Source organism: Saccoglossus kowalevskii, chromosome 16, assembly GCF_978046115.1.
Source record: "Saccoglossus kowalevskii chromosome 16, keSacKowa6.1, whole genome shotgun sequence".
NCBI lineage: Eukaryota > Metazoa > Hemichordata > Enteropneusta > Harrimaniidae > Saccoglossus > Saccoglossus kowalevskii.
In genome coordinates, this window is record NC_140656.1 from 1,957,484 (window position 1) to 2,029,572 (window position 72,089).

Below are 72,089 nucleotides of genomic sequence, written 5' to 3' on the forward strand. Positions count from 1 at the left end.
TAGTTTATAGATAGTTTGTCTTGAAATGAATAACTAGTTTATAGATAGTTTGTCTTGAAATGAAGAACTAGTTCATAGTTAGTTTGTCTTGAAATGAATAACTAGTTTATAGACATTTTGTCATGAAATGAAGAACTAGATAATAGATAGTTTGTCTTGAAATGAAGAACTAGATAATAGATAGTTTGTCTTGAAATGAAGAACTAGTTTATAAATAGTATGTCTTGAAATGAAGAACTAGATTATAGATAGTTTGTCTTGAAATGAAGAACTAGATTATAGATAGTTTGTCTTGAAATGAAATGAAGAACTAGATAATAGATAGTTTGTCTTGAAATGAAGAACTAGTTTATAGATAGTTTGTCTTGAAATGAAGAACTAGTTTATAGATAGTTTGTCTTTAAATGAAGAACTAGATTATAGATAGTTTGTCTTGGAATGAAGATCTAGATAATAGATAGTTTGTCTTGAAATGAAGAACTAGTTTATAGATAGTTTGTCTTGAAAAGAAGAACTAGATTATAGATAGTTTGTCTTGAAAGGAAGAACTAGATTATAGATAGTTTGTCTTGAAAGGAAGAACTAGATTATAGATAGTTTGTCTTGAAATGAAGAACTAGATTATAGATAGTTTGTCTTGAAAAGAAGAACTAGATTATAGATAGTTTGTCTTGAAAGGAAGAACTAGATTATAGATAGTTTGTCTTGAAAGGAAGAACTAGATTATAGATAGTTTGTCTTGAAAGGAAGAACTAGATTATAGATAGTTTGTCTTGAAAGGAAGAACTAGATTATAGATAGTTTGTCTTAAAATGAAGAACTAGATTATAGATAGTTTGTCTTGAAATGAAGAACTAGATTATAGATAGTTTGTCTTGAAAGGAAGAACTAGTTTATAGATAGTTTGTCTTGAAATGAAGAACTAGATTATAGATAGTTTGTCTTGAAAGGAAGAACTAGATTATAGATAGTTTGTCTTGAAAGGATGAACTAGATTATAGATAGTTTGTCTTGAAAGGAAGAACTAGATTATACATAGTTTGTCTTGAAAGGAAGAACTAGAATATAGATAGTTTGTCTTGAAAGGAAGAACTAGATTATAGATAGTTTGTCTTGAAATGAAGAACTAGATAATACATAGTTTGTTATGAAATGAAAAACTAGTATATAGATAGTTTGTCTTGAAGCGCAGATTTACTTTGTAGTTTGACCTGTAATGCCGAAGTGGTTCATATGTAGTTTGCTATGAAAAAGTTTACCAATATTTTATGTATTTTATGTTAAATATAAAATTAATTGATAGGTAGTTAGTCATGAAATGTGTTTGATTCAGTCCAACTATGGTTTTTATGCATCAAGTAAGCATAGACTTGATGACGTTCGGGTACACATAGGTAGTTTTCATCATGGTCCGAAGAACAAAAGAAATAACTACAACTTATAATCTATATGACACAAATGCATAAAACAATCGTGTAGTGACAAATACTATGGACTTGCAATGTAGAAAGTAAATGGCAGACAGTACATAATATTCAATGGAAATAATCTCAAATTAAATGACGAATGGAACTATGACATAACTCACAGAATCGGCACTGGTGGAAGCTAGGTAGCGAGTTGGTTATAAATTACACTCAACAGTCATCACCATCACTCAAAGTCCCTGAAATTTAGAACCAGTTAATGGTTAATTTGTCCTGAAATACAAAAACTTTCCTACCTGGTTGATGGATAGTTTGTTCTAATACAATGTACACAGTATTAGTTAATTAACAGTTCTGACATGCAAAAACGTATGTGAATAGTTTGTCCTGAAATGAAGAAGTATTTGCCATGGCTGCTTGTTTTTCCTGAAATGTAACTAGATAATGCCTTGCCCTGAACCGGAAATATAGCTAAGTGATAGTTTGTCATGATATGATAACTAGTTAATGGATAGCTTCACTTCAAATACAAAACCAGTTTGGGGATACTTTTTTTCCGAAATGCAGACCAAGTTGAAGGGAAATCTTAAAATAAAGAACAAGTTTTGTTTAGAAATGAAGAACTAGTTTATAAATAGTTTGTCTTGAAAGGAAGAACTAGTTTATAATTTGTCTTGAAATGAAAAACAAATTTATAGTTTGTCTTGAAATGAAAAACAAGTATATAGTTTGTCTTGAAATGAAGAACTAGTTTATAGTTTGTTTTGAAATGAAGAACTAGTTTATAAATAGTTTGTCTTAACATAACGTTAAGGAGAACACATCATTAGAAACACAACGTTAAGGTAAACACATCTTTGTAAACACAGCGTTAAGGTAAACACATCTTTGTAAACACAGCGTTAAGGTAAACACATCTTTGTAAACACAGCGTTAAGGTAAACACATCTTTGTAAACACAGCGTTAAGGTAAACACATCTTTGTAAACACAGCGTTAAGGTAAACACATCTTTGTAAACACAGCGTTAAGGTAAACACATCTTTGTAAACACAACGTAAAGGTAAACACAAAATAATAAACACAACGTTAAGGTAAACACATCTTTGTAAACACATCGTTAAGGTAAACACATCTTTGTAAACACAGCGTTAAGGTAAACACATCTTTGTAAACACAGCGTTAAGGTAAACACATCTTTGTAAACACAGTGTTAAGGTAAACACATCTTTGTAAACACAACGTTAAGGTAAACACAAAATAATAAACACAACGTTAAGGTAAACACATCTTTGTAAACACAGCGTTAAGGTAAACACATCTTTGTAAACACAGCGTTAAGGTAAACACATCTTTGTAAACACAGCGTTAAGGTAAACACATCTCTGTAAACACAGCGTTATGGTAAACACAAAATAATAAACACAGCGTTAAGGTAAACACATCTTTGTAAACACAGCGTTAAGGTAAACACATCTTTGTAAACACAGCGTTAAGGTAAACACATCTTTGTAAACACAGCGTTAATGTAAACACATCTTTGTAAACACAACGTTAAGGTAAGCACAAAATTATAAACACAGCGTTAAGGTAAACATATCTTTGTAAACACAGCGTTAAGGTAAACACATCTTTGTAAACACAGCGTTAAGGTAAACACATCTTTGTAAACACAGCGTTAAGGTAAACACATCTTTGTAAACACAACGTTAAGGTAAACACAAAATTATAAACACAACAACGTTAAGGTAAACACATCTTTGTAAACACAGCGTTAAGGTAAACACAAAATTATAAACACAACGTTAAGGTAAACACATCTTTGTAAACGCAACGTTAAGGTAAACACGTGATTAGAAACACAGCGTTAGGGTAAACACATCATAAGAAACACGACGTTAAGGTAAACACATTTTTGTAAACATAACGTTTAGGTAAACACAAAATTATAAACACAACAACGTTAAGGTAAACACATCTTTGTAAACACAGCGTTAAGGTAAACACAAAATTATAAACACAACGTTAAGGTAAACACATCTTTGTAAACGCAACGTTAACGTAAACACGTGATTAGAAACACAGCGTTAGGGTAAACACATAATAAGAAACACGACGTTAAGGTAAACACATTTTTGTAAACATAACGTTTAGGTAAACACATAATTATAAACACAACGTTAAGGTAAACACATCATTAGAAACATAACATTAAGGTAAACACATAAATATATACACAACGTTAAAGTAAACACATCATTACAATCACAGCGTTAAGGTAAACACAATTTTATAAACTTAACGTTTAGCTAAACACATAATTATATACAGAACGTTAGGGTAAACACAACATTAGAAATACAGCGTTAAGGTAAACACATTTTTGTAAACATAACGTTAAGGTAAACACATAATTATAAACACAACGTTAGGGTAAACACATCATTAAAAAACAACGTTGAGGTAAACACATAATTATATACAGAACGTTAGGGTAAACACATCATTAGAAACACAGCGTTAAGGTAAACACATTTTTGTAAACATAACGTTAAGGTAAACACAAAATTATAAACACAGCGTTAAGGTAAACACATTTTTGTAAACATAACGTTAAACAAACACATAATTATAATCACAATGTTAAAGTAAACGGTGAACACATTGTAAGCACTATGTTACGGTGAACACATCATTGAAAGCACTATATTACGGTGAACACATCATTGAAAGCACTATATTACGGTGAACACATCATTGAAAGCACTATGTTACGGTGAACACATCATTGTAAGCACTATGTTACGGTGAACACATCATTGTTAGTACTATGTTACGGTGAACACAACTCTGTTAGCACTATGTTACGGTGAACACATCATTGTAAGCACTATGTTACAGTAAACACATCATTGTAAGCACTATGTTACGGTGAACACATCATTGTAAGCACTATGTTACGGTGAACACATCATTGTAAGCACTATGTAACGGTGAACAAATCGTTGTAAGCAATGTGTTGTAAACACATCATTGTTACTACTATGTTACAGTAAACACATCATTGTAAGTACTATGTTACGGTGATAACATCATTGTAAGCACTATGTTACGTTGAACACATCATTGTAAGCACTGTGTTACGGTGAACACAACACTGTTAGCACTATGTTACGGTGAACACATCATTGTAAGCACTATGTTACAGTAAACACATCATTGTTAGCACTATGTTACGGTGAACACATCATTGTAAGTACTATGTAACGGTGAACACATCATTGTAAGCACTATGTTACGGTGAACACATCATTGTAAGCACTATGTTACGGTGAACACATCATTGTAAGCACTATGTAACGGTGAACACATCATTGTAAGCACTGTGTTACGGTAAACACATCATTGTAAGTACTATGTTACGCTGAACACATCATTGTAAGCACTATGTTACGGCGAACACATCATTGCAAGCACTATGTTACGGTAAACACATCATTGTAAGCACTATGTTGCGGTGAACACATCATTGTTAGCACTATATTACGGTGAACATAATACTGTTAGCACTATGTTACGGTGAACACATCATTGTAAGCACTATGTTACAGTGAACACATCATTTTAAGCACTATGTTACGGTGAACACATCACTGTAAGCCCTATGTAACGATGAACACGTCATTGTAAGCACTATGTAACGGTGAACACGTCATTGTAAGCACTGTGTTACGGTAAACACATCATTGTAAGTACTATGTTACGGTGAACACATCATTGTAAGCACTATGTTACAGTAAACACATCATTGTTAGCACTATGTTACGGTGAACACGTCATTGTTAGTACTATGTTACGGTAAACACATCATTGTAAGCACTATGTAACGGTGAACACATTGTAATCACTATGTAACGGTGAACACATCATTGTAAGCACTATGTAACGGTGGACACATCATTGTAAGCACTGTGTTACGGTAAACACATCATTGTAAATACTATGTTACGGCGAACACATCATTGTTAGCACTATATTACAGTAAACACATCATTGTAAGTACTATGTTACGGTGATAACATAATTGTAAGCACTATGTTACGGTAAACACATCATTGTTAGTACTATGTTACGGTGAACACGTCATTGTTAGCACTATGTTACGGTGAACACGTCATTGTTAGTACTATGTTACGGTAAACACATCATTGTAAGCACTATGTAACGGTGAACACATTGTAATCACTATGTAACGGTGAACACATTGTAAACACTATGTAACGGTGGACACATCATTGTAAGCACTGTGTTACGGTAAACACATCATTGTAAATACTATGTTACGGCGAACACATCATTGTTAGCACTATATTACAGTAAACACATCATTGTAAGTACTATGTTACGGTGATAACATAATTGTAAGCACTATGTTACGGTAAACACATCATTGTTAGTACTATGTTACGGTGAACACGTCATTGTAAGCACTATGTTACGGTGAACACATCATTGTTAGCACTATGTTACGGTGAACACAACACTGTTAGCACTGTATTACGGTGAACACATCATTGTAAGCACTATGTTACAGTAAACACATCATTGTTAGCACTATGTTACGGTGAACACGTCATTATTAGTACTATGTTACGGTAAACACATCATTGTAAACATGTGATGTAAAAAATGATTGGTGAAGTGTTGTTTTCTGAATGATCTAATTACTGTAGCTGTGATATCACAAACACACACAATGACAAATCCGCGTTCTACCTGTACAGATAATAATGACTGTTCATATTCGATATAAATAAATCAAGTAATATATATGCAGATATGTAAATTTTAATAGCATATCAGGACAGAACCTGAATCGTCTAACGTTGAGAGTGATTTCGTTTAGTCATGGTTCCCACGTGTCTTCAACTCACTTCCTTGTGGACAGAGTATCTGTGAACAAATGAAAACAATGTATTACACTGCAATCAATGAATCACCTTTACTACATTGTACCTGAACGACGCTAAAGTAGACAATTTAATCAAAACAAAACTTGGGATAGTGTTGTGTGCATTATCAGGGGCGGAAGTAATACAGGTAAGGAGATATATTGAAGGGATATTATTATAACTCTCATTAGCATAGTTACTCAAACGGCTATAGCGCACGTAGAGGCGTAGTCACATTATTTGACGGCTGCATTTGCCTACACGCGTCAGTAAACTGTATATAATTTGTAATACTGGCCGGATGCTATAAACTTTAAAGTACACTGTCTTAGCTGGCAACTAGACCCAGGCTTTACTTTGGCAATAATTATAATTGTTCTTGCTTTTGTCGCATCCATTACAAACATGACATGACATGTAGTTCGGGTCGAGCCTTAGAGTATTTATAACTGAGCCTAGAAAATCCGATCGAGTGAAACAGGGAATCGGTGACATCAGAGATGATACTTTATGGAAATACTAAATTGATGTGTGCACCTACGGTGGAAAGATTCGTGGTGTATGAATTCTGTGAAAGCCAGTGTTAATCATTCAAATACACGCAACTCTCCCCTTGTTTCCGTGCTCTATGGAAACTAACTGGGCATTACACGGTACTCTCACTCTGTCTATGATATTCACAGCACTGTTCACTCAACGTCAATCAAATAAGTACGACTAAAACAATTGGTCCTGATATTGTTGTTGTTTTATTTCTAAATAAAAACATTGATGTGCAAACAACATTTTTAATTTAGAAAAATATGTTATTTTTGTTTATCAATATAGACCGCGTGTGCTAGGGTGAATTTGCCGGGCGGGTTACACTTTGGTGTATAAGGCCGGGAAGGCGAATTACATCAGATATGTTATGTAGTTTAATATATGACGTATGGTGTTTCATATTTGGCACAAAGTTAAAATAATAAGATTTGATACGGTTGAAAATGGAGCTAAAATAAGTTACTGATCATGCAAGAAACACCTTATAAAGATGAAAAGACTGTTTGAAGTGTGTTAACAATGCCATCGTCATCAGCCAAAATCTGACATGATGCTATGATAAGACACAAGCGGAAAGAAGATTAAAGCCTTATTCGATGACTGTAAGGTCGCTTTTTACGTAAAAAAAAAACACGAAATATAGTTCGTACCTCATTATATTCGTATAAAATAGTACGTATATTACGTGTGGGATCAAAGAATGTAATAGCCACACCAGTGTTCTGAGAACGTGCTACAGAAACAAGGCGGTGTTTCGATAACCTCTAAGTACAGCGGTCATCAAGCACGAAATCTCTACAAACCAAATATTTTTTCGAGTAATATAAATAGTATTAAGCTTCAATGATTGATCGTGTAGTTTTGCTTCCAATTCATGTTATCAAAAGTGCCCAACCCAGTAGAACGAATTGTTAATTACTGTAAAAACATTTATTTTCACTGACATTTACTTTCACTATTTTGATGTTTTGAGCAATAGCCATATTCATTGTGTTTTAATTTCACGAATTTGTTACGGAAACAATGAGTTTCATTGTTATTTTACATGTTCACATTGATTTAATTAAAATAGTGAAATTAAAACCCAGTGAATAATTAATGTGTTTACAGTAGTAGACATGAGGGGTAGGGGAAAATTGTTGTGTCACGCTGCTGTCCAAACAAATTCCGATCTGTTTATGAAAAAACACGAATTTTGATTCAAATTTATTATTTATATTTTAGAGCGAAAATTCTGTAAAACCTAAACTTCAATCAAAATATCAAAAAGATTTTAGATTTATTTAACCTGACACGGCCCTTAAAAATTACGGCATACAAAAATGTATCTCATCGTTGTCATAGTAACGAACGCGTATGCTTTAATTTCTGATTGACCCTTCGAACAAAGCGTATGTTTCCTTGCCATCCAATATAAACGCGTAAAATTGGCTCACGCGACAACAAAATATGATATGAAAAATAAGTACGTTGTCACTCCGCGCATCTGAAGTACTCGAGCACAGGCGCCAGACTAGGAAAGCGCCTTTCAGTCAACATTGTTACCATAACGAACTCGCAGCACGTCTGTTATCATCGCCCGGCTGGATCTCCGCGAAGTACTAGTCGTTCATTCATGATGTCTATATCACAATCGCTGGCTATTTCATTTTTCAATCGCAAATAATGAATTTCTATAAATAAAATGTCGGCAAAAACTCGTGCATGGAAACATTTACTGTGGTGTCGGGCAAACATACATTTGTATTCTGTTACCAATTAAAGTGATTTGCTGTGAAATTATATACACATTTCGTAAAGGGGAATTATTTCGTTATATCTGCAATTTTTTGAGCAGCAGTTAGAGATTTCTACGGATAGAACGGGGATATCATGACAAAATCACCTACAGATTTCGGACTATTTCCCGCTAACACCCACCACCAGCCCGTGCGAGACCAACCAAGTTTTATTTTTTTCTCTTGTCACTAGGTACCGTTTTGATTAACTTGCATAATTTATTTCATCTAATATCTTGAAAAAAATTCGAATCCCCAAAAAATTAATAATTTCTAAAAACGTCTTGGGGCGGGCAGTTATTGCAGTGCTTGTGATGTGGGCACATGGGTGGGCATGGTAAACTATGCACCAGACGTCACCTTGGTAAAATTCTATTATTAATAACAGTAAAAAAAATCTGCTCATATATTTATGCGCAACTGAGCAATAATTTTCTTAATGTTTTATTTGTTTTAATATTAAAATCTGTAAATTATCTATCAGTCGTGCTGGTTACGTACACAAAGAAAGAGACATTTTGGCCTGGATCATCGAATCTACGGCACTAGTTACAGTAGTTGTGGTATCTATGGCGACCCTGGTGGGGGGGGGGGGGCTAACAATCAAATTGCTTTCATATCAGCAATCAGAACAAAAATCAAATCGCTGGCACCTGTATATCTTACCACGAGGAATCGTTTCCCGGTGTTGTGTATCAATCCGCAAACGATTGTATGTAGCGCCAACTGGACAAATCGGCAATATTGAAAACGAGCCGTGGTGTCTGCCTGCCAAACATGCGGTGAAAGTCGCGTCGTCGATCTGTTCACTCACTGTCGTGTGGTTATTCGCTCTTTTGTGATAACGAATGATATTGTTCCGAAATTCATTCTCATTTTTAAGCTTTATTTTTGGCAGTGTTCATAATTTACACGTTATAGGGGGAATCAGGGCCACTACTTGCAGTGATTGGGTCGATAAACGTGTTTCTGGCAATGGCGGGGAAATTTGCAAACAAAGATAGACATTGCATTTCGATAACAGGCGTACCATCTCCTAACCGACTCAAGGACCATGCCCACGTGATTGCAAGTATTTCAGATACTATTAAATATATAAATATATATCTTGCTTTAATCTGATCAAAGTTTTGAATATGATCGTAACACCATTTACCCACATAATAAATGTAGTATTTTTCCCATGCGTTATCACATCTCCGAGAGCTACCGAAGTAGTAATATTGCTCAAAACGTTCGTCTATTTTGGATAGTTGCTTAGAACAACGATTACCATATAATATCTACTAAATACCCTAGGATAGATGATCGTTCCTCAAAATCAAACAATTCACTCTCTCCCTCTCCCTCTCTACCCAACCCATTCATATTTTTCCAATTCTCTCCGAAGCTTGATTGCAATGTATTCTCTCGTAACAACAAGCATAAGTGTTCAGGGCCATTGATCTTACTGTAGTATAATAATGAATAACACACACAGATCAACATGATTTTTGAATTTCCTTCAGTCGCATTGGCTTTAGATAGATCGTGTCATAATATGATTGGTGTGAGATAATGTTGGTTATGTTGTATTTATGTTATGTTGGAATCGCTCATGTTTTTTAATTAAACAAAGAGTGGCCAAAAGCAAGAACAAGCAGTAATAAATCCATCAGCCCAGAATTGAATTGTGCATACGTGGATATTTGCCACACCAGTTACGTCACGACTGAATAAATATACTAACAAGAGGTTGCGATGGGGGAGGGGGCTTGAACATATAATCCTGTATTAATATGTTATTGACACTCACGTGATACGAGACACCTCGTTTGTCACGCGCCAAGTCTGAATATTCATCATACAGCCTTTGCACGCAAGGCTGCTTTCGTCGGAGCGTGTTTTCGCCGTGGGTGGTATCTCTTATTTCCACACCCCTCCCCTAGGGTAACCCCTAAAAGTAGACAATTACTACGAGTATGTTAATTCAAATGGTTTGTACTTTATTCCATCTGTACAGAACAGTGGAAAACGAGAGTAGATTTGTAGTGTATATAGCAAACAGTGCCCTAGCCCCGAGCTTGGTACAGCTAGGTATTTAATTATACGTGAACACAGGCACAAAATCCATCGATCAATATCGTCACATTTTAGAAAAAATGATATCATGACAACTGATAATATGGATGTATTTTAAATTATTCAAGTTTATCACGAGAGAATGACATTCGAAGAAAGTGAATAAATAGCACTTTGCGTCAACTCTATTAGAGAACAACGTATGAATGTTAACTACAACGAAGGCAATATATCAAGACATCAGATGAGATACTCAAACTAATATAAAAGGCCAAGATCTCAACATTTCATTTCTTCTAGTCTATCTTTAAAGTAATGCTTTAAAATTACGCCACTGCTGAGAAGGTCGACTCGATGCTGGCAAAGGGTCGCCGCCATGCTGAGTCCAGGAAAGAATTTGCGTATATTGCTGAAGACCGCGCTAGGCATATCAACCATTTATACTACGCAATCAACAATCTAACTTTCCATCACTCGCCAGCAACTTGAGAAGCTTTGCCTGCCTAAGATCCCCCACCATCGCCACATTATAACTGCCGTACCCATGGTAACATGAAATAATTCATCACCGGCATCATACTGAATTGATTTTCGTTTGAAATCTGGCCATACCTCAAATATAACTTGTCTTTAATGACTCAAAATGAAGTTCTACAATAAAAAGAAGGCCATCGTTAACAGTCCCCTAAACGTTAATTATTCAGAATCCAGGGCCCACTGAGTTGAACAGTAGATGTTACCTAATTAGCGTAGTCATTTTACTAGTAAAAATAGGGTTTTTAAAATATATAAAAACTATTACTGCGGTTAGAATTAATATGTGCTTTAAAAACATGAATACCAGTCGTTTCAGTTTTAGTAGGAAGCTAGAGAATTATACTCAGAAGTCAGATTTCAGCTCATTTGCATAATCAGCGTAAAAGATGCAAAACCAAATGTTGGAAGTAGATGTTGTGGTGGTTTGTGTAGCACGTAATGTGTGGCAGGGCACATGTATAGCATGTTGTGGCACGTGGTTGTTAATGAGCTCCATGTCATTCTATACACTGAAGATGGGACGAACGTTGTCGAATGTCCTTCGGCAATTTTCGAAATTCCCACCGAGACAACTCACAGTTTTCAGGTAAACGTGACGTGACACAGTTCGGCCATGCATTCACGGTCACAGTCAACGACTTCTCTAACAAGACACCTAATAACGATAACACGATAACACGATAACACATCTAACACGGGTCTGAATGCAGAGATGTTACAACTCGCCAAAAGCAAATGACGTAATTATCAGTGAACCTGAGATTGAACCTGAGGATAAACTCCTATTCCCATAAGCCGTAGCGTAAGATTACCTGAAATAGTACTTATTACAATTAACTGGGTAGGACAATAACGTGTCGTTTTATTTAAAAAACTATTCTACATCACTGTGTCCAAGTGGAACGTGAACACCCCCCCCCCCTGCACACACACACACACACACACACACACACACACACACACACATACACACACACACACACACACACACACACACACACACACACACACACACACACACACACACACACACACACACACACACACACACACACACACACACACACACACACACCTACAGCACTCACTACCAGTACCACTACCATCACCATCACACTGATCCCCAATCGGTACACTTTTGAGTTACTGTATTCAAATACTAATAGTTACTTAGTTTGCTTTGGTAATACAAGACCTCTATTTCTCGTGGCGTAAGGCAGAGTGGCCTTTCAGTTAGACTGAGAATAAATTACTCGGGGCATCTTAGCCTTCAAAATGAAGAGGGGCATTACTAACTCAATCGTAGGTCACGTGGATATTGTCAACTTAAATGTACGATGGGGGACTTTGTACATCGACGTGGAAATCGTTAATTTACGAATGGATTGCAGGGTATAATCAGCTATAAGCGACGTGCAGAAATGGGTGGGGGCCGTCAGTACCCGAATGGAGCGGGGTGTTGTAAATCTAATCGTAAACGACGTGAAGACCATGAATCGGGCGTTCTAAGTCTAATCGTAAGCGACGTGAAGACCGTCAATACACGAACGAATCGGGTGTTGTAAGTCTAATCGTAAGCGACGTGAAGACCGTTAATACACGAACGAATTGGGTGTTGTTAGTCTAATCGTAAGCGACGTGAAGACCGTCAATAGACGAACGAATCGGGTGTTGTAAGTCTAATCGTAAGCGACGTGAAGACCGTCAATACACGAACGAATCGGGTGTTGTAAGTCTAATCGTAAGCGACGTGAAGACCGTCAATACACGAATGAATCGGGCGTTGTAAGTCTAATCGTAAGCGACGTGGAGACCGTCAGTACACGAACGAATTGGGGTTGTAAATCTAATCGTAAGCTACGTGGAGACCGTGGATACACGAACGAATCGGGGTTTGTAAATCTAATCGTAAGCAACGTGGCGACCGTCAATACACGAACGAATCGGGGTTGTAAATCTAATCGAAGCGACGTGAAGACCGTCAATACACGAATGCATCGGAAGTTGTAAATCTAATCGTAAGCTACGTGAAGACCGTCAATACACGAACGGAGCGGGATGTTGTAAATCTAATCGTAAATGACGTAGAGGTCGTCAGTACACGAATGGAGCGGGGGGTTGTAAATCTAGTCGTAAGCGACATGGAGACTGTCAATACACGAATGAATCGGGGGTTGTAAATCTAATCGTAAGCGACATGGAGATTGTCAATACACGAATGAATCGGGGGTTGTAAATATAATCGTAAGCGACATGGAAACCGTCAATACACGAATGAATCGGGGGTTGTAAATCTAATCGTAAGCGACATGGAGACCGTCAATACACGAATGAATCGGGGGTTGTAAATCTAATCATAAGCGACATAGAGACCGTCAATACACGAATGAATCACGGGTTGTAAATCTAATCGTAAGCGACGTAGAGACCGTCAATACACGAATGAATAGGGGGTTGTAAATCTAATCGTAAGCGACGCAAAAACCATCAATACGCAAATGGACTGGTGTGACGTGGAGAATGGGGGAGATTTTTTTTTGTAAATCCAATTGATAGTACGTACAGATCGTCAATACACGAATTGGGAGTCTCGACAGGCGCTTAAATCGTCAATATACGAATGAGGGATTTCGTAAATCCAATGGCAAGCGATGTGGTGTTCGTCAATATACGAATAGGGGTTACAAGTCAGGCAAAGTAAAAGGCATCCCGGTGAAGTGAATGCTTTTTAAAAAACAAATCTGAAATCCGTCGGTAGAAGAATGACTACCGAGATGGTATCTCATTTACTGGTGATTGGAACAGGGCGGTTTCTCTCTATAGAGACGCACAGAGGGCGACTGTTAATAGGGTGACGGCAACTTCTGTCTCCAAAACACGGTTGGCGATTTTACATTTTGATATCATTTTATGGGGTCTGCGGATGATCCACCGGCGTGGAAATTCGTTGGTAGTACGTAAAAGCTGTCAAAATTTATAGATTTACATTCACCCGAAATGTGCGGCATGGGATGCTATGGACTATAATTCAAAATAAAAAGTCCCCTTGTTCCTCTTTTTGTCGAGGGTCCTGTCTCCATACATAATTACTTATATCATCCGGTACTATCATTAACGATTAGGGATAAATGAGAAAGACAGCGAGTAATATGTCACAGAATAAACAAACTGTCTTCAAAGTTGATTTACTTCTTTGGTCGGCGTGCTTTCTAGCTCACTGTGATTTGGTTTTGGAGGTTATCGCCTGCATATTGAAACGTCGGCTGATTTCACTCGACTTTAACTTGATTTCAACCTTACGTCATAGACCAAGATGGCGGCCCTAAAACGCGAGTAGAATGCAAGGAGGTAAGAAATACATAGCCAAGTTCTCCAAGGTGTTAAGAATTCGTTGATGGTTGATTGTGGCCACATTCGGTGTATTCGTGGATTCAAATTCACCGATGTAAAAAAACGGGTCTTAATCATCGTCAAATTGCCTAGCAACAAGAATGAAATACTGTTTTCGCAACAGGCGGGGTTTTAAACAAAAACGGTCTTCACTAAAAATGTATCTTATATGACAATAGGCTTTTCGTGACATACTATTCTAATAAGTTGTTTTGCAGACACATTCTCATATAAATTCCAATTTTCCTTTTTAGAAAAATAAGATCGTGTACACTCACGCTCCTCGCTGTGGTAGCTCAAGTGGGTCAAGATACTGATGTGACAATGCACTTCATTACGGTGCGACATTGGACAATATAACGAATTTGAAATTGTTTTATATGCGGTTAGTATTTGTACCGGTAATATTATATTCCACGATATCCCCATCCAATGGCTTTGTTCTCCCTCAGCAATGGATAGAACATTGATTTCATTGCATGGAAACTATCGGCAAAAGTAAACACCAGTTAGTGTGTTTTCAAAGGTATCACTTGCCGGGAAAGTTTGCACATTGAACAAGCAATGTTTGTCGATATTCATCCACGGGCTCTCATTTTACACTTTCTTGTGGTTAGGAGTGTGCAGAGACAAATATCGCTCTCTGTCCGAATGAAGAAGAAAAAAATGTGTTTTATTGACATTCAGCATGTTTTCGAGCTTTTAATTTCCAACGCTGTAACGAATAAACGTGGGGGAAATTTGTTATATTTTTGTCTCTAGACATATGCAATCACAAGGGAGGTTTGAGAAAGGGGCGGAATATTGCCTTTATTTATAGACATCTGATCTGACTGTCAAACGAAATAGCGATGAAAATCAGCCAAAATGGCACTCTGAGACTATCGCTGTCCCCGTCATTATCCGCGCCTACATCTTAAAACATTACCCATGGTCGTACGTACCAATTAGCACTAGTCATGCCAAATGAGGGCATGCAGTCTGTCTCCTTCGGGTTTTGAATCGTGGACGCAAGGTGTTGTCGGATCGCGCATCAAGGGCTCACTGTGTGCGGCGTATCAAGGAAATCAACGAGTTGAAATCAACAAACCTACACCGGGCCATCGTGATTGGACTCCTGGGGATTGATCCAAAATAACAGTTGTAAGTTTCCACACACCGTCTTCACCAAATAACGACTGCTAGCAGTGAGTCAACTGGAGAAAAACTGTAGTTCACACTTTGGTACGATGCACAATGTAAAAAAACAATCGCACGTCGGAGGCGTTTCTCTCAGTGATGGGGCGGATTTGGGAGTGTTCAGAGAGATCTGCTGAAAAGAAGAGCTCCGTCTTTAAACAAAGAACTGGTTTTACTTGACTGCTTTACTTTCATACCATGGTCTGCCCAGGGCCTACAAGAGCTTTGCCATAATAAAAAGAACCCGAAAACAGGTACTTAGAACAAAAACATGTTAAACCCAGTAGTCCACGCAACACAAACTTATCTTCTACATTGTTTTGTTTTTTTTAATCTCTAATATCAATTTGGCTTTTTTTTACAGTAATGGCGTCGAAATGTTGATAACATAGATAGAAATAACCGCGATTGGGATGGTATAAATGACTGGGACCGTTATCATATACGTCGTTTGATTTATCCCACTCGACAACTTCATTTTATCAGATATGAAAAAAACTATGATTGTAAGAGGTGACGTTTCATATTTATTCACCACTTCATTCAATGTAATTCTCACAAACACATGCGCACAGAGCGCTAATACCACGTGGCACAACAGGACAAGTGTTTACCGATCAACATGCGTTCAATGATATATAAAAAACTGTCCTTCGATAAACAAAAAAAAAATTACACATCGAGCTACTATGTCTTCAAACGAAAAAAAGAAGTGAACATAGAAATATTTCAAATTTGCAAGTCTGGTATCATAGTTGTTATCGACTGAGAGTGTCAGTGCTTGCAGTGGCAGCTGCGATGCTTGCAGATAACTTGGCAAGCACCGTGTGCCTAGGTGACCAGCGGGCACTTCGACACGCATAGATGAGAACTGTATGTAAGCAAAAATATAAAGCAAAATAATTATAAAACGAATGAAGCACAACAGAAACTAAATTATAAGCGCGGTTTAACTCACGTGTGTTTCCAGACCATATCTACAGGGAGTGGGGATGGGTGCTGAGCTCCCCTTCCATCGTGTGTTTCTATAGCATCTCCTCAGGGAGTGGGGGAGGGCGCTGAGCTCCTCTGACTCCGTGTTCAGCAAAATGGGTCTTCTCAAAATTCAAAAGAAGGACTTTGCAATTTTTCGGGAGGTGGGGAATGAAAAGAAAGGGATAAAAATAACTAAGCGAAGCCCTACAGCTGTTTTGATCCAGTAGACCGGCCAACTGCACGGTAGTCGGACCGTTGAATGTAATGGTGTGTTTGTTTGGCTGGCCCACTGTGTGTTGAGAAATATCATTAGCGAACAGGCGTCAAATACAAATAGTATGCGTCGCCTTTCCATTTAGTCGTACTTGATCCAATTTACACCTCCCAGATATGTTGGCGCCTCTACTTTACACCTTAGTAGCTTTCAATGGGGTGCCTGTTTGTTGTCCCATCAGGGCACATTCTGAAAGCCCTTGTTGGCATACACCAGCATAATTGGCGGAGGAGAGTCGGCCACAGCAAAACAAAATTCTAGGCACTATATAAACTCGGGCATGTTTTAAAAACGCAACAACGACCGATTTGAACCTTTTGAAAACGTTCAGTGAGTCTAAGGCAATCGCGGCGTAAGGCTTGACTGGTTCCATTGTGTCACATCGTCTGGGAACCCTCCCCAATCACCGCCGATGCATTTTAAGTCATTCTGCCTTTTCTTTCAAAAAAATCTGTTTCCCTTGTCAGTCACCCCGGTTTTGCAACAGAGGTCGAAACCAACGTCTCCAGAGTGAGAAATACCTTTTTCTCTGCATGTTCTGCTTTACGAGTTGTCACTCAACCAGTTCATATTACAGATAGCTGACACTGGTAATAATAATGCAGGTTGGTATTAGTCTGGCGATTGTTTAGCACCCGACATAACGAGTACCACCAATCAAATTAAGGCAAATCGTGACTTCCCCCATAGTCTGTTATGCATAGGTGTTTTCAAGAGTTGATATGGGAATTCAATGGGCCGTCCCTGTGAGACTACTCAGTATGACAAGTGACCACTAGTACTGACACCATGTTTTTAATCAAAAGACACGTTATTTGATTGTGAGCAATATAGAGAGTCGGAAAGAACAAAACAATTCTCGATATTGGCTGGAAGTTTGAGTGTTATTATCACTAGGTATAACGTGTTCATTTCGTCCTTGCTTACTATTAAGTCGCTGGGGATGGTTTTACGATTTCGTAGGAATTTCGGATATGGTCGGCTATGCTTAGAATACACATGTCTTTTCCGAAACACAGACTGATATGAATATGGTGCACGCCTTGGACGCAGTTTCCGCCGCGAATACTAAGGTTCGGCGGGATTAGTTCTCTCAGTTGGCGGACTATCTGACGCCAGACCTGTCAGTTCTCAAATCAACACGTTTTCAGCGGGAATGATGAATACGGCAAATCCCCAACATGTAGTTCAATGAAGTTTATGTTAATTACGCGCGGCAGCTAGCGTTTTTGCAGCTTTGTTTCAGAGTATCCACATGTGGCCGCCGATTATAGTAGCCTTCTCACCGCCCCCGTGTACACAACAGTTAAATTATGATCACCGACAAGCGCCGAGAAAAATGCAAAACAAACAAACACGACAAGCCAAAACCAACAACCGGTGTGCAATGTAAACATAACGCTCGGTTAAAGAAGGCAACGTGCTGTTGGGGGCCGTGAATGCTACATGGCACAGGCATGTATATCTAAATTTTACATATCATTTTGTTATGGTTTCTCTATAGTTAGCTTGCGTAGATAGTTAGCTCAAAATCTGATCCCGAAATATGCAAAATAACAAAATGGGCGTTGAATGTAATGATCCCTTTGTTAGCCTGACAATGGCCTGTTAGTTACATATACAGAACTATTGCACTTGATTAGTCACTCTAGTGTAGACAAGAAAGAAACATAAAACAAGGAAGACAACGGTGATGATACTCAGACTTCTCAGTTAAATTGCTGAATAAACGGTAGTGTTTTGGTGTATTTGCTATGCGATTCAGCGACAAACATTTCTGCCCTATCAAGCAGATAAGTACCTCCGATGTGTAATTGCAGTGAACATTGTGAACAAATCGAAAGAGCGATCAATCGATCTCTGAAGGACGTCGAGAGGTTAGGAAGAGCAAGACGAGACAGCCGAGTAGAATGCTTAATACACAGAAGCAAATGATGGTACAGTTGTACGAACGTTGAACGTAAACTTGGAACATAAACACGAAATATCATCATTCCCACAAGAACTAAACATTTCTAAAAATGCTCGGTCGAAGAAAACAAAATATTGAACATAAAATGTTTTAATCAATTATTCAAGAATATACGCAAAACGTCAAAAATGTTCCCCATCCGAATTTCTCTCTTATTTGTAATATTTGTACAATACGTTAGTTACCAAATGCAAACCATGGAAGCCCGGTGTGACTTCTTATTTTGACCAACAACGCTTAATTTTGTTAAGTTCCGGAAATGCGTGGAAAATTGCCAGTAAAATAACGTTAACAGGATTTAACATTGTCATTCAGATAATACCACTACGCGCTAACGTTGCGATCACATTTGTATCGTGACGCTGCTGGACACGTGCTATAAACGATAGACTCCACAACATGCCATGGAGCCAACAGAGACACTGAAAGCGCAATCCCTTTAAAAAAATACTGTCGTTTTTTCACGTTTTGTTCCTGTAGCCTCGGGCTAGCGAAGCCATTTTAAAAATTAGCTTTAAAATATAAAATTAATTTTGTCCCAAAGCATTGTGATCAGACTCTCTGTCCCAAAGTGTAACCCGTAACGCCGAGGCGGCATACATACTTAGTATTTCAACGTTGTATTTATTGTAACGATAAAAATCAACAACAAAAACATGGCTTTAAATTCATGAATAGTTGCGGTGGATTAGTCTCATTTCTCAAATCGCGGCGTTAAATGTATCTGTATGGAGATATTTTTAAAAATGATTGATTGCAGAGCTTTGCTGGTGGGGGAGTCACGTGACGATTTCCTGAATATGTCCACGACAGGACTGCAGTGTGCAACCATGCACGATTCTGGCACATGTAGTTCTTTCCCTTTAATTAAATATTGAGAAAAAATTGAAACGAAATCAGTGTGTGTGAAGTTTCACCATCAAATTGCGATCGAGTTACCCTTAGCAACCACGCTTGCATGATATTTAGCTGAAAAAAAATCGGTAAGCAGGCAAGTCGGCAATAATAATGAGCTACGTCTAATTTTCTATAATTTCTCGCCAGTGATAGACGCCGTCTCGCGGTTCCTTCCACCATGCTGGCTCCTAAACGTAACCCCAACTCATTTGTACGCGCTCACCCCATAATTACTCGTGTTGACCTCTCGTCCGCTGAAACCCACACGACTACAACGTCTGTTGATGACAAATGGAAGGCCACTGTTGAAATAATTTTGAATAAATACTCGCGTTTATTTTTACATCATCTCAGACGTTTAAAATTATGTATAGTTGTTATTTTTTTAAAACTTTTAACAGTGATGAGATGACAAACATATCTATGAAACCCACAGTAAATAACTTTATATGTTTGCCATCTATGTGGTTGGCGTAGTGCGTTTCACCGATCATAGCATTTGATGCGTTTATCGAAAGCCATTGCTTCAATGGACAGGGAGCCCAGGGAGAATTAGACACTTTTCTTTGGCAAATGGCGGGTGAAATGATCAGAAAAATCCCGTCCCTCCCACATGTGAGTCAGTAAGACTCCAATTCCAGGAGAGTGGCAGAAAGGAATAGTATTGAGATGAAATCAACCATTCCAGAACCGGTCCATAGGGAAAGTGACGGGGGCTATTAAACACACACACACACACATACACACATCCAGTACACCCAGAAATATGAAAACAGTTTTATATCTTTTTTACATTTTATTTTCCCCTCAACATTAAATTGAAGCTGGAATATTGCAATGTGGGTGAATCCTAACAACGTAACACTCACTGACGTCACTCAGATGGGTTTATATTTTTACGAATGGCAAATTTAAAGGCCTGTTTCACAAAAACGACCAGAATGGTAACAGTGATGACAATTATGGAGACTCAAATACAAATAATAAAAAGTAACAAGGCAGACTCAACTATCTGTGGATAACACGGTGGGTATTTCAGTCTCGACGACTCAGAGTTGATGCAAAATAAAAACAAATACGCATAAAACTGAGATAATACATACATATGAGCTTGAAACCTGCCTCAAGTTTTTTAAATAAATTATTTTGAAAAAAAAATTCTTCAGAACGTTGGAAAATAATGGATTGAACATAAATAATTTCCTTTTTCACACACATATTTAAATATATACAATGAAGAACAATAATAAACGATGTTAAAACAGCCTATGGGGGAAGGGAAAATATATTATATAATATATATATGTATATCCATTATACGTGTCGAATCTCGTATAGTGCACAGTTTAAAAATCACCGTGATAATTAACAGAAAACACAACAAGACAAAGACACGTAGGGTATAAATAGTACAAGCTCTGAACCCTAAACATAAATTAGAACATTCAAGTCTCTCTGCAGCTCAACTGTCCGCCATTAACTATTTACAAAAAAAACTTGTTCTGTCTTGTTGTGGAGTGCCTTTTCAAGTTCCATAGACAGATTTTTAAAATATTTCATCTACTTGATTGGTGGCCCGATGATAACATGGCTTTGGTACTTCGAAATGTCACAGACCAAAAACACTGTTAATGTGTTTATTCAGTTTCTACTAATGTTATAGTTTTTTTTCTTTTAAAAACATCTCTTTGGTCACAATATAAATAAAAAAAAGTTGGGGTTTAGTTATAAGCTATAAAAATTATCCAGTTTTAACTGTACTCCATAAAGAACGTAGTAGTGTGGTGCTACATAATAATATAACAGGTAGGCAGATAAACCATCGATAGCTTGCAACGACATGAAGATAAGCCCAGATAACCTACGACAGTGTTACACTTGTCAACAAGCGTAAGCAGCGTTTTAAAATCTACGGAAGTGGCACCTAGACTGTGATCGAGTCCCGCGATGGATTCATAATCGGTCTTCACAATTTTGATCTCTTGAAAACAGTTCAAAAGTAACATTTTTTTATCATTATCTCTCTGACTACTTTCATGAGATATGCCTCTTCGATTACCGTGCATGTAAGCACAATAATATGTGTGTTATACGGTGGGTATAGTGGCTTGTCAAGTACCTGTTAATAACGTCCAGCATTTGCCAGTGTTTTGTTCGCTGGCCACTTGAATGCTAACTCGTATGTTGAATAAGGTTTTTTCTATGCACAGGTAAATGCTATTTCTGACTAGACTGGCGCTCACACAATGATCTATATGTTTATTTATCACTTAGCTTTGTCAGTGACCCGGCGGCCATTTTCTCTTGCTGTTGTTCTAGTCCGCTGACTAGTTTTTGAATGCTCTGAAGTTCATTGTGAGCGGATGTCGTCACAGGGGTGTTATCTCTGACTGGTGAGACCTGTGGCAGTGAGGCACCGGCACTGGTATTGGCTATGGTTACCAGGCCTGCTGCCGACGATTGTAGACTATCTATGGAGCTATGTCCCGACGCGCTTAACGGTGTACCAGTAGTGACCATTGTCGTTGATGTTAACGGGAGTGGGTATGGAGAAAATCGGAGACGAGCTCTATTTTGTTGTGAGCTTAGGATTGCACCGCGGTAATAATTCGACGCTGCAGCAGCAGCTGCAGCAGCATTGTTCAGAGCCGGATTGCTGATTACTGCATACCCCTGCGACCCTGCAAAGACCTGTCCATTCAAACTGTATGGGATTCCCTGAGCGTTCAATGAGAAATGGTGTGGGACAAAACAGGTGTGTCCGGAGGGTGACTGTAACAGCTGCGCATGAGCAGTGGTCGCCGACGCAACTGGGAGCATGGCAGCTGGCAAGCTCTGGACGGCGTTAGGCAAACCTGGCATCACTTGTCCTGGGTAGAATAAAAACGGTTGTTGCGCTAAATGGTGTAACTGACTATGGTGACTTGGCGAGATTGGTCCAGCTGGTTGAAACGCTAGTGGCGTTGGATGTTGCACAGTGATTCCCGACGAAGAAGACGGCGATGGCGATGACGACGAACTTGACTTTGAAAGGCTGGTCACCAATTTAGTGTTCCTTGACTCGTATTTCGTGGATTCCTCATCTTCCTCCGAATCGGAGTAATTTGTTTGTTCATTTTTAGAGTTCGTTTTACGAACTTTATTATCCTCTTGTTGGTGGTGTAATTGCATGTAATCATCCTCATTGCACTGGCGTTCGATTGTTGAAGAATTATTCAAAGACTTATCAAATATATCATTGTCCTCTTCGTCGGCGGAAGAGTTCTCATCACCATCTTTCTCGCCCATCGCATCCTTTGCTTCCTCTAACGCAGCAATTCTTAACTTAAGTTCATTGGCGGCGGTTTCCTCCTCGTCATCGCGATCGTTGCTTTCTACGTCCACATCGATTTCTTCCTCAATTCGAGTCGTGGAGTTGGCTTCGGCGGATACAGACTCTGTAGAAAACGAAATAATTAAAAGATTGTGTCAATAAAGTTGTAGACAGAATCGAATTAAAATCCAATAAATACCTGCAGTGTTTGGTTGTTGCTAGTTGATACTGAACGTATTAAGTCCGTGAGATATTCCAAGAGGTCTTTGGGAATTGCCAGGTTGCTTTGAGTGTTTTAAGCAGGGTGCATGGCGTCTGTCTGCACACCCAGCTTTGCCGAATTTACACAGTATTACATGATAATAACTGTGCGAACAATAGTCCTCATATCAGCATATTATTCAAGACCGTTGAAAAGACACCAACTATTCTGGTCACTCAAAAGCCATTACAGGTATATAATGTGAAAAGAATACTACATAAACGACAGAATTGTGTACAAACAGAGGATATTAAAAGAGGGGGGAAAAAAAAGGGATTAGAAATGTTGCCGTTCACTTACTTAGGGGCGAAAGGACCACAGGTGGCTCCCTAACATGTCCAACCCTGGGCTCACTGTACTGTTTTATTGACGAAGTTGAAACTTCAGCTTGATCGGTGTGTTTGCTAGCTTCGTTGCAGCTGTTCATGGTCGATTCTATTTGCGTTCGGTGCTCGGAGGCTTCTAGACTGGTTTGCTGCATTTTCCTACTGCAAGAAATAATCCGTGCACAAGAACGCACGCGAACAATACGATTAAATAAATTTGCCGAAATAATGTGCGGTGTCGCCTGTAGAACAAACTTTGGGAGACGGTAACAATGGTGGAGTAAACTAGTAAATTGGTGACAGATCTTTCCAAGCAAATCTCGGGGCCACTTCAAAGGGATCCGAATAACGAACGGGGCAAATTAGGTTAATTTGCGACAAAAAGAAGGGAAAACGTCCCTTTGTTGCTAACGAGCATGGACCTTTAATACTTTAGGATCGAATCAACGCTGACAATACCTATGAAACACAGAGGAGGGTGGGACGAAACCTCCTCCCGTAAGGGTACGCAAAGAATGACAATTGAGAAACAAATTATTTATTGTATACGTTTGTTATACATAACACAAAGGCGTTTTTACGGATGTCCCGTTTGAGCGGTACCGTGATTGAAATAATAGAGACATGATGTTCTCAAATCGTAACAATACAAATATATTTTTTCCGGAAATACATATTCCATTGTGTTGAGTAGTACATTGAATTTTATGGACTTGTATACAAAAACTCATTTTTAAACAAACACGTAACAGGAATATTGAACTGTCTTTAAAGCGGATGTATAAATACGTGACGATTCTGAATTAGTCGTTCGATTAACAGTTACATACGTATAAATAAATAAATAAATAAATAAATAAATAAATAAATAAATAAATAAATAAATAAATAAATAAATAAATAAATAAATAAATAAATAAATAAATAAATACGAGAATTAAACACTTTATTTAACCTACGTTTTTTCTCGTTTCCCTGCTCCATTTTCTCTGAAGCCCTTTGCGAATGGATTATGGTCAATCTTGAGCTGTGTTACCTGCAAGAAAGGGAGATAACAGGCAATTAGTCTGACGCATGATCCACGTGGTTGTAACACGCTTGTGTAATGCACACAACAATTTTCGAATTGTTGAAAAATTATTTTAAATTATCGATACGGCATTCTAGAGCCTATATTCGGATCGAAGGCAGACTACATGAACATCTGCAATTGTGAAAATATAAGATAAAATATAATAAACGTATTATAAAGAGAGAAATAATAACGCAGTTTTTATTACAGATTTTTTTCCTTTTTTGAAAGCTTTCTAAATTAAGGAATGAATTTGCTTTGATTTTGATCGACTCGATATATACACGTAATATTACTGCATCGTTTCTGCTTCTCGGAATATTCTATTCATATGTGATGTTAAAATACAACCACGTCAGAATTACCAACGTTCTGCGAGTCATTTTACAAATAAAACCAGGAACATTGAACAATAAATGCACGTGGAAAATCTTTACTGATGCAACACTAACAAAAATATTCATTTTCCCGTAGCAACAAGTTTAAGAGTAAACATATATTTTGTGATTTGATTTGAAAAGATTCTGTTATTTTCACACAATAGTTGGGCGGGAATATTGGTAGGCAACTTTGTACTATTGTTTAATATGCGCTCGAGGTGATATGTGGACACCACGACTTAGTGGCACCAGTGGTAAACATACATATTAATTCCCGCGTTTTTCAGACTGTTCAATTTTTCGGTGATTTTCATTACGGAAATATTTTTAGCAGGAAAAGAACCTGAAATATCAAATCGTCGGATGCGATTTTATTTGTGATTATCCAGTGAACACCAGCTAACCCGGTACATGTGGTGCGTTGTATGTGAACGATAATAACAAATCACAAGATCCGTCTTGGTTGAGAACAAAGTATGAATCACACACGCTTTGAAAACAAACCCCAGGTTGGAATGACAGACATGTGAGAGTGACACGTCACTGGAGGACGTGATTAAAAAAGACGAGAAAAGTGATCGAATTCTGCAACTGGAGAAATTAATCGAAGTGTGAAATAAATTTTCTCTTAAAAGATTTTTCCTCTCAAAAATAACATTCTTGTATTCAGACTATATCAATTTCTCACGGCTTTGTATTCAGCGGACGAAAGTGGATTGCCCGCCCGCTTAGGGTATTGTTCGTAACACTATGGATAGACTCGTTTGACGCCGAGCGCGCGACGGCATCATCGATAATTTGCCTTTAACACGACTCTACTCTCACGAGCTCACTGTATCTGTCCCGGGGATCAGAACGCCGATGAGAAAACCGTGTGAAATCAATGGACAGTTGACGGATTGGAGATTTGTACACATCATTCACCAAGCGTCAGCAGTTGTTTTTCCGATTGCCATGTTTCGGAGGGTGAGGGAGAGTAGACTGGAATCACCAAACACCCATATTCCAAGTATGTCTCTGGCAATTGATTTGAAAAAAACAAAACATCAGACTTAACTCGTGTTAGAAAAAAATTAAAAATTCAAAGCTTTGACCCTGTCATCTTGCACCTAGACCTCGCACCTCCCTTCCGTGTGTATTGGGATGATCGAGCATAATCAAAATCTAGTTCTTAATTTTTAATGTTATACTTTATTGCCTTTGATAACTGGATTGGATTGGCGTGATATGCTGGGTTCGACTTTAAAAGATACCCCCAAATAAATCACTGAAACGAATCTTGCAATGACAAGACATTAAATTCATCATCGAGACCTGTACGAGTCCCATTCACTTCAATCCCATAAGGCAACAAAGTCGAAGATATCCATAAAACTCACTTAAATCTGAAGAATTGGGCGAATTTTATACCTATGTGAGTGCAATAAATGTAAAAAACATAAACATTACTGCGAACATTAATAAACCTAGTAACCATCCTTGGCATTTTAAAACCAGAAAAAGCCGCTTACATATATTACATCACTTTTTGATAAAGTAGTATACGGGGGAGTTTTCTCGTTAGTTAACAAGAATGACCACTTTCTCGTCCAATTTACCCCCACCTAAATGTGCGCTGAGGTTGTTTTACGATATGCTTTAAAACAAATTAGAATAATATCGCCCATATTGCTAATATGTTTCAAGTGAACAAGTCGCACGTGGGTTTATTTTATTCTTGGCAATATACATGGAATCGGAATGTATCTTTACACTTTTTTTTACAAACCTAGTAAATACAGAATAAAGTACTGTTAAGCCCTAACAGACATAAAATAGAAAAATAGAGCTATAGGTTTCGTGTGCTGGGATTTTTCTCCCGGGTTTCCGTCTAAGTAAATATTTACAAGAACAGACATCGCGTTTAAATAGAAACGATTCTTTAAATTAAAAACTCATTTTTAAGAGACAATGGCAGAATAAGTGCTAGTCTGTAACAATCTCTCTTTTCGTTTTTGTAATGCTTAATTTTGAATTCATAACATTTGAGAATTCCACTACTATTCCACTACTAGAGTAAAAAGAATGTTATGGCATCTACAAAATGCATTTAAAAGTCATAATTTGTATTGTTGTCATGGTTTCTAATGATGTTTCTGTGACACATTCAAAACGGAAGTTTAGAATAATGGCCAATGTTAGGTGTTTTTGTGGCAGATATCGGCACGAAGATCAGGTCATATATACGTTGGACACTTACCTTTTCGTTTTGGTACGCTGTAACGGCGATGAATTCTGTTTCTTTGAACACATATGTTCGAAACTGGCTCCATGGTAGCTTCAAGATATCGTTCGCTTTAACGATGTGAAACCGGGGTTGATATTTATGCATCGAATTCAGTATTGTCTGTTGAGAAATAAAACAAAAACAAAACACTGAGTAAAAATATCGAAACGTTTCGTCCCACATTACTACTGTTGACACTAACGATTATTACGCAGAGGTCTCTATGAGAGAGAAACGAAGGGCGAAGTATCGCCATTATACGTGTGTGGAAAGGGGTCTTGCAGGTCACAGGCATGGCGCTTCGCCTTGCGTTTCATTAACAAATCCAGGATTCGTTAGTGAAATCTCAAATTTGCTGTTTTTTCCCTCGAAGAGTGGAAATACTTGGTTGATTTCACCTCGTATAAAGAAGCAGTAAAACGTATGCGACACGCGATGCGAGGCACCTAGTTGTCGACAGCATTGTACAGACATTGGCCATGCTGAAATCAATATCGTCTACGGACATTTTGACAGAGAGAAAATAATAAAATGGGAGGGTCCTGCGGCTTAAAGAGACGGGCCTGAGCAAAATATAACAACCATTTTGCATTAGCCCTGTTTTTATTTTTAATTTCTTTGCAAGCAGCGCGTACAATACAGCTAAATTGTATTGCTATACCCACAACAGAATTCGTTCCGTTTACAATACGCGCAGCCGTCGTACTGTCTACCCGCGCCATTAATTCGGGCTCGCACACGATCACTGCAATCCGTTATCAAACGTCACAAAAACCGGTAGCTCGAAATATGATAGCACCTTTATTGTGTGTAATATTGGTAGCTTTTTTGTAATATATAAATAATAACAGAGATGAGGCTACTCCGGGGAGCGAACACACCGTACGAGGTTAGAAAACCCCAAGCAATACGCTGCCGAGCATGCCTGAACGGACTCGAGGATTGGAAAAACACACAACAAAATAATAAATAAAACACACAGATATTAGGATCGATTATGATGTTTAAATAACGAGCTACATTCGTAAAAAAGCTGCGTTTTCCCGACTACACTACTTATTGCAAGCAATGTAAGTCGTGGTGTGGCATTAGGTGCACAACGTATCGGTGACAAGAATATGTTAACAACTCGTCGCGTTTTATAGAGATACCGATGCCAGAAGATACAGAGACTGGCATATTGTCATGCTTGTTTAAACCCAAAAATTACTCATCAGTTCATGCATAGGGACAATTTCACCACAAACGGACTAGCAATAACTGTTGCCATTTCGATACTAGGTGAAATAACGAAATAAAATAAAATAAATAATCCGCTATAGTTGGTCACTCTACTCGCCTAATTTTAATGGCACGGTAAGATGGTAACAGTGATATCTAACTAATATTTTGTCTGGGTCCAATACACCACATGTCGCTAGACAGGCTGTGAAATCTGAGCCCGTACCCAATAATAAGTGGGCTAATAGACTGTGTTGCAGTATGACACGATCGCACCCCTCCCGACACGTCAAAACCACACACTGAGCTCTGACACACGCCCGCCCGACTTCCTTCTGCGCCAACCAAAACTTGAAGGTGGTTTAAATTTGTCACTGGGACAGTGGCGTGTAATAAAATCCTTAATCGGACACAAGAAATCTGTCATCATGTTTGGAGTGACGGGACATCAGTTCAAGTGAACATTGGCCAATTTGATGTGCTAGTCTACCAGCCGTGACTAAAACAACAAAGCGGAACTGTCCGTCGGGGAAAGCATACCGACTCGCCGACGCTTCTTGATACGCCTCCACCTGTTATATGTATTTTTGGTTTTCCATTTAATTTTGGTTTGTTGTAGTTAAAAAAATAGGCACAACAAACAAAACGTGTACATGTACATTTGGGGATATGTTTCGGTCGCAGCATTTGATATCGTCCCCTTTTTTCTTTTCTTTTTAGAATCGTAGGGGAGGGATTAGATTTGCTGAATCGTAACTAACAAACTATGGGGCACGAACACTTTGTGAACAAAATCATAGATTGGTTTGGTTTGTATCCCGCGTAGGAGCGACTTTTTGGCGACGACCTGACCCCTGGCACTTTTAGGAAAGAGAGAAAACAATCTTTTGTGTTGGGAAACAGTGGCTTTCTATATGCCAGTCACATAAAGACAGTCACCCTCGTCGCAAAGAAGAAGGGAACAGTAAGGCCTGCAGGAAATTTTGGAGACATAAAGTCTTGCAAACATATAATTAGAAACTAGAGAAATAACGAAAGTGGATGAATAACTACTACAACTATGCAAATAGTCTTGGGGTGATGGACACGGACACTAAGAGAGAATCATTGAATTCTTGCTGGTATGAAAACGCCAAGTTATTTCTTTTAATAATAATAATAATAACCACCATAGACACTATAGTGTGAATAACGAATAAAAATAGAGAAATTTCAAAACGGTGAAATGTTGAGTATGTCTGCCTGATGTGGATTTCAAATAAGGAATAAATGAAATGTTTAATCACCCACAAAACCAGAGACAGTTTATGTGTATTTGTACATGTTTGATAGAGAATACACTCATGGTTGTAATTCGTATATCCGTATTATTAATTTACGGACAAATGGCAATATCTCACGTATTTGCCTTTGCATATCTAACAATAACATAACGATACTAAGATGGAAAAGTAAAAAAAAATAAGTAAAGTGTTATCGTACATGAATACTCACAAAGCCGTGCTTATCAGATATGTTATTGGTCAATTTTAGCTTGTGAAACGACACGACTTTCTGCATCCACTGTTCTCCAGTACACGGCGAGTCTGGGTGAATATACATCCTTTTCGGCATTTCCGGATCCGCCTTTCCAGCTACCATCCAGCGAGAGTTGTGAAATTTGTACCGACAATCGTCGGCGGCTACTATATCCATCAACAAGATGTACTTGGCTTTCTTGTCCAGTCCGGAGACACGTACTTTGTAAGACGGGAACATCCGCCTGTTGGTGGAAAAGAATGTGAATTAAAATATTAATACAGAAAATTGTAAAATCGCTTTGATTTTTGCCCTTTACTTAAAAAATAGGACTCTCGGGAACGCGAGTGAACAAAGCGAAATCAGACGTGTGATGGTGTCTCCGACATACTGTTGTTTACAAAGCTAAAGCCGACATAAGAGTTTTGAAATTACACCTATTTTTTAAAAATTGTTTAGTCCGAATATAATTTGGTAGAGAAACAACACATATTATAACAGGTCAGTCAATCAAGGTTGAAAGAGACAAACATCGTAAACTACAACGGCGAGGCGGTCACATGCCAATGCAACCGACACACGAACTTTGGCTCACGATCACAAACCACTGGTGTAAGGTTAGAACGAAGTTCCCAGGTTATGTTGACAAACACGGAAATGGTTAGTTGACAAAAACAGCGTAATTTTATTTTGTGCATACGTTTGATGTTCGGCCACGGCAACAAAGCACAAATAGGTAAATTAGACGCGGTTTATCGCTTGAAAACAGTACCTATATACATATGTGTTGGTAGTACTCTGTGCTTTAATAGTCGTTCTCGCAACCCTACAGCCACTATAAATGCATGTTGATTTCCAATAGTAAATAAGCCTGGATGGCCAGAATGAAATCGACAAGTAAAAATTACCGAGATCGCTAGTCTACTAATGGGTACATCATAGCTGCGAAATAGTATGCGGGGACCGTGTTTACCATCGCAGATAGTTGATATCTGAGGACGGCAGGCCACTCGTTGCGTAAACTAGCACACTGGTGAGGCATGGCAGACCAAAACATATATGTGTCTGCGGCTTTCGATATTATACTGGCCTGACGATGTGTGTATACTATATTGTAACCCGTACTCGGTGGCCAGCTATCTATATTATTATTATTACACAGTTGTCAAAACACTTTGAATGTTTACAATTATAGTGGTCTCTGACCAGTGCTACTGGAACTGGAAAGTTTATTAAATGTATGTAGGAGAAATAAAATAAATACACACCTTCCAGATTTGGTGATCACCATTTCGGTTCCACGTTTGTGAAATTCTTCCCATAGATCTTTGGTTTCGAGGTTTACGACAATATTTTCGTCTTCGTCCGATTGATTATCCAGTGTCCGAACTGGTCGTATTCCCGGTTGGTGAACGGACAAGAGGTCGGGGGCATAGTGGCAGTGTGGGTCGGTCAATTTCGGGAACATAGGCAGCGTGGCTATACCGGCTCCATTCGGTAGTGCATGGGCTGGCAGTATACCGGGGAAGAACTGCGGCTGTGTGAGTATGGAATTCACCGAGAAATCGCTGGGCCGATGCGACAGAAACTGCGTGTAAGCCATCCCTGGCTCTGAGACCATAGGATGTTTCATATATGTGCTACGGACTGTGTGGTATTCTCCGATACAGCTCCAACTGACTTGTCTATATGCTATCTTCGTATCTTAATGAGGTTTGCTAGTTGATTGGCTATTTCGCACGAATCGACCAATCAGCGTTGAGTATAGGCGTGTTAGTGGCAACTTACACGACGTATCAGCCGTAAACAAGGTGTCGGAACGCACAACGTACTTATGACATTATCGCATCAATCGTGGCGAAATGTCAACATAATTAAGTATCCACCAATACAGCGCCAAATGGGAGTGCGCTTGTGGTTTTGGAATCAGGGGGCTACAACCGTGGCTGTCTGTGAGACGAATAAATATTGTCCTAGGGTACTACTTTCAGCTTCCAAAAATTACAATGTGTCTAAAATCAATACGCATTCGGCCCGTGAAAACTCCGTCAAATATAAGCCAATATTTGCGGAAAATATAAAATTTCCTCCACAGGAAGAGAAATTGCAGACTAGGGCCTGGAAAAGGTTCGTTTTAATTTTGCGCTATTTGTGGCGACACGCCCACTGAGGGAAATTGGCAGGAGAAGGTGTCAAAATCCAGCCTGCTATTGTGAACGCCACAGCAGCTAGGTTTACATAGTACGGGGTAGTCCCCCGCTATGTGTTTTCATACACGCATCGGGGATACCCTTTCCAACCAGGAAGTAGTGTTTGGGGTAAAATGGAGGGCTAGATAGGCGTAGATTCGCGCACCAATTTTGGTGGGAGCACGGGTTGGCTATATTTATGGCCTTTACAGGGGGCGGGTCGACTAAAAGCGTGAAAATGATGAGCGGAAGATCTGAAGTGATTAGCTATTCTAGCATTCCATTTTGACGTAAATGCATAAGTACGCTTGGCGCCAGCCGTGTGACGACACACAATGAAGAGCGTCTGGTATCAGTTTTCATTCACTAAAATATGTTCCGGCCCTTGACTCTGAATACTACTGTCGCCATAATTCAAGGCATCTGTCTACGGTCAGCTATCGGTCTAAAAACGTCACGAAACGCCTGTCATTTTATGATGGATGGCCGGAATGGTGGATGGGAGGGTAGGAAGGTAGACTTGTTGTGTCGGAGTACAGTGTTCGATCGTATTCGACGGATTTCTTGCCGGTGCTACCGCATCCGCCATCTTGGAATGCATTGTTCAGGGCTTAAGTACAGAGGCTACCGCCTTACTGATTGAGTTGCCACTTTGGCTCCGTTATTCTTCGCTGTATTTTTAGCAGAGAACGCGTCCGCGGCTGAAAAATATTATTAAATTCGAGCACAATGCAAACGTTGCTTTTGTAATAAGGCATGTAGGCTGCAGTGGCTGCCAGTGCTATGATTGATTTAGTGTTCAGTACTCTGCGCCGCCTTCACCCGAGTTATCGCCAGACTATGATGTGTGTAGCCCAAGACCAGCGACGGTGACATTACTTTTGTTGTTGACTGTGCCATGTTTGTTTGAGAGAAAAGGCTATTATCTGTAATTAGTCTGGTGATGGACAGTTTTCTCACATCTGCCCCACCCTAAACCAATCGGCTATACGTTGGGGATAATTGCTGTTGACTGGGCAAAGTGTTAACATAATTAATAAGCGCCAGTGAAAACGCGTGAGGTGTGAAGCCCCTTTGTGTGCCAGCACGCCGCCTATTCAGGCTACATTCGCGCTAAATCGCCCTGGCGCCAGTAGCGCATTGTCTGATTAGATTCAAGGAAAACATATGGGAATAGAACACGATTTCCACCCCGATTTTTAGGCGACTCTTTTGTTTCAGATTAAAAAGGCGTCAGGCTATTCAAAACATAGGTGTTGGACAATTTCGTTTGGTGTTTTTTTTCTTCACTGCAGACGTTTTGAAAAATTTCAATACTACAAAATCTGTTGTAGGGGGCGGAGACTAAGCTGGGCAGGCAAAAAGTAAACAGCCTCGGCGCTGTGTGGTCTGTTTAGGACAGTTTATGTAATCGGCCAGGTTTCCTTTCACGGCGTCCAAAATCGTCTCGAGTATGAAGTGTTCTCAGATATTGGCTCTGACAAAAACATACACGACTTATCTCGGTATCAAATGACTTTGCATCGCAAGCAAGGGTTTTAAGCACTTCAGCCCGCCCTCTATACCTTTTAGAAAATAGATTGCCAAGTATTCTGTACATTCCCTCTTCTAAAGTGTTGACAAGTCCCAAAACAACAACTCGTTCGTGTTTCGAATTGATACCCCGATTAAAAAAAAAAAAAAAAAACCTCAAGAACCTTTGCAGCCAACGTGTCTGATCCCTTGGTAGTGCGAACAAAAGTGTGAAACCACTTTCAGTATGTTTAAAGGTGGCGAGTAACAATCAAAGAGTCTTTTGTTGTTTCATCAGCTTCTCCTTGTTGCCATTGTGTTGTTTGCTTGTTGGATCGATCTTACCCTAAGCACGTAATGCATATTTTCACCCCGAAAGCCACAAATGTTAGTCCACTATATTATATCATTCACAGTTACTTTACCTATAGAGAGACTATTGCTCACTTTTGTTCCATGTAGAGACACACTAAAATGTCTCGTATTGCCACAGATAGACAAACAAACAGACGATTTGCGTTCTAAAATCTCCAAGATCGGATAACCATATTGATTCTATCGAAAGTAGAATGTTGCGCAACACCATAAATCGTAAGTTCCCGCCCCGTGTCCACATGTGTGGCTGCTGGCTGAATATTTTTGTTATTGAAACCTGAAGTTGATAAAAAATATTAATTATTGTTTATCATTATTTTAAAACTCAAACAATACCACGCCAACATATATACAAGTGGGCAGTTTTGTTTTGTGAAAAATAAATTAATACTCTAAGATAATAGATTTGTTTAGAATAAGAAGACTCTGACGTATTAATTTCTGTGTGTGACAGGCTTCAATGTATCCCAATACGAAAGAATCAGCCCAGGGGACGCAAATCAACCCAGCTCAGGGAACGCAAATCAACCCAGCCCAGGGGACGCAGATCAACCCAGCCCAGGGAACGCAAATCAAGCCGAATCCATTACACGTATAATAAAATTCATTTTAAATTATTACAATTCCTTATTCGCATTTCCATGATTTGTGTTAAAAAAGACATCTGAGACAATTTGACTACCACTTTTTAATATGGTATTTATATAAAAAAAAAAGTCTGGTGTTGTCGGTGCTGTTGTTAATTCGGCGCCATCTCCTCTTATCGAGTCATTTCACATAAAGACATCCGTGCTAAAAGGCGCTCTCCAACCAAATTGCACATTTCGCAAAAGTGAATAATGAGAAACCAAAGCTTTTGCCACGTTGTTCAGTTGACAAAGACATGTGTTATGTGTGTATTTTCCCGAGTAGGGGGTGTATGTCCAGTCTATTCTCAGTGCCTCGATGCAAGTAGGGGGTGTATGTCCAGTCTATTCTCAGTGCCTCGATGCAAGTAGGGGGTGTATGTCCAGTCTATTCTCAGTGCCTCGATGCAAGTAGGGGGTGTATGTCCAGTCTATTCTCAGTGCCTCGATGCAAGTAGGGGGTGTATGTCCAGTCTATTCTCAGTGCCTCGATGCAAGTAGGGGGTGTATGTCCAGTCTATTCTCAGTGCCTCGATGCAAGTAGGGGGTGTATGTCCAGTCTATTCTCAGTGCCTCGTTGCAAGTAGGGGGTGTATGTCCAGTCTATTCTCAGTGCCTCGTTGCAACCACTTAGATACACATCTACCACCAATTTGTTAACACATTTAATATGTTTGGTAAACCCCGTCAAAATAGCAGTGGGCGATACCTAGTTAAATGCATATCACTACTGGAACGTGACCTCACTGGGGTCACGCACAGCTCGGACAGTAAGACTCGGGCAGCTGTTTTTACAACCCCATGTTTACTCGTGTGTGAGATATGACGCCTTTTTGGTCCAGCCGGATTTAATGGTATAGTAAGCTTCCAGGCGGCGACGCGGATTCTTTTATTATTGATTTTTACCGACAAAATCATTACTGTGCGACATTTCCACCAGTTTCTAAAACAAATCAAATAGTGGTAATTTTACAGAAATTAATAATATTGTCCGTTCGACGAAAAATAATTTGATAGTTTTTTGAAGATTTCAATCCAGAGTGTGGCTAATAATGTACTTCTGTGAATGGAAAGTTCATATTTTAAAAAGGTAACAATAGAGTCATGAACTTAGGAATAGAGCTAATTATATGATTACCAGACAACGTGTCACTCTGTTTCCGTATCTTGTCCCCATCGATGTTACAACTAGAGCTACTATGACGAAGGTCATGAAGGTCATATTTGGGATGAAAATACATCTCTATTATTCCATCCATTCAAACAAATTTCGTGTCGACTGCTACTGAAGACTGGGTGTTTGGCTGAATAGGTAACTCACCGGGCCCCGATTCTCAGCGATCAAATATCCAAGTGAAGGGAAAGAACAAACGGCTCAGAGTATTTAGAAGAGAAAAATTGTCAATTAGTTGTAAAAACAAATGTAGGTTGAAATCACATAAAATAGTTGTGGAAGCTACAGCTGTGGTATATTGCCATTCGTGGCAGACAGAGCAATGACCTGAATTACAGTAAAACGTTGCCATATTTACAGCTTTCGCTTAAAGTCTTTGGGTCCACTCTAATGTTCAGTATTTTAAATTGACACTCTTTGTTCCCATATTTTTTTTGCATTGACAACAAATCCATATTTCTATGAAATGGTTGTTATGGTAACTTGTGTCACGATACTAATATACACCACAATTTATAAGGTGAGTTCTTCGCTGACGTATTCTCTCAGAGCGTTTCACCAATCACATATACGTAACGGTGAGAATTCATCGCTTGCCTGATATCTTTTCAGGGTGTAACATGAACATGTGTTGCCCCGAGCATGTCAGATTACCCAAACATCCCTGTTCTTGTGACTTCCTCTTGGTTCACTTAGACTATTTTTTCGCTGTTGTGGTCCCCTACATTCATCATCAATCCATGTTTATCTTTTATTTCGATGCATTATATAGCGGTAATAAACGTAGCCACTGTATTTACACCTCATTATGGAACCTCTGTAGCATCCACTAAGCAGACATTGTTTCGGGGTCGCCTCCGGTGTTTTTGTTTTTTATCAGTGGGTATCCAAGTAAGATCTGCCCACCGTCGCCGGGTTACCTGTCTCTGGGTGATCTTGGCCGGGTTGTATGCCCATGGGTGACCAGGTACAGTAGGAAACGCACCCACCCTATCATCTTCGGGTTGTCTGCTCCGAGGTGTACAGCATGTGAGACATTCGCTTCCATCATCGTTTCATCTACCCGAGCAGGTATCCGAAAATAGGAGCAGTCTTCTCTGATGAAAGAGTGCATTGGCGTGACTCTATTTTAAAAAAAAAAGAATATTCGCAGGACCAATCCTTTGACATGGATGTGAGGGGAGGTAAATCATGATCTCTTCGCTAGCCTTAAGTCTTTGGATGTAGATTACACACACACGAGTGTTAGGATCATCAATATTTCATACGTTGACATAATATTATATATTTATATATATTTTAAAGCGAGACCTCAATGCAAAAAATATTGACACGAAGATCAATTTTTAATTTTTAAAAACGTGACATCGATACCAGTGACGCCCACGGTGAGCTTCGTTGACACAAATCAAATGTTAACATCGAAAAGATGCAGCATAGGAAAATGGACGGGAAAAGAGTATGGTGTTGAATTGTCAGATACACCGAGAAAAAAAAATTCGTAAATTTGTTTTTGTATTATTTTTTGCACACGTTTCATGGGATCATGCTTCGTCCTCCCTAATTCTTGATTTTACGCACAGCGTTAAATTTTCTCACGGCTTCGTCACCATATTTCTTACGTGCGATCAACGCAGATTTTGCGATTTACTAGCAAGTTTAGCATCTTGGCTGTGAGCCTATTATGACTGTGCATCACGCGTAGCTAAGCGTGACGAGAATTACTTGTACAGTTGCCGCTGTCAAGCAACTTCTGATGTCATGTTCAAGTTCATATATCACATGTAACGGTTTCTTGTCATTAAATATTTTCTCGGCCGCTTGTCAAATTAGTTTTACACTACGAATAGTTACGGCCACCGTCAAAATTCAGTCATTTGAGTAGTCGACGCGAACACGAGCTCTGTGTTCTAAATTTTCCATCTGACATTGGTCTCGTTACAGTACGCTCTTGGACTTCGTCAATATTGAACGTGTCGCGTGATTTCTGATTTTCACATTTTCCGTTTCATGTCATTTCCAGTATACAATTTCAAATCCAGCGAAATTTACCAATTTTAAAATATAGAACACATTACTCTGAAGACGAGAATACTATTCCACTGTGCTCTTAGATTTCGTAGTTTTGCGGGCGTAATACTCGACATGCGTCATTTGTGGCTATTGTTTCCCATGATAATAGTATCTCTTTCTATCGTACTTTAGTGGCGAGCATGGTCTGTACGGACTAACAATTGTATTCTAAGCCTGTGGGGTATTAACAGCCGTCTGATAAATTGCCCTCCAGTAATACTTAGTGTTTAAAACATCTTTGTTATTATATATATTAACTTCTTTTACTGCTGGAGCTTGGCAAGAAGACGTCGCATCCAAGACATTGGGGGCAAACATGGTTAATTCATTTGCCGTTCACACCCATGCATTCCGGGGTTAATAACATCTTTGCGAAAATAGCACTGTTTTTAAATGCTTTCCCCCGGAGGCATCGACATAAATGAAGAAAAACTAATAAATCTCAACACTAAAAATATTAGATGGCGGAAAAACGTACGAAATGGATCAAGACTTTTTAATTGTTGGCGCAACAGGAACACCGTTAAACGCACAACAAGGAATCCTGACACCGCTTCGATTTTATTCACTGTGAATTATCGTCCAAATTATGAGTCTGTTATATTCTCTAGAACGTACGAGCAACCAATAAACTCATTACTGAAATCGAATCTTAATGTCTTCATCGGAAAGGCGGGAAGTCGGGCGTCTTTGTACCATTTTTGCGACACACGAAACTTTTCTAATGTGAATCTGGGATTTGTCGCGTGGCCCCAGGCAATTGATAGGTTAATGATCCCACGCCGTAGGCAATCACATGAAATATACTCGCCTCCATTACCCCCTGCAGCACACAAGCCTACTTGTTTTCGAAGACATCGCTGAATCGGAGATAAATTCTGGAGATTTCACGGCGAAAACGGGGCCTTTTAGTGTGAGTGTTGTCTCCCGTAAAGCCCCATCTGATTTATGAAGTTTCTATAAAGCCACTTTTAAGAGTTTGACTCCGATAATGTCCATTACACCCAACGTGCAATCGTTGTAGATTTGCTGTGCGCCACGTGATAGCCTTACGGTGTGCATTTCAAGAACTCGTCTGTCCTTCGACACTACCGACAACACGCAATGTTATCAATTAGTTAGCGGATGGGGTGTTACCTTGTAACTAATAACACGAATGCACATAATGGTAGTAAAACACGTAAATAACGCAAATAAATTAATTGATGTGGGTCTGCAAATTACATGAAACGTGCCCACGGCAAAATAAAAATGTAAACATATTGTTTCGTATATTTTTTAATTACTTATCCGCGTTCACGATATGGTATTTCCAATTAAAATATGTATACTAGTAGTATATTACAGGTTGTTCATTGCCATGGCTACTGTTGTTGCTACACGAGATATGAATACTTTCCAGAACGCCGCCTTTTATATTACCTGGATTTTTCGACTTGTCGATAAATGCGACAACTTGAAGGTATATAAGGATACAGTATCGATGATAGAAACCATGAGTACATCGTTTAGGTTTTTTTTTAGTTTTTTTGCAGGCTTGAGACATTAATGTAAGTCTCATTGACGGCCAATATCAACCGAACGTTTTCAGCTGGAACATTTGACAAATCTGGATGAAAGCAGTAAAATCTGACAGTTGTTACACGAATCACTAGCAACGTTTCATGACTATATTGGCGATTATCTTCATTCACGCCTTGCCGCTATTAGAATCCCCCATCACGTGCCATCACCACCACACGCAATGTGTCACATTTATACAACCGTGACTACGTCTCGCATTTTACAATAAAAACTTTAGATTATAGTATATTCATTATATAAAATTCTAAATAGTAAAATTTGTTTTATAGCAAATCGGTTAATATATCGCTATACGTGAATGTGGTGGCGAATACTTAAGTGGTGTAACAGGCGATAGTATATAGTTTTAGTACAAGTCGTTCGTCACTTCATTCTTTGCGAATAAAGCCATTTCATTGATTAATTATTAATGTTGTACACCTCAACAGGTCCTAATTTACATTTTGATTCATGGTAGTAAAGATGCGCACATGCTGGTTTGTGTAACATATTGGTAGATGGCCGGGGGCACGACGTAGGATGACTGTCGGGGAGACGCCAGTGATGTATATATACCCCGTAGACAACTTAGGTTTCCTGAGTGAGAATGCGTATGTGCCGTCGTTGGGATCGATCACGAAGGCGCGAAACCAAACATAGATACCGGTGTGAAAGGGGTTGCTACTGTTTCTTGGACAACTTCATGATATTGATTGATGGCGGTATTATGAGCCCATCATCATTCAATGCGGTAGTTCGGTTTTACCCAGCCAGTTCGTCGTTTTCAGGCCCGTTGCACCTTTTGTCTTTGTTCTGCGCTGAGATGTCGAAGTAGCACCGAACAACGCACTCGTAATCTCCATAGCAAATACATTATTCACTTGAAATATCAAATACAACCGAAGAAAAACAATCAATAATATTACTATCACAACAACCCAGTGTTTAGTGTTTGAAACACTCTTTCAATTTCTTCTCGCAGCTACACACGAATCGCGGGAACAAAACTAATCCTAAGAGGGGGCAAAATTGCCTCAACGCTAACAAATTTAATAATGTATTGTGCGTGTGTAATTAATGTACTTTTTTGCCCACTCACAAAATGTTAATAATATTATATCGGAAAAACTGAACGGACTCCAATAGAATTACACCGGGTGTTGAAAAAGCGGGTGTGAGAAGTATGGGCGATGTATTATTTGTATTTTATTTACGGTCGCTCTAATGTGATACATATAAACATACAGAACGTGACTGTCACTGTATGACGGTACGCACATTATATTTTAGTTCTCGTTCTGAAGGTCAGTGAGTACCAAGAAGTGGAGAGTTGTCCAATCTAGAAGTGGTACATAACAACGATGTAAATTAATTGAATAAAAAAAACACATTTTTACCAAATGAATATGTATCGCACTAATTATACAGACAAAAAGACTGCGTAGATGAGATGCAGAAACAATATATAGTGCAAGGTAGGACAGCGGTCAGACGATATGACACATGATATCGAGGTGAGCTTCTAATCTCTTTCTGATAAGTAGTGTATGTCTGTACACCACTTCAATAACAACAGGTCACACGCACTGGCGTCAAAGTGTCCATTAATCAACAGGTTGAGCCATTCAGTCGGTGGGTCGATAGCTTCCATTAAAAACCAATGATATCCTATTAATTCATATTTTTGATCCGGGTAGTAGATTAGTTGCCGTAATCTACCATCGAAGAGTGGTAGACTCGCTATCGGGGTCACATGGTAAACTGAACTTGATTTCAATTTAGTGCAATTTTTTTTTGAAACTTGGTGAGTAACCAATGGTAACTGTAGAATAAGCGATTGGTTTTACACGCCTACTGACCCCATAGTCTGTCGCTAGGCTGTAAATCAGGGCAGAGAAAACAGGGGCTCGCAAATCAAGAACAGCGGAGCCCAGTAAGTCGCAACAGGCAACGTGAGAAAAATTCGTTGATCGGAAAAGTGCCGAAAACACGCCTGCTAGCGCCTGACTGGCGACGTGTGTGTCTACACAGGGCTGCGTTACCACGCAACCAGCGCCCAGCAGCAGCAATGTGAAGAGGAAGAAAGATGAAGTAGGCACATACAAAAGCGATAAACAAATATTTGGTATAAAGCGAATATATAGAGTCCGAGAGCGCCTGGCTGTCACACTCCACTGCCCAACTTCAAAAGACCTCGTATTCCGTGTATACAGCAAACGGTTTTCTCAATGTCGTAGTAAAAAAAAGTTCTTTGTCATGTTCATTGCTATTGAAGGAAAAAACCACCAATAAATCTATAACTTTTGTGTTTAGTTACATTCGGAATAAAACATCAAATCCTATGGGAAAGATTAGTACATCCTATGATAATACTTGTCTGGGGCCTGAACGATGAAATCAAGTAACGCGATGTACCTTCTTGGTAACGGTAGCGTATCGGCTGGCTATCAACAGTTCTCCATGGCTGTGTCATCACCGAATAATGCACTCGCTGTGGATCTCGATAGTATTGGATATTTAAACAGAGTCTCTATGACTGTATATATTTCTGCAAAGAGCAATATTACATTTTAATGGGACGCATGAGAGGGTACTAGTAACACGGTAACCAGTGTGGTTGTTAAAGCGGACATTTCGTCTCTCTCCGTGAAGTGACTACTCCCTTCAGATAGACACATATCTATGTAGCATTGTGTTCGCATATATGCTCTTTAAAACTGACTAGCTACTGGCAATGGAAAACCTCCATATAAATCACCCTATTCAAATGACAGTAAATTAAACGTAACCTCCACGTTTCTGTTTTTGTGTCATTATTACTGATCGAAAATATCTGCATCTGAACTTGGTCGTAAACTAACTTGAAAAGTAATATATAATAGTGAAGTCGGCGTATTTGGCAGGGACCGTTGCCATAACAACATGCAAATCCTTCATATGGCGTTCGCCTATGTTCGTAGTCAATAGGGTCCAGTTCGGAATCCATCGTCCATACCGGTACTTCCTAAATATTAGCACATTTTATGAGATAATGTTGGATTGGAAAAATATCAAATTAGTGTCAGTTTCTACCCGTGTACGCCAACATATCGAACACGATGTAGACTATATGAGAACAGTGACCCAGTGAACACTGCGTGACCTAGTAACCACTGTCCATCTTGGTAATCAGGCGTTCAAGACATTCTGTGACATAGTACGTCATCGTATCATCTTAGTTTCAGCCAGGTCGGTGTGGAGTCAAGTATGACATAAGTTATCATTTTATTCCAGTTATACAATGATATTCACCGTAAATTCAACTTTATGATACATATTTCATTCAGAGAAAAACATATTTCATAGAAAGATGTCTAGAAGTAGTTACTTATTTCAAACCCCATAAACCTGTGATTTTTGTAAGGTCTGTGCGTAAACCTACCCCAACGTATGATGCTAACACGCGAGTCACGTGATACACAAATAATCAATGTTACTGTGTGCAAGTACAACGCACACACTCACATACTCTACCGATATTTACACGTATTCACACCATAAACAATGACAAAATGCGAACATACAGACATACACCAAGATACATAGTGCAACAATAACAGATATGGGACATTGATCTAATACTGCGGTGTCAAAAAGAAATGAAGAAATAAAAGGTTTTAATATAATTATTATATTACAGTATTTACTGAGAGAAAATTAGGTCATGAATTCATCATCATCTCAGATTCAAGTTCACATTATAAATACTTTCGTAAGAAACCAGAACAGAGCTGAGATTAATTAGCTTTCTCATAATTTAATAATTTTATAGAGAAATACAAATTGTGTGTATAAGTAGGCTTCCATTTTATTTATAACGTCGACTAATGTTAACGCAGATGTAGTTTGGTTTTATTTTGTTTTGCTTTCCATTAGTTGTTATTGTATGCAGCAATTATTACTGTACCATATTCAGCTTAGTTGTGTAGAATACTGACTAGTATTACAATACAAGATTGCATCAACTTGTGAGCTTCAAATTTCTGTTGTTGGTGTTTGGTTGAAAGTCTGGACGATCATTGACCGACGCTACATCACATATAGTCCTAAAATTCCCCGAAATCAGCATGACGCTTCGTCGACATATTCCCAATGGTATAGTAAATGATAGGAACCCGACAAAAGCATTGTAACTTTTACTTAAATGAGACAGTGTAGTGACTAGAATAGCAAGACATAATTTTAGTTCCGCCGCTTTCCAAGCGACTGTAAAATGAAACGATCGTAAACTTCGACCAAGTCACTGTGTAGCCATGGAACATCTATTCCAACTAAATACCAGAATTGTCATTACATTTCATTTCATACCAGAAAGGGTTATTTACTTAGTAATTTATCACTTGTGGGTCAACATATTGGCCGGCAAAGACGCATTTTATGTGTATTTATGGAACGAAATCACGCCAAATGATGACTGTAGTAGACAGTTAACGTAAAGGGGGTAATGGAATTATGCCGCCACTAGTATATGCCGGTGTTTGCTCATTTATTGTAATTGGAAGATACTCATAAATTTCACCAAAAGCCTTAGTCATAGGAGTCATTTTGTGGCTTTTTCTCATTATTTTGCACTATCAATTATCATTTGGTAGCTGGAAAATATAATTACTTGAAAATCGTGTTGAATAGAGAACGGCCTCTCGCTCCAACCTGGCTCCACGTTGTCTCCAGTCACATATTTTTGCAGACACAATAATTATGACTGATCAAACTGATTGGGGTTTTGGGGGGAACGGCGTAATTGGAAAGAGGAATTCACGTTCGGTGGGGTCACGTGGACATTGTATTGTCCGAGTCACGTGATTGGGATGTTAAAGTTCAAATTTAATTACGGCAAATTCGTAGATGGCGAGAAACGCTGACGATTCAGTCAGAACAAGTAAATATAACGTCGTTAATAATTTAACTACGACATCACCTACATAAGGAAAGTTCACAGCACCGATCCAGTACAGATGTCACTCAAATAACAATCGATGTATTTACTTTTATTATCTCAGTATAAGTTTTGACGAATCGGGTATGTGTTCCTTTTTCACGGCCACTTATTGCATACTCATACTTATGAGACCCAACTGTTCCGGGAGAAGAGTGACTATGTGCACTGGAATCGTTATGATAACATACTGTATCCGAACATCGAAAGTATCTCAGTCTGTATCTCTTTATTTTAAATGACGCAAAGCAAACAATAGACCCCTTACCGTGCCCATAGCCTTCAATTTTAACGGTTGTGAATTTTCTCACAATTGGTCATAGTTTGTAGATGTTAAAATTGTTTTATGGTATTGACAATCCATAAACTATGTTGTTTTTGCCAAATCCACGTGAATGTCACACTATTTCTGCTCAGGGTTTTCTTTACCACTTTTTTGCCCTTATCTGCCATTGTTGTTTGATTTCTCCAAAAAAAGTTATTCCCTTTTTTCTGCTCGACTCACTACGTGCTGCTAGACAGTCACTTTTACATATTACCAAGTATTGGAAAATTTAAATTATGAATTAAATAAATGTGACAGTAACCAACTACAGTGACCCATGGAGCTCTATGAGTAACCCTTGTCATCTACACGTATATCACTGTAGTATAATGTATATTCGTACTTCATGTTAGTACAGGATGTTCACATGACCGCTTTTTTACGACAACAATTTAATTATTTTATGCATTCATTATATTATATGTCATTTACACATGAACGCGATAAAAACATTAATTGTCAATCTCACTTTAAAATTAAGTCAAATTCAGCTGGGTGAGGTTTCCGACCCAGTAAGATACTTCATTACAGGGATCAAAGAAGAATGGCGCCTTGATAACCTGGGATGGTTATCGAACACCGCGCTGCCGATTATTATTCACTAATAACGGGGGGGGGGTTGTTTGTTTCCGCTTTTCTAACAAAGAGAGAACTACTAACGGTAACGCTCAGTGAGTTTATGGGTTTTAGGGCGAGCTCAAATGAAAGTTGCCGACAAAATGTGTTTAAAGAGACCGCTGTCATTTAACGTGTCCGTAGTTGTCGTTTAAATCGGATTGTGTAATAATATAATCTGTCATTAATAGACTAAGGGGGCTTGCTGTGTCAGTGACTCTGTAAATAACTCTACTTAAATAAAACACAAAAACGACAAGAACTGCGCGGAAAACTGTGAAAACTATAAAATTGAATTCATAAATCTAACAGGAAGGTGTAAGAAACGTCAGGCTAGGGGCATTTCGGTGTCATCTACTGTGGTCGTGGCACTAAAAACATATGGCTCCATGCCGACTTACTTAGAGCGTCAGTTGCTACCGAGTCCTGAAAGAAAGCTACAATCTTTCATCGCGAGAGGGCGTCTTGCCTAAAGGACATGCAAATTTCTAAGGACACTAGTGCATGCTCGCAGTTAATCACAGAGGTCAGTGACATAGAGTAACGTTACTTTGCTGTTGGAGTACTATGGACATCATCCATCTAACGCTAACCTAACACGAGGAGAGAACAACGTAAATTACAGCCAGTCAATATAAAACGTTATGTTTTCCGGGAAAATATACAAGTTCAAATATAATCACGTGGTCTCATGACGTAAACATATAACGTTATGTAATTCAATTAATAGTGCAGCATGACATGCCACAAATATACAATTATTGCAAAACATTAAATCGACTAGTGGCAAAGATTTTCCGAATCTTTAAACAATAAAGGCAATTGTGGCGAATAGGACGGCTAGAAATATTGCCCCCTTTTCGGTGGATACGGTATTAGGAAATTATAATGACGACAAGTTAGACTTTCAGCGTGTATTGGGACACCTGCGTTGACGAGAACACTGATGTATATATGTTTATACACTCGAATTCAGTGCCAGTTGTTTTGTCAGTTGTCAATTTACCCTCATTAGAAATTCGACACATATGATCAGTTGTGAGCAGTGAATGAATGAATGAACGAACGAACGAATGAATGAATAAAGGAAGGAAGGAAGGATATAAGGGGCATATGTGACAACGTATAATCTTTTAGTTAAAGGGCAGTGGTCGTCGCACAGCGCGTGCTCGAATTTCATGTAAACAAACAATGTATTTTACACACGTTGAGTAGGTCGCTATGAGTCCCATATCGAACAGATCGCGGCGCGACGACCACCGCCCTTTAAGCTAAAACATGTATAGTTTTATGACATTGCGCCAGGTGCCGAACTCGTCGTCGGATATCGTTTCCAATTACTTTTACTGTCGCTCTGTGAAATATAGTACTGCCACTCCACGTGCGTCAATCAACGGATCGGTGACACGAGCCGACTATATTAACAAATAACAACGACAGATCATCAGGACCCAACGAGAATTACATCACGAAAGCGCGTTGGCATTTTGTATTATTAAATACTACTGCATATATTCAGAAACGCGGCGACGGCAGGTATTGTGGTTGTCTGTAGAAATAGAACGTGTGATATATGAAACAACAGTGGAGTAAGGTAACCTACGTCATTCATGTTTATTGAACAAGTCACGTGCGCAAACTATCATGCTCAACAGATAGTTTGTGGACTTATTTTCTCAAATTATCAGTAGACAACATTGCTAGTATTGTTTGTGCATTGTGACAATATTGGATATAAAGAGAATATACGCAGGATGGGGGAGATCGAATGAATGTGACGAGCGCTAAACGGTTGTCAGGACAACCCAAATGAGGATGGTTCTGTGTGTAATTTTCAATAAAGATAACTTGGAGCCAGCAGGATGATGAGGACATTTAACGTTGAAGACTGAAGGCATTAAATCGTCGTATCATATATACCCAATATTTGGCTTTCTCTTTTGTGTTTCTCTACGCTGTTCGCTCTTCTAATCTCGCCTTGTCACGTGTTCAATTATACTTATAGAAAGTGTAAAACAGGAGAGAATGGGAAAAGCTGCTGTGATCCCCTTTGAAAAGGCAATTGACAGATAAAACTATTGTTCATAGTTTATGTAATAAAAAGATTTGTATTTTTGGCAGTTAAATCACTGTCAAATAGGGATATGTTCGGATGTACGCACGAGGGATAATCACGGACCCAAACGAATGAAGAAAATAACGTTTAAGAGATCCCCAAGGAATGAGTTTCGGTATTTGGAGGGTCTTTTTCTTTCCGTCCTTCCTCTACATTCGATGATTGATGTATGTATTGAGAGGATGACGTCACTGGAATGTACCTGCAGCTGAAATTGACCCTAAGACACAAAATCGAATCATGTCCATTACACCGTCTCCATTACGGAACGCCCTGGATACCTGTCACTGAAAATAAAATTTCATTCTGATTACTTTAATTAAAGCCAGGATATAGTGAAATTGTGTGGTATGTTAAAATATAAACCTACACATTTTTCGGAAACGCACGGAATTCCTGCAATGTCAATGCTTTTTGGGAAGGTGAAACGTTGCGCCATGTTTGACGCCAAAAGACGACACCGTGACCCACATGACTGTCTCCTAGGTGTGTGCATTGACGATACACAATACGTGTAAATATCGGATACCATCATAATATTGAAAATGATATCACACTAGAAAACTGGCGTCGCATAGTCGTTCTTCAAGATTATATCCACAAACCCCGCCAGACAATAATTTCGATTTCAAAATGGCGTCGGTGTAGAACCATTCCCTTCATTGAAATTAGGTATTGTTTTGTAATATCTATAATTCACACAGGGGTTTAAATTAACCTTCAGTCTACGGGACAAATGAAGCAAAAATATCGAGAACCCGAACGTACAGGAAGATAAACAACCTGATAATGCGACAGTGCCATACTATAGTTGACATAAAACTGGTATACTAGCCTGAGGTTGTCGCTGGATTCTGATTACCTTGGAAACCGTCATCAACAGATTTTTACGTTATTTTATGTACATTCAGTTTTAATGACGTGCGATCGAAACATAGGAAAGACAGTCTTCAACTTTAAACCAATAAACCATACGACAGGCAGAATCGCCGCTTAAATTATCCGTATTCAGTCATATGCTAATATAAAAACGTATTATGCTTATTTATTTGAGGGAGGAAGGGTAAATTATTAGATGTTTCTCTCAGTGACCTCCTTTTTTGCTCATGTGCGGCGAAATGTGCATTGATTGCAAATGATCGTTTCTTTTATTGACGTCTGCATCGTCACTATTTTCCCGCCAAATCATATTTAGCTAAAAAATGCACGGGGTTTTGTGATCATTGTAATTCCATATAATCGCCCAGGCTGAACAATAAATGTCAATGCATACTGTTTTTAAATATATGCGGTTTTTCTGTATTACTACTGCATACAAACATTGTACTGATTTGCGCAGTAGGTTGTGATGAGTTGCACAACCCGTCTTTCGTGTCATGATAGTTTCATGTCGTTTCCCGCCGTGCATTGTGTCATACATTATAGCGTACTGTCAGTCTACACCGCTCGAACATGAAAAAGGCCCTAGGGTGTGATTAGATCACTTTTAACAAAATAGTTTCCTCCCAGCGATCATGAGTATGTGTGTTGCGAGTATGCACCCGGCAGTTTGCACGGGAGAGTGTTACAGCGTGCTATGACTGATAATCTCAAAAAACGAATTTGACAAGAACAGAAAACTTCCTTATTGGTTGTGACAAAGCCTCTGAATAAATTGAAGTAAATATTAAAAGTTAATTTCTTGAAAAGAGAAACGCGACAAGAAGCAGACTAGAATTGATTCGTGGGTTGTCTCAGAATTGACATGATGACGTCACGCGTATATAACTTTCCAGAACATGTGACATTTCATTGTTTACGCTGAATCATGGGAGTGATTCTAAACAGGTGATTCGCCGTAGAAACGATTTCATCTATATCATTTCGATCGCCGTTGCCTAGATACAGGCATCCATATGTTAGAGAACTAACCAGGTCACGCCTAATACTGTGGCGTGACATGAAATATTGGCAAGTTATAGCTGGAACGAATTTAACAATGTAAGAAGTTTGGTTCAACATTTTTAAACATGTGCAACCCGGTCCAGCGGGAATAACCTCGCCGAGGCGTTTTACGACGTGTATGCAAAAAAAAGTCAATAAAAAATATGCAGAATCGAGTGAACCGGCAAATGCTACATTCAGCTTGAAAATAAAGTCGTGTTGTACGCAGTAAAATAGAACAATGATACGGGAGTACTTGATTTGGCGATATTAATCTGCAAACGCGCATGTTGTTTTTTTGTAAGGTTTTGTCTGCTCGCACAATGGAGGTAAAGGCAACGGCGGCGTTTATTAGGCAGCAAACAATAGACAGTGACGATTATCGAGCTTGCGATAGTAAAATTGGCACCTCGATGTCTGTAGAAGTGGATTCGAGCCCCCGGGCTACATTCACCGACTCCATGGGCTACAATACTAGCACTTTCATTGAGGTATATGATTTAATCATACTCAGTTTCCGAAGATTGTGTTTTTTGTCTCAAACAAGATGTGTTCGGGTTCTATTTGACATTATTTCCATGATCACATTTACCAAACAGAAAAATAACAGTAAACAGCTGTTTTACATATGAAAGAGTTTCTCACCCGTGTGTTCTTGAGTTCTTTACGATCGCCTGTGCCACAATGTCCCTTAAAACCCAGATCTACGGACTAAAGAAAGTGGACTACCGCATTTGTTTAAAAAATAGCCATCAACAAGGCCATTCATGTGATTTACGATATTTATCACTCAATAATAATGACGCTTTTGTGTGTTTGTTTATGTTATGATTCCTCACACCTCAAGTCGTATCGTGCCACAAACTGAGTGCCTATTGCAAGGAACCGCCGTTACGGGTTATACACTGCACTCAATTAGAAATACATCTAGAACCTGTCAACAAAGCGTCAAGATTTACTGCCCGGTCAATGACCTTGTAAATAGTTGTAGGTTTTGGCGTCAATGGCGGGTCACTTAGCTAACGTGCGATTCATAAACAACTACACGGTGATTCAAGATAAGTTAGTAAGCGAGTGAATATGGGTGTCTTTAGTGGGTATGTGAGTGAATCACCTAGTTTAATAACTAAATAAATAACCAACTAACTAACTAAATAAATAAATAACTAAATAACTAACCAACTAAATAAACAAATAAATAACTAATTAAATAAATAACTAACCAACTAAATAAACAAATAACTAACTAACTAACTAACTAACTAACTAAATAAATAAATAAATAAATAAATAAATAAATAAATAAATAAATAAATAAATAAATAAATAAATAAATAAATAAATAAATAAATAAATAAATAAATAAATAAATAAATATTGATTTAATTAATAGGTATTCCTATCCCAGTTTATTTAATTAACACACGTTGTGTACGCTGCATACTCCCCATATCGAACATAAGATGTCATTTATACTATTATTTAACAAATCTCGGTTTCTACTTATTCACAACTTTTTTGTGAAAAATTGCTATAATATCCTGGTTTAACAAAGTCCATATTAAGTAAGTGTATTATGTTAATCATCAGCATAGGTGATTTTATTTGTTTCGTCGTCACAACGGTAGTAAGCTAGTTAATTAATCAATTAATTGTGTCGTGGCGTCACGTCACCGCAAAGGAATGGAGAAGTTAATTGAACTTTTATTATTTAGGTGATTCTCTGACCTCTACTTAACTAATTTGTAACCAATTAGTATTGTTCAGATTCACAATTTTAGTGCAAACTTGTGTGTAAAGTGAGCACATAAGAAACAAATAGTGTCAAAATCCCATCGGGAAGGGGGGGGGGGGCTTTTGTTGATTAAACGTGCCCCAGTACACTTAACGCAGAAACCTTCGAGGTAACCATGGAGAGGGCAACCATACACACACGTCACTTTACTTTAGCCTGGGCGCATTTCATTAAATGCGACAATTTTCGCCCGTTCTTCTTTTATTTGATTTTTAAATTAATATAAACATAGTATTATATGCAAATGGAGCTAAACTAACACTATTTTGAAGAACATATTGTGGACGTGAATCACCAAACAACAGTACAGGTCTACCATTTGAACACATTCAGGGAAAGGCGAACTGGTCAAAGATTTAGAATGGGCACGCGTTTAAGGAAATACATTGTGACGGCGAACTGGTCAAAGATTTAGAATGGGCACGCGTTTCAGGAAAGACATTGTGACGGCGAACTGGTCAAAGATTTAGACTGGGGCACGCGTTTCAGGAAAGACATTGTGACGGCGAACTGGTCAAAGATTTAGAATGGGCACGCGTTTCAGGAAAGACATTGTGACGGCGAACTGGTCAAAGATTTAGACTGGGGCACGCGTTTCAGGGAAGACATGGCGACGGCGAACCGGTCAAAGAGTGAGACTGGGGCACGCGTTTCAGGAAAGACATTGTGACGGCGAACTGGTCAAAGATTTAGAATGGGCACGCGTTTCAGGAAAGACATTGTGACGGCGAACTGGTCAAAGATTTAGAATGGGCACGCGTTTCAGGAAAGACATCGTTACGGCGAACTGGTCAAAGATTTAGACAGGGGCACGCGTTTCAGGGAAAACATCGTGACGGCGAACTGGTCAAAGGGTGAATCTGGGCACGCGTTTCAGGGAAGACATCGTGACGGCGAACTGGTCAAAGGGGGAATCTGGGCACGCGTTTCAGGGAAGACATCGTGACGGCGAACTGGTCAAAGGGTGAGTCTGGGGCACGCGTTTCAGGGAAAACATCGTGACGGCGAACTGGTCAAAGAGTGAGACTGGGACAAGCGTTTCCGGGAAGACATCGTGACGGCGAACTGGTCAAAGAGTGAGTCTGGAGCACGCGTTTCAGGGAAAACATTGTGACGGCGAACTGGTCAAAGGGTGAGTCTGGGGCACGCGTTTCAGGGAAAACATCATGACGGCGAACTGGTCAAAGCGTGAGTCTGGGGAACGCGTTTCAGGGAAAACATCGTGACGGCGAACTGGTCAAAGAGTGAGACTGGGACAAGCGTTTCCGGGAAGACATCGTGACGGCGAACTGGTCAAAGAGTGAGTCTGGAGCACGCGTTTAAGGGAAAACATTGTGACGGCGAACTGGTCAAAGAGTGAGTCTGGGGCACGCGTTATATGAAAGACATGGTGACGGCGAACTGGTCAAAAATTTAGACTGGGTCATGCGTTTCAGGGAAAACATCGTGACGGCGAACTGGTCAAAGAGTGAGACTGGGACAAGCGTTTCCGGGAAGACATCGTGACGGCGAACTGGTCAAAGATTGAGTCTGGAGCGCGCGTTTCAGGGAAAACATTGTGACGGCGAACTGGTCAAAGAGTGAGTCTGGGGCACGCGTTATAGGAAAGACATGGTGACGGCGAACTGGTCAAAAATTTAGACTGGGTCACGCGTTTCAGGGAAACATCGTGACGGCGAACTCTTCAAAGGGTGAGTCTGGACACGCGTTTCAATGAAAACATCGTGACGGCGAACTGGCCAAAGAGTGAGTCCGGGGCACGCGTTACAGGGGAGACATCGTGACGGCGAACTGGTCAAAGAGTGAGACTGGGACAAGCGTTTCAGGGAAGACATGGCGACGGCGAACCGGTCAAAGAGTGAGACTGGGGCACGCGTTTCCGGGAAAACATCGTGACGGCAGACTGGTCAAAGGGTGAGTCTGGGGCACGCGTTTCAGGGAAGACATGGCGACGGCGTACTGGTCAAAGAGTGAGTCTGGGGCACGCGTTACAGAGAAGACACCGTGACGGTGAACTGGTCAAAGATTTAGACTGGGACAAGCGTTACCGGGAAAACATCGTGACGGCGAACTGGTCAAAGGGTGAGTCTGGGGCACGCGTTTCAGGGTAAGCATCGTGACGGCGAACTGGTAAAAGAGTGAGACTGGGTACGCGTTTCAGGAAAGACATGGCGACAGCGAACTGGTCAAAGAGTGAGACTGGGACAAGCGTTTCAGGGAAAGCATTGTGACGACGAACTGGTCAAGGAGAGAGTCTGGGCAAGAGTTTCAGGGAAGACGTCGTGACATCGAACTGGTCAAAAAGTGAGACTGGGTACGCGTTCTAGGGAAGACAGCGTGACGGCGAACTGGTCAAATAGTGAGTCTGGGGCACGCGTTTAATGGAAGACATCGTGACGGCTAACTGGTCAAAGATTTAGACTGGGGCACGCGTTTCAGGGAAAACATCGTGACGGCGAACTGGTCAAAGATTGAGTCTGGGGCACGCGTTTCAGGGAAGACAGGCGTTTCCGGGAATACATCGTGACGTTGAATTGGTCAAGGAGTGAGACTGGGACATGCGTTTCCGGGAAAACATCTTGATGGTTAATTTGGGTCAATAAGTTTGACTGGAATGCGCGTTTAAGAACTGGTTCATGATTGAAACTGGGACTCGTGTTTCAGGGGCCCGGGAGACACGGTGAACTCATCCATGAACGAGGCAGGGATATATATTTCAGAGAAGATGCGGTATACTGACCAAGGATAAGTAGATCGGCGTTTAGGTCCAGAACCATAGAGTCTATGCTAGAACAGGCAACACTGGGCAGAAAATATCTGTAGGTGTCAGATAGTGAAATGAACATGATTAAAGTGTGCCAATATAAATGAAGTGATTGGCAGGTGTAGAGTGGCGGTATTGATTTCGTCAGTACTTAATCATCGCTGCCTTCTTATTGATTCGCTCCCCTGTGGATTGTTTCTCAAATCGTCCGTACTCATCACTTGAAAACAAGATGACTTCATTTTCATATTCCGTTTTCTGATTAATCCAACTGTAATACTGGGTTGGGTAGAGCACGTGTTAAACTGGTCGAACACACAAGATATATTGTATACATCTTTGCTACTTTGTATCGCGATTATTTAAAATTTGAGATACAGGTGTGTAGTATAAGTATTGACTGTTCGACTTATGTATTGTTATCCGAAATTATCCCATTTCACGAATAAACACGAAGTTGGACGACCAAACACGAAGTTGGACGACCAAACACGAAGTTACAGGACTAAGCACGAACACACACAACATTGGGTCAGGATATATTTGGAATTTGGGGACCGGCTGGTTACAATAATTTTGTTTAAAGATCTTTACTGGACGCTTTCTTCCGGTAAAAAGAAAAAAATGCATATATTGAGATGAGCGCGGTTTTCAAATATCATACGGCGCATGCGCAAATCGTATAATTATGGAAAAATCCACAAACTTAACCCTGTTGTGTGAAACATGATGCGCCATCAAAAAAGTCACGGCTTTAAATCCCGTTTTAATATTGTTCACAGACAAGCCTCCCGGAAGTCAAAGACTGTCACACCACAATTCTAACTGTGGCACGACACAAAGACATTGCCTCTCGTCTAGTTTTATAGCATCCGACCATAGCGTCGTATTAATCCCCGTAAACAGCGACTAGTATTAATGGCTGATTTACTGGTCTCATTCACAATTATTATATTTTATTATAAAAATTCCCACTAGTAGTGAGTCAGAATAAGAAAATAATAACGCCTCGCGATGGCACTAACACTAGGGTCGCTGGCATGGTTCCCCCTGGGTGTAGAAGGGAACGGCAGGTATTGGCTCTTCCATATCAAGTATTACGTATTTCATTTGGTCTGTGTGTTAGTTCCCACCACGGGGTAACTGGGTTCAAACTCGTACTGGGATGATTCGATGTACCATGAATATCAGCTGAATCGTAACAGCGGAACGGATGTGACATCGCCGGTTTATCAGAGCTGATAAATTGGTCACATTGGTCCCTGATGGAATATTTAGAAATCGAGTAAAATAACGTGAAATCAAATTATATAAACCTTATCAAATATAACTTATTAGATTCATTAAAACAATACGTTTGTTACAATAACAGTTACTGTCTGTGAGCCGTGCCATTGCCAGAGGCAATCTCGTTTCGTTGTCTAGTGAATGAAAACTCAACATGCGTAACTGAACAGCAGCAGTATTTATATTATCCAAATTGCTGGTTACGTCACGCCATCCTACCTATGGAGACACCAAACGAAGGATCTAGTTCCACAATCACTTTAATCAACGCTTTTCAGGGTAGACGACAAGAAGTGGTACATCCTCACAATCACCCTGTCTTATTTTTTATCCGATATACACGCTCATAGATAATTCATACAAATATTGCAAAGCTGTGAAAATAAGAATTAAATGAGAAATTACTGCAGCAAAGCGAAGTCCATTCACTATTAGAGGTGATAGGATTACGGTCATGGGGCGGGTAAGATTAGCATTGCCTCAGATATCATTCATAAAACACAACTGCCCGTGGGGAAAGGGCAAATAGTGTAAGTTGACACGAGTTTCGGTCTTGGCATGGTCGATCCGGATTTGAACAGTGTCTGATTTGATTGCTTCCTTCATTCTGAGTAGATTTACCCTTGATGCGCTGATCGTCACCGCTCAATCCAGAAACCAGCCTTTGGCGGTATTAAAATAATATGGGTCTGACAGCGAATGTTCCAACCATAAATTTAAGAGAAATTTTTTGACTAGGCATTAATATCTAATTAGGCGCCGTTTAATAGGTAAACTAGCGCGGTTTAGGCATTTATTAAATAAAGCCTCCCAAATTCAATGCAATGTATTTTTTATTTGGGTATACAATGAAAGCAATGACTGTGTGTTGTCCCGATGGCCGGATATCCCTTTGTTGAAGATGGGGCGATCATATTATTTGATCGTCGTGGCGGAGAGACAACAGAAACATAATTTTGCAAAGAGAAGAACTGGTGACCTCATTATTACATGTCCCCCTCTGTGAAGTCGGCGAGGATGAAAAGGGGGGGGGGGGAGAACCGAATATAATCTCTACTGATTTCGAGTACGTCAATTTTCGGCGACCCGAGGCTTCAAACTGTATTCTTTTTTGTGTGTGCCACGACCAGCCTCAGACAAACCAACAAAGCCGACCATTGTTTCTTTTATGTATACGACATCTGCGTTTTGGCGATTATGTAGTAAATCCATCTCGTAACATGAAGATTGAAATGTCCACATTTCTTACGATTTTCGGTGTTATATCCGTAAACATGTTGAATATCCACACAAATGATATTTAGTTTTAGCCTGTATTTACGGGGGACTTATTTTGATATAAACTAAAAAAAAGATTGGTATTTTCCCCATTTTATTGGCACATTCTGGCACTAAAACGTAATATCTGTCTCATAGTAAGACTACGCACACACACACGCACTGCAGTCTAACAGTCTCTAGATTAAAAATTTGAGCTTGAACATTGGAAAGTGCTGATGAAATTTTAACATTGACGTACAACTATTCAGCAATATTATTCGACGGAAAATCAACAGAAGATAGCGAAATTCTCTCGTGGTAGTTGTACAATTCTATTACGCTGTCAATGTAAAAACAATGTGAATGTGTTTACACAGTGCTCTGAAAGCCACAATATAACAATGTGTGGCTGCCACCATGCTGCTGCATACACTGTTATATAACACACACCATAAAGACCAATCACCATGTCAACAAACATACATACCACTGACCTTAGAGGCCAATCACCATGTCAACAAACATACACAACACTGACCTTAGAGGCCAATCACCATGTCAACAAACATACATACCACTGACCTTAGAGGCCAATCACCATGTCAACAAACATACATACCACTGACCTTAGAGGCCAATCACCATGTCAACAAACATACATACCACTGACCTTAGAGGCCAATCACCATGTCAACAAACATACACAACACTGACCTTAGAGGCCAATCACCATGTCAACAAACATACACAACACTGACCTTAGAGGCCAATCACCATGTCAACAAACATACATACCACTGACCTTAGAGGCCAATCACCATGTCAACAAACATACACAACACTGACCTTAGAGGCCAATCACCATGTCAACAAACATACACAACACTGACCTTAGAGGCCAATCACCATGTCAACAAACATACATACCACTGACCTTAGAGGCCAATCACCATGTCAACAAACATACACAACACTGACCTTAGAGGCCAATCACCATGTCAACAAACATACATACCACTGACCTTAGAGGCCAATCACCATGTCAACAAACATACACAACACTGACCTTAGAGGCCAATCACCATGTCAACAAACATACATACCACTGACCTTAGAGGCCAATCACCATGTCAACAAACATACACAACACTGACCTTAGAGGCCAATCACCATGTCAACAAACATACACAACACTGACCTTAGAGGCCAATCACCATGTCAACAAACATACACAACACTGACCTTAGAGGCCAATCACCATGTCAACAAACATACACAACACTGACCTTAGAGGCCAATCACCATGTCAACAAACATACACAACACTGACCATAGAGATCAATCACCATGCCAACAAACATACATACCACTGACCTTAGAGGTCAATCACCATGTCAACAAACATACATACCACTGACCTTAGAGGCCAATCACCATGTCAACAAACATACATACCACTGACCTTAGAGGCCAATCACCATGTCAACAAACATACACAACACTGACCTTAGAGGCCAATCACCATGTCAACAAACATACATACCACTGACCTTAGAGGCCAATCACCATGTCAACAAACATACATACCACTGACCTTAGAGGCCAATCACCATGTCAACAAACATACATACCACTGACCTTAGAGGCCAATCACCATGTCAACAAACATACATACCACTGACCTTAGAGGCCAATCACCATGTCAACAAACATACATACCACTGACCTTAGAGGCCAATCACCATGTCAACAAACATACATACTACTGACCTTAGAGGCCAATCACCATGTCAACAAACATACACAACACTGACCTTAGAGGCCAATCACCATGTCAACAAACATACATACCACTGACCTTAGAGGCCAATCACCATGCCAACAAACATACACAACACTGACCATAGAGATCAATCACCATGCCAACAAACATACATACCACTGACCTTAGAGGTCAATCACCATGTCAACAAACATATACAACACTGATCTTGGAGGTCAATCACCATGTCAACAAACATATACAACACTGACCTTAGAGGTCAATCACCATGTCAACAAACATACGCAACACTGACCTTAGAGGTCAATCACCATGCCAACAAACATATACAACACTGACCTTAGAGGTCAATCACCATGTCAATAAACATACACAACACTGACTTTAGAGATCAATCACCATGTCAACAAACATATACAACACTGACCTTAGAGGTCAATCACCACGCCAACAAACATATACAACACTGACATTAGAGGTCAATCACCATGTCAACAAACATACACAACACTGGCCTTAGAGGTCAATCACCATGTCAAATTACATACACAACACTGGCCTTAGAGGTCAATCACCATGTCAACAAACATACACAACACTGGCCTTAGACGTCAGTCACCATGTCAACAACATACACAACACTGATCTCAAATGTCAATCACCAAATCAACAAACATACACAACACTAACATTGAAGGTCAATCACCATGTCAACAAATATACACAACACTGACCTTAGAGGTCAATCACCATACCAACAAACATAAACAACACTGACCACAACACTGACTTCAGAGGTCAATCACAATGCCAACAAACATAAAAAACCTGACCTTAGAGGTCAATCACCATGCCAACAAACATACACAACCCTGACCTTAGAGGTCAATCACCATTCCAACAAACATACACTACCCTGACCTTATAGGTCAATCACCATGCCAACAAACATACACTACCCTGACATTAGAGGTCAATCACCATGCCAACAAACACACACTACCCTGACATTAGGGGTGTCGTTTGGATCAAGTAATGAAAAAATGTTGAAATCAATGCGTCTGCTTTGTTTCACAATCATAATAGCTGTTCGTCACGTGACTTTTTAATCGTCATTAATTAATTAATTAAAAGTACCTCAGTGTTACTTTACGGCATTATGGCCAGTGGCAAGATTGTAGACCCTACTTTAAGAACACATTACTAAATTCAAAATGCCACTTGTTATTCAAGTAATGTTTTATTGAAACTTCCAGTAACGTTATATTACTCTAATGTCTACAGCAAGGAGCGGTAACACCGTGTTTCCATGGCAAGCATACGTGTTCCATGTACGACATGCAACAAACGACCATCGCACTGTTCGTTATCAACGAGATAATTCGAAGGCATGGCGGCATAAATAGACTCTTCATTATAGAAAATAAATCTGCACAATAAAATATCGCCTTAATTTATGTCTCCTATTTGATGATCGAATACAATTCTCGACCATAAAATAGTCAGGTTCCCGATGTGTTCAATCGCTGCGCTCTAATCAAACGCTCCGCGCGCCCATTAAACAAGAGCGAAGAAATAAATACTACACAGGTTAGCGAGCGCCTCGTGATCACTTTCACATGTGTTAATGTCAGCACATAGGTTAACTAAACATGCTAACAGTATAGTGGTTACAGCGAACCCTAACACGCATTTAATGTGCTCAATTTCAGTAATATGGTAATAAATTCTACGGACCAAATAAACAAGGACATTTACAATCGGCAAGTAAAATAAGCGAGCACTTAGAGGCGGGACGTATCCCATTGCGTTGATGACCCCGAAGGGCTATAAACAGTCATAATATTTGGGCAAGTCGGAACGTCTTTTCAAAGCTGAAGTTAGCGATGTGTCATTAAAGTCATCGCAGTTAAAAAAGGAAATGATTGTAACATTGCACCCCAAGAGAGTTCCCATCTTTTTACGACAGCAAATAGATTTACACATGGTGCACTACGTGTGGTAGAACCACCTGACACTCTGGGTGGGTATTTTGTCCACACATTGTGACGTGTGGTAGAACCACCTGACACTCTGGGTGGGTATTTTGTCCACACATTGTGACGTGTGGTAGAACCACCTGACACTCTGGGTGGGTATTTTGTCCACACATTCAGTTGTGACGTGTGGTATATCCACCACCATGTGAAACTGAGTTGATGCGGATGTCAGGGATCTTCGTGATGACACGTACATTACAACAATCATTGCCGACAATGATCAACTGACTCCTTGTGTATAACCGTCGCGTTTCGGTTAATTTCCTCTCAATGCAAAATTAGCCACCCTGAAATTAGATCAGAATCAAATATACAGCGTTTCTTTGCGCAAATCCCTGTCTTGAAATACAGAAATTAGTGCTGTTCTTTCTCTTTTTTTCAATAATGAAAAGTGTGTAAAGATGTACCCGTGTTGCAACGTAAGGTCAAAGGTTGATACTAGATTTGCCGATAGAACTGATAACAGGCTCAAGTGGTGGATCGACTGATTGTCAGTAACGAACAACGAGGGAATACAATCATTGCTTCGTTTTAATACGTTTAGCATCAAGATACCTCAAGTAGTCACGTGACCTTTATGATTGCTGCTCGGTCTGACCACTAACGAGAATACCAGTTAATAAGAGGGAGGTTTACAGTCCGACAATTGTCAATCGATTGAAGCCTTTCTCTTCCTCTTAATTTACTTTCAATTTTTTCTCGCTCTGGATTGTATCAATTTATTCGTTTCGCAAAAAAGTTCCACAGACGCTAGTAACTGTTTTCGATAGTGCTTCTCTAGTCTTCTATCGCACTTTTAAAATTATTAGAATGTATAGGAAGTGACTTCTTTAATCAAAATCCAGAAAAGTGTTCTAAGTAGAAGAAGCCATTTGTATAACAAGATCGTTGTTTATGCTACCGGATGGTCGAAAACTTCCAAGTTTCTGAAAATCGACCCGAGCTTCAAGGGATGGAAACTTTTCGAGTGAGGTTTATTTTGAGTTGCTATCACGGATTCAAGTACCATCAAGCCGCGTTTTCTGTATCATAACCCCATTTTCCCAATACATGCCCCTTCAGAGGTGCTGGTAGCATACATGGCGTGTACGTTGTCACGTGATTAGTATTCACAACACATTTACATGTCCGGCTGAATATGTTGTGTTTCCAAACTTACAAGTCGCGATTTTGCGATGCCACAAAACAATGTTATAATTTCACCGATCAAATCTACTTAAAAAGTGACACAAAGCCATCTTTTCACGAAGTGTGCTAATGGTGACTATAAGAGAAACCTGGAATAACTAGTGTGTTGAAACAATTCCAAACAATCAGAGCATTGAAATTTCATTACCGCAAGGTATGTTTCCGTAAAATGGCGCTAATTTGCATCATTGGCGCGATCACGCCGCCAAATTAACTTGATATCGAAGCTGCCAAACCATGCACGTAAAAATTTTAGTTGTAGTACATCAAAAAAGATCCGCTCGGATCAAAACCCTGGGACACTGCCGCGGAGAAACTGATCGGGGCGTAAAGTTTGACGGTTCCACTGAGAAGGCTAAACCGTCAAGCATAAACCATCATTACCAAACTATCTACAATTAATCTCCTGCCTCATATATCTTTTAGCGATTTCGGCCCGTCATTTTTTTCTTTTAATTGTATTAATTAAAGCAAAGTGATTTAAAATGATGTCGACTCTCTCGTTCTCACTGCATGTTCACAATGAACTGTCGTTTTTAATCACCGGAACATTTTAAATGCATTGGAAAACAAGTAGACACGGTGGGTCGGGCTTCTATGCACAACTACGTCATCGTGGGTATATACTAATAGACAGGTAGTTTGGATCAGGCTTGATTTCCAGCAAGAACAACTTGCAACGAAGCGTACATCCTTGCAAAGTTAGACGAAAAACATTGCTCAGTGCGAGTTTAATTCAATTTCCCTTATCCAATTTTTGTACACAGGTTGGCGAGAATGCCGACGTGAAATCATCTACTATCAGCTGTCATTGACGAAATTTCCTGAGACAGTATCACACTAAAAGCAGTGGAAGTGGACAATTTCACGCCTTTTGCCTTCTACATCGCAGTCATTCAACGTAGGTTCATCCTCATCCCGTAACCGTGGTAACACATTACCGCATGACCTCGACGCTTTGGTCTTTAGCCCTGTGATGACAGAGATGAAAGAGTGAACGCTCACGATTCTTAACTGGATACATGAAATAAAAGCCAGAATACATGGTGCTACGGTGACGACGCTATTCTCGAGTTACGAATACTTATTGACCCAGTATTAAAAAAAAATAATAGAAGATTATCAGGACAGGACAAATGACGCATTTTCTCGCAACTTGAAACATAAATTCCCACAGAAGTGTCACGGTCGTGAGAGTAACTTGGGGCACAGTCGGGGATGGGGGGCACGCGTTTTATTCGCCGTCTTTGTTGAGTGCATTATTCACGCATATTGGAGACGTTTAGCGTTATTTCAACCAGTGGCGCCTTACTTACCAACTTCATTTTAGTTAACTGTTTGTTATGCATGGGATAATATTGTATTTGGCTTAGCCTAGGGTCAAGTCTCATCAAAACTATTAGAATTCGGCGACCTTTTATCGCCTCTGTCCTTGCCTCATTATCTCACTCCTCGTTGAAACCACCCACACGTTGTCACGAGAGTTCGACACGATATTTTCATATGGTTGTCACGAGAGTTCGACACGTGACGATATTTTCATATTAGCCAGAGCAGGAGAGATCCACTAATATTGTCAAAAGCAACATGACTAACAAATGGGATTTTCGTCAGGTAAAGTAGTGTGCAAAGTGAAAATGTTGACGACAACATATTTTTGACGGCCTTTCTCGTGAAGTGAAAAGTCAATATTCATTTGAAATTAGATGGAGTTAATCTTGCCAGAGAAGAGAGTGCCCAATCACCTTTACTTTCAGAAATAATGAAATGAATGCACATATAAAGTTGCTTGATCTCCTCCATTTGTCGAATTCTGTTCGTCAAATCACGTTACATGTAACACACCATAGCTAACGAACCAAACCGTCATGCAGTTGAACACTTCTTCACTGTCCAATCAGAAACGAAATTCGAAGCATCAGCATTTTTGATAAGTTGCCGCTGTTCACACCCTTCGCGTGGCAGTGTTATACTCACATAAAAGCCTTTCTACTCAATTTCTGTTCATTTGAGTGAAAAATAAACACTTTCTTTCAAAGGACAGTCAAGAAACGCGCACTGTTTGAGGATGCAGACATGCTGGCACCTCCAGACTATCAGAGAACAACGGTAAAGAGAGATTTTCACACGATTACACCCTCAGCGACACAGGCCAGTGAACACCTAACGACACCTCGTTTGAACCATTTTCAATGGTATCAAAACCCTCTTTGCCGATTCTTAAGTATTTTTACCGGTGCTAAGTTTGTTATTGGCACAATCGAAGCGATTGAGTAAGTGTGGAAACAGCGCCCTGTGTGTGATAAAAATCGTGTCGCCAACATTCATCTATTAACTGTTGTTGTGTACGACCAATACAAGTTGGGTAGGATATGGTCTAAAGGGAGAAACACACCATACAACAACAACGCCGAACACGTATAACCGTGTTTGATTGGCCTGTAATGAATGTATAACTTACACTACGTTGCACGACTCACAACACAGTGAAATTTAGTAATTGAAACGATTTCAATCAATACAACTAACTCTGGATTCAAAAAAATATATTGTTTGTGTTCATTGTCTTCAATACTACTAGATTCACCTTCTCGGAGAAAGATTACCACTAGTATTGCGACCTCGTACAGTATTGTTTCTAAGTGTTGCACACGTTGTGGAACCTATTTAATTGTTTACGACAGTGAAACGGTATACGTAAATTTATTGAGCATATATTTGGGACGTTAGTAACATTTCCTCATTGCAGCCCATCGTGAGTATAATGTCGTAAATATTTCTTTCAATGTCAATCTGGAGATATTTAAAACGTTTGATAACAAAATACGGTCATAATTGTAAATTACCTATAGCATGGAACTAAAACAGTGGTTTAGTTCTATGATTATAGCTTGAAGCTGAACCCTGTGGGAAATTCTGTATTTCTTTGGGGTTATGATGTCTGTGGTTCAATAAAACTCGCACACACTTAGACAGTATATCATTTCCTTTAGATGCAGGCAGATTATAATAGGTGTATGTGCAAATACAATACAACAAAGATAATCATTGTGAAGTTAAAGGGCACTTAGTTTTTCAGTGCAATCCACACTTTCCCGTGGCAGTATATACAATGTATATATATATAAGAAATTGTAGAATGTGACAAAAAAATGCTTCAAGCTAAAGATCCTCATATTCCAAATTTGGTGGCGGGGTTTGTCGTTGTGTGGTATAGTGCTGTACGTGTTGTTGGTTACTAGATCTTGGTTACCCGAGTGCCAGTGAAATACGGTATTGGTGACGACGCCGACCTGTTGGCGCCATCAAAACAATACATGTCATGATACGTCAAAATACACCCACTGCATTACACACTCTTTTGGAAGTGTTCTCTTTGTCAGGTGTTAGTTGTATACAAAACGACACACCACCGCAGGCTACGGCGATCCGCCCCTCTTGCCTTCACTAGGGAACCATGAAAGCGTACTTAGAGCACAGTGTATTCACATGCGATATTAGCGAATATGGAAGCGTACTTGGGGCACAGTGTATTCACATGCGATATTAGAGAATATGGAAGCGTACTTGGGGCACAGTGTATTCACATGCGATATTAGGGAATATGGAAGCGTAGTTGGGGCACAGTGTATTCACATGCGATATTAGCGAATATGGAAGCGTACTTGGAGCACAGTATATTCACATGCGATATTAGCGATTATGGAAGCTCACTTGGGGCACAGTGTATTCACATGCGATATTAGCGAATATGGAAGCGTACTTGGAGCACAGTGTATTTACATGCGATATTAGCGAATATGGAAGCGTACTTGGAGCACAGTGTATTCACATGCGATATTAGCGAATATGGAAGCGTACTTGGGGCACAGTGTATTCACATGCGATATTAGCGAATATGGAAGCGTACTTGGAGCACAATGTATTCACATGCGATATTAGCGAATATGGAAGCGTACTTGGAGCACAGTATATTCACATGCGATATTAGCGATTATGGAAGCGTACTTGGGGCACAGTGTATTAACATGCGATATTAGCGAATATGGAAGCGTACTTGGGGCACAGTGTATTCACATGCGATATTAGCGAATATGAAAGCGTACTTGAAGCACAGTGTATTCACATGCGATATTAGCGAATATGGAAGCGTACTTGGAGCACAGTGTATTCACATGCGATATTAGCGAATATGGAAGCGTACTTGGGGCACAGTGTATTCACATGCGATATTAGCGAATATGGAAGCGTACTTGGGGCACAGTGTATTCACATGCGATATTAGCGAATATGGAAGCGTACTTGGAGCACAGTATATTCACATGCGATATTAGCGAATATGGAAGCGTACTTGGAGCACAGTGTATTCACATGCGATATTAGCGAATATGGAAGCGTACTTGGGGCACAGTGTATTCACATGCGATATTAGCGAATATGGAAGCGTACTTGGGGCACAGTGTATTCACATGCGATATTAGCGAATATGGAAGCGTACTTGGGGCACAGTGTATTCACATGCGATATTAGCGAATATGGAAGTGTACTTGGAGCACAGTGTATTCACATGCGATATTAGCGAATATGGAAGCGTACTTGGAGCACAGTGTATTCACATGCGATATTAGCGAATATGGAAGCGTACTTGGGGCACAGTGTATTCACATGCGATATTAGCGAATATGGAAGCGTACTTGGGGCACAGTGTATTCACATGCGATATTAGCGAATATGGAAGCGTACTTGGGGCACAGTGTATTCACATGCGATATTAGCGAATATGGAAGCGTACTTGGGGCACAGTGTATTCACATGCGATATTAGCGAATATGGAAGTGTACTTGGAGCACAGTGTATTCACATGCGATATTAGCGAATATGGAAGCGTCGTCGCAAATTGTGCACGCAGTGTTTAGAATTGGAATTTATATATTTGATTCACAAATCCAGGGAATCTAAAAATCAAATGAACAATCGATGTCACTTTTTGAACAACTCGGATGGACTCGGAAGTGGCAAACACCCCTCGGTAGAAATCTTCTCTTCTGCCTATTCCGATGTTTATGTTCTGTCACTAGAGACTGAGACGAACTTATTGACAGCATGGTTGCTAATTTCCTCTTCTATCGGAGTGTCCCCTAACGATCGTCGGTGGAAAGAGAAAAAGGCAGAGATCGCGTTGCATGCCTGAAGGCCCCGGCATCGTATCGTGCTACTATTCTGGAGATTGCGACCGGTGTAATAAAACACATTATGCCTATATACTCGGTGTAATCAGTTGAGGCATAACACTTGGCCCGGACACGGGCATTGCGCTGAAATAATATCATCTAGGAGGGGGGCATTGTCAGCTGCAACAAGTTTGATGTTGAACTAGTCACCGGCGAATGAACGATGCAAAATAATCGGAATGAAAGATATATTCACTGTATCCATTGAGTGTCATATTCGAGAAACATTAAACATCTCTTACAGCTAGAAATCAATTTAGTTCATATTAAGTTTTTATTTGGAGAGTTTGGGCTGTCATAGGTTAATAGGGACAGTTGACATCGCACTAAAATCAATCTTTATATCAATCATAATGCAGATTCAGTCTTCTCAATATCTCTTTCACATCTCCCCGCCCTCCCATATAGTAACATAGAATTTAGAGATATCCCCAGAAAAATGCTCATAGTAGTTGATAATTTGGATTACAATGTATTATGTATGCTAGTGTTTATCCCCACCACTCCCTACAGTACCCACTTCCTCATATCCCATAATATGTACACACCCACGTGATCACCACCCCTCCATATACATATATGAATGTTTCAAAATTCGAGAAAATAACATGAAAAAGCCTTCATTCTCATTCAAATGAACAACAATATTAATATCAGGGCATATCTGCAAGGTTTTTTTTCCTGTTATCATTCTTCTGTTATGTTATTTTATTGTTTTTTTGTGTTTTTTTCATCCACACTTAATTGTAATTTAATTCAAGATCCTATAAAGGATGCGATATCAATAAAGTTCATTATTATTATTATTAGAAACAGAAATGATACCGATTCCCTCACCTCCGATAATATGCACATACCCACGTGATCACCACCCCTCCATATACCAACAGAAATCAGCCAACTCCATGACATCCCATAATATGCATGTACTTTTGTAACTGTACCGATAACTGCTACCAATGTTGAATAAGGAAACACTACAGAAGGAAAATTAAACACCATCGGGCAATATTACATTCTAGTCAGAAAAGTCGAAACAAATTAAATGAACAAAATGCAGCAACTAGTTAGTGAACATTGAGGCCGGGCTCCAAAGTGGTTTTGATTGTGACCGGAAGGCAATCGACAACATATCCATCCATCATCTGCAACTTGACTCCACCACGATTTCTTATCGAAACATCTTGTTTGAGCCCTGCAAGGCACTGATCATGAGCACTCATCGGTTTGTAGACACAAGGATGAAATGAGTGGCCACGGGGCACTTGCATGGTAGCCCCATAGAACACACCGTGATAAGCGAGTCTATGGCCACTATGTATGGCTGTTTCAGCAAACGCAGTGAGGTGAGAGGGAATTACTCATCGGTGTGGTGACCACCGTCTGAGTGTCTTTTTTTAAATGACGCGCCACGTTTCACCGTGACAATAATCACAAATCATACCATACCCCCGCGAAAAGGCGTCGACGGAGCAGGATTTCGTCACATATTCAATCGCCACTCGTTAATAGAGATGGTTGTCAAGAAACGCGATTACCGTCATACCCTGGCGTCAAATCAATTGCATTTGGCACATTTTATTTTAACGGGATTTGTGTTATTTTCTCTGGCAAGTTAATAATGACATTCGGTACTGCAGCTCATTATTTGGCAATTTGTGAACAATCTCATTTAATTTGTGTATTTTGTTATTAACTTGATACAGACATCACCAAACATATTGCGTTAGAAAATGTTTGCTTTAAGAACCCGTCTACTTTGACATCGAGGTGCATGTTTCTATCGTGGAATATGTATACAGTTTGACAGGGGTTATTTTTTGCAAAATACACCGTGTATGCACAAGCTATGTTTATTGTGGCCTGACTTAAAGGGAAAGACAATGTAATATTGAATTCCGTTTACTTGAGTGTGATCGCACCAATAAATTAGACCAAGCCATATGTTTTCTTTGTAATTGATGTCATGACGTGTGTGTCTTGCTGAACTCAACTGAACTGAACCATTTTCTAGAATAACATCGCAAAGTTGACTCCCCTGTAAAATGGTTACTGACAACAATAATGTCAATACAATTAGCAGCGTTCACAAAAAAGAAATGTCAAAACGATTGTTTTACAGTATACGTTTTATAACACGAAAAATACAGTTAATATGAAAATTAAATTTAACTGCGATAAACACGAGATTCCACGGTTGTTGGGATATAACAGATTGTATAATGGTGAAGACGATAGAAACCAGTTTAAACATGCAGGTCAGTATTCCGCTATTAGCAGGGTTTACCAAATTAAATGACAGAGATAACGAAACTATGCCAGGAAATAATGGATAAATAAGTTGCCAGATTTTCAAAAAATATGCGAATAATATAGAAGAGCAAGCTGGCACGAAAGGAAGAGCGCTTTAACGCACACATTGTGTTCCTGCATGGGAAATACGTTTCGTGGCCTTCGCATTAACTAAATAGCACGAACCGCCGCGAGTAGTCTGTTGGAAGGCATGGCATCTATGCCTGGTTCACATAAAGATAACAAAAGCCCCCATTGTGCGACTATTGTGTACACTTTAAATAATATTTAATAAACAAGAATAAAACACGTTGAGAGGTAATGAGAAAATGATGACATTGACGCCTCCCTGACTAAGTGATACAACGGCCATCATGGTAGAATGTTTAGTTATACGTCTCATATGATGATCACAGTACAACAACACACATATGCATGTGTCTGGTTTTTAATATTTCCATCAAAAATCACAAAAAAACCGTTTGGAATGAAACGTACGTAATTAAATGATGTCGTTTATTTTGATCAATTATCGCCGACATTTTTATAGAGATTGGTAGGAGCGTTGTTTTTCCAATAACGCCACAGAACGCAGAGGGCACTTCGAAAAGTTCGACTGCGTAAACATAAATGGCCGTACACATATATGATCGCATTCAAAAAACGCACGTGTCACACTCTTTCACTATTAAAAACGATCTCAGATGAACACTTATAAAAACATTTCACAAACTCACTAATTTACATCAGCATTTCTAGGTTTGTCTTGCGATTTGTCGATCAGCTCGCTATTCGCATGACTTCCAATTCGCACGAGATCGTCATCACATCTCACACGTTTACATACCCCCATGTAATAAGTCCTTGGCCATACGCATATTCATCCCATCGGAGCCCCTCTCAAAACAGCAAGCAGTTTATGACAGTAAATAGTATATTTCAAAATTTATCAAATTCTATTTCAAAATTACCAATGAAATTAAAAATGATGAATAACTCAAGTAGGTAGTAATTATGTAACATCGGATAATGACACAGTAGGCTTTTAACAATATATTGTTTATTATTAGATATTATTATTTACATTAATTCGAATATTTTTGGTAGTTTCAGAGTTCAGCTAACGCATATATGCGACGTCAATTCAAATTCTCCCAATTTCAAATTCTCCACAGAATTTGTTTCATCAAATGTCAAGTGTCGATATTTTGTTGATTTTCTAAAATTGGTAATTATTTCATCACCGAATGCATCACTGAAGCCGTGAATATAGTGATGGTTCAAACATGATGTAAAACCATTAATTTTCACTGGCATTTAATTTCACTATTTAGATGTTTTGAGCAATTTCACTTGGTTTCAAGTTCACTAAGTTGGCTTTGAACAAATGACAATTACTACACTCGTTTATTAAAATCTGATATTTAAGTGTCACTTATGATATCTATACGTATACGATACTTTTCCATATAATTAATATTAATATATATATATATATATATATATATATATATATATATATATATATATATATATATATATATATATATATATATATATATATATATATATATATATATATATATATATATATATATATATATATATATATATATATATGGTACATGCCCTGATCTTCACAAGACTGTAAGAGTTACACTCCTGAACGTTTAGGGAGTTATTGGGCTATTACCTACTTTTAGCGACACATTTAAACGATTAACTAATAACCAACTTCTTTTCTAGAGAATTTCACTATTTTAAATGATACATCGTGGCGTTGTGGGATGCCTTATATTAATGATATATGTTTAACATATACATAAATATGACATTCTAAATAATCTCAAGAATGTAACTAATTATATTCTTGTTTTGTCACCGCCACCTGACACACATGTATGTCGTATTCTGAGTTTTATTTGGTTTGAAATCCGTATAATGACGAACCCAGCTAGGATTGTGACCCTGTTATTGTTTGTGTCATCACAGGCCTGTTGGGTGCTGACCATGTGTGATTCAATTAGATTGTAGTTATCGTATTGCACTCATGAAATTTAACAAGCTGGATTTGATTTTAGAAGTCACACAAGAAAGCCACGCAGTCTTCGCCACACAAATTCTGCATTAAACATATACATCGTTTTATCTGCTGTACGCCAAGGAACGATACTTAATTTTCCAATAATCGATCAAGTTTGCGCAGCCGTTGGTCAGAAAAGCCTTAAAAAGTTTACAACTGCAAAAAAACTGAATAGAAATATGACATTTAAACAGTAAACGCGATGTTTGGACGATAATATTATATGACCAACATGTAAAAGAACGGGATCATGAAAACAACACATGAAACATTTACACCCACGTGTAATACGGCATTTTAAGAGAGTTTAATGACAAAGAAATATTTGTAATATTAAGTATTTTTATATTGATGAATATACAACAATACAACATGTTTCTGGCATTTGTCTCAACTTAAGGGTACCGTTAGGTCCTGCGTCAATATACACATATTTACAATGATTGTGAAACACGTTACGTTCAATTTTCGATGTCAATGGCCACAAACTATGTCAGCATATTACGTCGTGTTGTGTAACCTCTATATTCTAAACCTATCTCGTATTAATCGTTCATAT

The 72,089-nt window shown here is 39.2% G+C and overlaps 1 protein-coding gene and 1 long non-coding RNA gene across 5 annotated transcripts; both read right to left on the reverse strand.

Annotated features, from left to right (window-relative positions):
- Positions 1-6,252: 6,252 nt before the first annotated feature.
- Positions 6,253-17,080, reverse strand: LOC144352388 (uncharacterized). The gene is made up of 2 exons (XR_013420602.2): positions 16,825-17,080; positions 6,253-6,379 (listed from the first exon to the last, which is right to left on the reverse strand). It is a non-coding gene; the product is annotated as an uncharacterized LOC144352388 (long non-coding RNA).
- A 3,680-nt stretch (positions 17,081-20,760) lies between these two features.
- On the reverse strand, positions 20,761-32,004 carry tbx2/3 (T-box 2/3). Of its 4 annotated transcripts, none has more exons than XM_085490839.1 (6): positions 31,611-32,004; positions 30,319-30,586; positions 27,577-27,723; positions 24,845-24,921; positions 23,860-24,044; positions 20,761-23,421 (listed from the first exon to the last, which is right to left on the reverse strand). In XM_085490839.1, exons 1-6 carry the CDS (start codon positions 31,973-31,975, stop codon positions 22,244-22,246), a joined length of 2,220 nt encoding a protein of 739 aa, XP_085346965.1. In that variant the 5' UTR covers positions 31,976-32,004; the 3' UTR covers positions 20,761-22,243.
- Positions 32,005-72,089: the final 40,085 nt, after the last annotated feature.

Coding starts and splice junctions, on each gene's coding strand:
- tbx2/3 (XM_085490838.1), bottom strand. CDS start 31,975: ATGAAACATCCTATGGTCTCAGAGCCAGGGATGGCTTACACGCAGTTT. Junction 30,587..31,610: donor GTGATCACCAAATCTGGAAG/GTGTGTATTTAT, acceptor TTCCACCAACAG/GCGGATGTTCCCGTCTTACA. Junction 24,922..27,576: donor CAGCGTACCAAAACGAAAAG/GTAAGTGTCCAA, acceptor CCTTTCTTGCAG/GTAACACAGCTCAAGATTGA.